The sequence below is a fragment of the Rosa rugosa genome, chromosome 7 (genome assembly GCF_958449725.1).
Source record: "Rosa rugosa chromosome 7, drRosRugo1.1, whole genome shotgun sequence".
Lineage (NCBI taxonomy): Eukaryota > Viridiplantae > Streptophyta > Magnoliopsida > Rosales > Rosaceae > Rosa > Rosa rugosa.
The window spans coordinates 23,984,680-24,056,029 of NC_084826.1; the positions used below are offsets into that span (position 1 = coordinate 23,984,680).

The 71,350-nt window shown below is 38.5% G+C and overlaps 5 protein-coding genes and 2 long non-coding RNA genes across 8 annotated transcripts; 6 read left to right on the forward strand and 1 right to left on the reverse strand.

Annotated features, from left to right (window-relative positions):
- Positions 1–10,635: 10,635 nt before the first annotated feature.
- On the forward strand, positions 10,636–12,401 carry LOC133723089 (uncharacterized). The gene is made up of 3 exons (XM_062149919.1): positions 10,636–11,179; positions 11,420–11,505; positions 11,598–12,401. Exons 1-3 carry the CDS (start codon positions 10,636–10,638, stop codon positions 12,399–12,401), a joined length of 1,434 nt encoding a protein of 477 aa, XP_062005903.1.
- Positions 12,402–16,061: 3,660 nt separating this feature from the next.
- LOC133723960 (uncharacterized) lies at positions 16,062–18,200 on the forward strand. Its single transcript, XR_009853364.1, has 3 exons — positions 16,062–16,378; positions 16,902–16,962; positions 18,006–18,200. It is a non-coding gene; the product is annotated as an uncharacterized LOC133723960 (long non-coding RNA).
- Positions 18,201–19,657: 1,457 nt separating this feature from the next.
- Positions 19,658–21,870, forward strand: LOC133723872 (uncharacterized). Its single transcript, XR_009853324.1, has 3 exons — positions 19,658–19,974; positions 20,498–20,558; positions 21,602–21,870. It is a non-coding gene; the product is annotated as an uncharacterized LOC133723872 (long non-coding RNA).
- A 375-nt stretch (positions 21,871–22,245) lies between these two features.
- Positions 22,246–26,498, forward strand: LOC133721601 (TMV resistance protein N-like). Of its 2 annotated transcripts, none has more exons than XM_062148260.1 (5): positions 22,246–22,936; positions 23,053–24,130; positions 24,251–24,532; positions 24,616–25,644; positions 25,934–26,153. In XM_062148260.1, exons 1-5 carry the CDS (start codon positions 22,422–22,424, stop codon positions 26,012–26,014), a joined length of 2,985 nt encoding a protein of 994 aa, XP_062004244.1. In that variant the 5' UTR covers positions 22,246–22,421; the 3' UTR covers positions 26,015–26,153. The 2 variants fall into 2 exon arrangements, with proteins under 2 accessions (XP_062004244.1, XP_062004243.1); XM_062148259.1 differs by having other exon boundaries at positions 22,247–22,936; positions 25,714–26,498.
- Positions 26,499–33,943: 7,445 nt separating this feature from the next.
- Positions 33,944–34,249, forward strand: LOC133723090 (protein transport protein Sec61 subunit beta-like; the record flags this gene model as incomplete). Its single annotated transcript, XM_062149921.1, has 1 exon — positions 33,944–34,249. A coding segment is annotated over one exon (306 nt), but the record flags the coding sequence as incomplete, so codon positions are not given.
- Positions 34,250–37,371: 3,122 nt separating this feature from the next.
- LOC133721709 (uncharacterized) lies at positions 37,372–38,977 on the forward strand. The gene is made up of 3 exons (XM_062148398.1): positions 37,372–37,507; positions 38,181–38,284; positions 38,676–38,977. Exons 2-3 carry the CDS (start codon positions 38,188–38,190, stop codon positions 38,822–38,824), a joined length of 246 nt encoding a protein of 81 aa, XP_062004382.1. The 5' UTR covers positions 37,372–37,507; positions 38,181–38,187; the 3' UTR covers positions 38,825–38,977.
- Positions 38,978–39,395: 418 nt separating this feature from the next.
- Positions 39,396–43,389, reverse strand: LOC133721873 (leucine-rich repeat receptor-like tyrosine-protein kinase PXC3). Its single transcript, XM_062148615.1, has 3 exons — positions 42,772–43,389; positions 40,219–42,693; positions 39,396–40,119 (listed from the first exon to the last, which is right to left on the reverse strand). Exons 2-3 carry the CDS (start codon positions 42,650–42,652, stop codon positions 39,800–39,802), a joined length of 2,754 nt encoding a protein of 917 aa, XP_062004599.1. The 5' UTR covers positions 42,653–42,693; positions 42,772–43,389; the 3' UTR covers positions 39,396–39,799.
- Between the last annotated feature and the right edge of the window lie 27,961 nt (positions 43,390–71,350).

A 71,350-nucleotide genomic window follows, 5' to 3' on the forward strand; every position in this document is an offset into this window, starting at 1 on the left:
AACCACATTTCAACTCAAATTGATTACTGCCACTTCTTCTGCATAAGCAAGTGGATGGATGATCTGAAGAACCCCGCTTGAATAAACACTGAGGATAACCATTTTTTATTTCTTCGATTAGTTGTTCTAATCGAACTGTATCTTTGCAAGATTCTGCTTCATCATAGAGTTCATAGAGCCTTTTTGCTCTAAGCATGTTTACTGGTCTATTTAGATCAGCTTCTAATTCTTCTTCAGTGATAGGATTCGTTGGTTCTTCTACAATAAATTTAGTGCCACTAGTACTTGCTTCTCTAGTACTGCTGCATCTTCTAAAATTTCTGTTTATCTTGATATTTTCAGGACCTAAATCACTTTTTCTGTGATCATCAAATTTTAGACTGATATCTCCAGTCTTTCTGCTTTCATAAATTGAAGCTTTCGCACTTTCTGGCTGTTTCTTTAGACCAGATAATTTGCATTCACTAGGAAAGGTTACTTCATTCCAAGTAACTTTATGAATTTGTTGTGAATGGTTTTTTTGGTTGGTGAGGAATCCAGTAGTAAGACCTGGAATATTTGATATCCTTGTCTTAGGTTCTACTGTGGTGCTCATCAGTTTATCGTATATTTTATGTACTATTGCAAGTTCTTGCATATTTTCTTTCATTGTAATGCCATCTGTCTTGACTCTCAATCTTAAATAGTGAGCAGCATCTTTCAAGTTGGTTGAGAAATTTAGAAAGCAGTTGAAATATGCCACTTGATTGCATAAAGATGCTTCAAGTGTTCCCAACAGGCTAGGTTGAAAATCTGTTAGTCTATTGTCTTGTAAGACACATAGAACTGAACAGTTTATGCCTTCTCGGACAAGAAGTTTTATGCCTACTTGAACTGCTCTAATATGCATAAATTGATAATTTTTTTCCTTGGCTCTAGCAACTTCTTGATGGGTGATCATTAAGAGATTTGTTTCTCGTATTGTGGAAAGGGTTTGTGAATTCTAATAATTTGAAATGATGGCTATCCATTAATTCAAACTTTCCTCTTTTATAGATTTGTTTAAAATCTAATTTTGGAATCGCGGAGCTTTTTACCTCCTGTTCTATTTCATTGTATTCCAATTTTTCTGCGTTTAGGAGTTGTACTCCTTTCTTTTTCCCAAAGATGCTCATCATTTTGACATCTCTTGCTATCAAGTGTTTTGGTTTTTCATATTTGATACTAGTCAGACTAGTAGAGGGTTCTAGAAAAATCATGTTTGGGGTAGGATTCTTCTCAGGTTTCTCTAATGGTTTAAATCCATTAGATTTCTTGGATTTGACTGGAGGCGTTTTCTTATCCTTCAGTAAATTTTTCATAGAATCCAGCATTTCTTGCTGTTCACTTATTTTTATGCCAACACTTGTTAGCTGTTCTTCTTCCCTTTTTGGAAGTTATTTGATATAATATAGTTTGTATTCCAATTTTTCCAATTGGGAGATTATATCTGGTACTTTTTCTAGATGATCTTGACATCTAGATAATTCTTTTATCAGATTATTATGTTTCTCATCAAAAAAAATTTAATAGAAAATTCAACTTCTCTAATATTAATTCAGACATTGTCCCATTAGGGATGCCCTTTTTTGACCTTTTTCAGCAAGCTCGAATACCAGTAAATTGCGGATCTAACCAATGCTCAAATAATCAAGAGATTTTTGTTCCTCTTTAAGAGTATATTGGATATTTTCAATATCCTTTTCTATTTTATAAATTCTTTCTTGGACTGTGAAGATAATATCTCAGTAACCTGGAGTATCCCTTCTAAGTCTTGATCTAAAATCTTTTAACTTTTCATATCTTAAGGGAAAGGTACGCCTTTATTCACTAAGAGTCGAGAGCTCCTAAAAACCCTAAGACCCTCAGTTTGCCATCTCGTTCTCGTCCGGCGGCGGCCGGATGTCGGGCTGGGCTCCTGCCACACCGTCGTCATGGTTTTTGCTGCCAGACGGGAGATCTAATGCCCATGGGGTTGTCGGAAGGTTTTGGCTCGGTTTCCGTCAGAAAGTTTGGCTGGGATAGTGCGATGGGTGCGCGTGCTTCACTGGTCCGGTCATCGATTCATACTGCTGGCTTCTGGGATCGACGGTGGCCATGGATCCCGATTGATGGCGCATGCGGTTGCAGGGCCTGCAGGGATGGGTCTTCTGTGCTGATCCAAGTCGCGGAAGCGTTGGCACTGCTCGGCTTGGATCGCCGGGACGAGATGGTGTGGCTAGGCGGGCGTGGCGATGCAGGTCTTTGCCGGACGGGTGCTGTACGACGGCGTGGTGGAAGGAACAAGGTGGATTGGCCCGAACCAATGATGGGCCTGGTGCATTCCTTGGTGGACTCCCTTTTGGGCTGGTATTGTTTGTTGGGCTTCGGTTTACCCTAGTCCATAAACTTCTAAGTTTGGGCTAGGGTTTAGGCCCTTAGCCCAACCCTATGTTTTTAGCTTTTTGTCTAATTACACTAAGTTCCCTTGTATTAGGAACCTAACCAACCCTATGTAGTGGGGGCCTATATTCTATGTCTCCATTTTATCCATAGTTTATAGGCTCACTTTAAGTGAGCGGTTAGTTCGAATATAGGTGGTCTATTTCTATGTATCACAGTAGTTTCGCTACAACTTCTTGATCTATCTAGTTGAAGGCAGCAGAAGGATATGTAATGGCCATCTTGGCATGCGTAAATGAAATCCACTTTCCCTTAAAAAAAAAAAAAATCTTTTAACTTTTCTTTTTCTTCTACTAATTCGTTACTAGTTCTGCTGCAGACAGCAAGCAAATCTAATCTAGAAAAGATTGAAATTATGAATAGTGAAAATTAACTGTTTACCTTCGAGTATGGAAGATAGGTTTATACCTGCAGTATGCTTGATAAACAAATTCAAGAGCATGGGCCCACTACGCTCCATCTATTTTTAATTTTACTAAAGACAAAGAAAATGGTTAAAGAGGAAGCAAAATTACCACATAAGTAAAATGTCCTTTAGTGTAAACTTTTGTCCTTAAGTGTTTAAAACCAAATGTTGTGGAGTTTTTTGTGTTTTGGAATCTTATCAGTATTTGTAGTTTGCTAATTTTTCTACTGTCTTGTTTTCTTTAGTTCCATCAATTTCTAATAGTATTCCTTTAGAATTTAGTCTCAAAATTCTTAGAAGCATTAGTGATAGTAAAAAAAAAAATTCTTATTAGAAAGCCTTAAATTCAGATATACATCCTGGAATATGATGACAAAAACCAACTTAGCTGTTAATAAAATATTACTTATAAGTTGACCAAAGTCAATGGCGAAAAAATTGCTCTGCTAGAGTTTTTTCTTTGGGTATTCAGGGTGCCCTTCGTCATTAAATGGAGAGATCCATGGCATGGCCTGGATTCCATCAAATTCAACGCCGACATTCGAATATTTCATCTACAAATATTGAATTTCATGCTCCTTTCGGGTGTGGTGGGGAAGTGGAGTTTGGCTCTACTATGGCGCTTTTATTATTTCGGGTGTTGTTCATATCACCAGATAGGGGTCATCATGGGCCGGGCTAGGGCCGGCCCTACGCTAAATTTTAGGGCTTAGGGTCGGGCCGGGCCGGGCCTAGTCAAAGTCAACAAAATTTAGGGCCGGGTAGGGTCGGGCCAGGGCTTAAATATGCTAACCCTTACCCGCCCGAAAAGCCCGATCCGTTAGGGCCGGGTCGGGCCGGCCCTCAAATAGGGCCGAAATGGGCCAAAAAAGGCCTTATTTTGTTTAACAAAAAAAAAACATTATTTTTTTCTTCTCAAAATATGGCTTAATGGTATATATTGGTAATAAAAGACTCATTGTTTTTTATTGAACATATTTAATACACACACCGAAGGTGGAAGTCACTGAAATTTTTACCACTACCATATATTCATATACGGACGACATCCAACGGTGCATTTTAAAAAATTCCATTTTGTCCCCCATTTTGCTCATGGAGGATAACAAGCCTAATAAACGAGTTATACTACATTAATAGGCATATAAGGATTATGTGCGATCCAAAAATTTTGAAATGGAAATCGACCAATCTGAAAATTCTCATATGTTTATACAACATTGATAGGTATTGTGTAAAAAAATTAGGCCGATCTGCCATGAATAAGGCGCTCAACGTAGCGGTCAACGCTTTGCACAAGCAAACTTCCCTAAGGGGAGCGGCACCATGCGCGGACAAACGTTGCGGAATTTTGACATCCGTAAGTAGACCCCCTACTCATGAGAGTGTGGGAGCTGAAAGATCGAAAAAATTGAATTGCCAAGGACCGGTTAAGAGCATATTTGTTTTATGTTCTATTTAGGGTATTGAGTTGACCGGGTAGATCGAGGTCCAACCGAATGCGGAAATTGTTGAAATTTCTACCACTAACATATATTCATATGCAAACAACATCCAGCGGTTCATTTTAAAAAATTCCATTTCGTCCCCCATTTTTCTCATGGAGGGTAACAAGCCTAATAAACTAGTTATACTACATTACAAGACATATAAGGATTATGTGCGATCCAAAAATTTTGAAATGAAAATCGATCAATCGGAAAATTCTCATATGTTTATACAATAGTGATAGGTATTTTGTAAAGAAATTAGGCCGATCCGCCGTGAATAAGGCACCTAACGGAGCGGTCAACGCTTTGCACAAGCAAACTTCCCTAAGGGGAGCGGCACCATGCGCGGACAAACGTTGCGGAATTTTGACATCCATAAGTAGACCCCCTACCCATAAGAGTGTGGGAGCTGAAAGATCGAAAAAAGTGAATTGCCAAGGACCGGTTAAGAGCATATTTGTTTTATGTTCTATTTAGGGTATTGAGTTGACCGGGTAGATCGAGGTCCAAACGAAGGCGGAAATTGCTGAAATTTCTACCACTAACATATATTCATATGCAAATAACATCCAGCGGTGCATTTTAAAAAATTCCATTTCGTCCCCCATTTGCTCATTAAGAAGTTAACATTACATTGATAAAATGGTTTCAACTCGACCAATTGATTATTTTTAGTTATGTTGATTACTTGATTTATTTCAAAATTGGTATTACATGAATATATTGTCCAATTTGAAATAATAGCTTTGTAATTATTACAGTTAATTAGTTAACAGTAATTATTGGTAAATATTAAAATACCCATAAGATTATATTAAAACGGCAGCGTTTTTGCCGAATTAACGGTTAATTCTTTAAAAAAAATTATTTTTTTCTTCTCAAAATATGGCTCAATTTAAAAGACTCATTTCCTAATATGGCAGATTGAAATAATTTTCTACACTTCCATAGTTTTATACATATAACACATGTAATAGAAAATAACAAAAATAAAATATAAATTTTAGGGCCGGGTTAGGGCCGGGCTTTTAGGGCCGGGTCGGGCTTTTAGGGCTGAGCCGGGCCTAGCCCTTACGGGCTCAATCGGGCCGGGCCGTAGGGTAGGGCCGGACTTTATTTGTGTGACCCATACCCTACCCTAAATAAAAAAGGGTCGGGCCGGCCCGCCCTAATGGAAGGGCCGGCCGGGCTTAGGGCACAAGGGCCATATGATGAGGCCTATCACCAGACGGCAATTTTTTGCGGCAACCATGGTTGGATTCTCAGTACTTTTTGATTGGGTGAATCTCCTGAAATACAATTTCTTTACCATGTGCCTCCTCAGGTATGTGCCACATTGTTTACGTGTTACTTTTGTCCTTAAGTGTTTAAAACCAAATGTTGTGGAGTTTTTTGTGTTTTGGAATCTTATCAGGGGGTATTTGTAGTTTGCTAATTTTTCTACTGTCTTGCTTTCTTTAGTTACATCAATTTCTAATAGTATTCCTTTAGAATTTAGTCTCAAAATTCTTAGAAGCATTATTGATAGTAAAAAAAATTCTTATTAGAAAGCCTTAAATTCAGCCCACTCCAAATATACATCCTGGAATATGATGACAAAAACCAACTTAGCTGTTAATAAAATATTACTTATAAGTTGACCAAAGTCAATGGCGAAAAAATTTGCTCTGCTAGAGTTTTTTCTTTGGGTATTATGGGTGGCCTTCGTCATTAAATGGAGAGATCCATGGCATGGCCTGGATTCCATCAAATTCGACTCCAACATTTGAATATTTCGTTTGCAAATATTGAATTTCATGCTCCTTTCGTGTTTGGTGGGGAAGAGGAGTTTGGCTCCACTTCGGTATCGAGCGAATTTGGCGCTTTTATATATTTCGCCATAGCGTTATCCAAGTCAAATTCATGCAATCTAGTTGTGGTTGATATCACCAGACGGCAATTTTTTGCGGCAACCATGGTTGGATTCTCAGTACTTTTTGATTGGGTGAATCTCCTGAAATCCAATTTCTTTACCATGTGCCTCCTCAGCTTATGACTATCTAAATTGGGACTATATTAGATGTTGTCTTGCTAGATTTGGTTTCCATTCTAGTTGGATTGAGATTGTTATTGAGTGCATTTCTTCTATTTCTTTCTCTCTTATTATTAATGGGAAACAAGAAGGACACTTTACCATTAGTATTATAAAGTAACAGAGCTTCGGAGAGATAATACTAATCAATCGATGGAGAGGTATGTTTTTGTGATTTATAAAAATGGTTTATGTCTGATGTAGGTTCCATTAACTGATTAACCCAATCCGCCTAATTTAGATGTATATAAAAAGTTCATCAATCAGTGAAGCCTTTAGTTTGAGATTGTCTTTATATGTGGCTCAAATATCAAAAATAAATAAACTTGTGTATTGCTCAAAAAAAAAAAAAAAAGTTGTGTAAATTTTGCTAACAATACCATTTTGAGTAATTGTTGTACTCATGATGCAAGCCCTTTCCTTCTTAAGGAAAAAGCATTGACTCATCAAGTTTTGTTTTTAAGTTTTAAACCACAAGCATTGCTGCATTGCTACTTTGCTAGGTATATCAATGTCGCAAGGGTTCTTACATTCGTTTAAGTATTCTTAATATATGGACAATCTACCCAAAACATCGTTGTCCTGTAAAAGAAAAGTTGTATGCAAAATTGCATTCACGAATAAACATGTCTTGGAGCCTTATAATCCAATAGTTGAGATTCATCACTCCCATATTCAAGGTTGATCATGCTACAACCAACATACTAACAATGTGATGACATCAATTCAAGTTGTGTTTAGTTTTTACTTTATTTTTTATCTTTTGTCAAGGATTATTAGTTTGTACTCTATAGAAAACAGTATTCAAAAGTTATGAGATATATATGTGGAAAATAAATTTGCCCGTAACGAGTTGTATTCATGTTATGCTATAGGAACTACCCATTTCTGCTTCTGGTTCTTGTACAGCTGGGCTGCTAGTGGTCTCTTTGGCGACAATGGTCTTCCACTGTTCTTCCTTTGAGTACTTGAGGAGCCCATTCACAACAAGATTTGTGGCACATTGGCCGGGGCTATCTCTGCCTTCGTTACGATGCCATGTTGATGTTGTTAAGACGAGGCTGATCAAGATGTCACTTTGATTGGTTTGAAATTTCTCTTCCATATTCCTTTTCATTTGTTGTCCTCATTCCTTCTACGCTCATATTCATTCCTACAAGTAGTAAATCATTGTTGCAATTTTTAGTGTCCTGTAAATTAATTTTCTATGAGTAGTAGAAGATTAGAAGTAGAAGTCCAAGACTGTGATCCAATTCAATACTTTCTATGTTCTCTTTCGCAAAATGTTAATGCATAATGCCCGTGAGATATCATTACATTAGTTACTAACTTACTATTTTTATCGTTCCTCTTTGATAACTGCAATATGTAAATTATTCCATTTTGTCTCAGTATTTCTAGAATTCTGTTTTCTGTTAGCAACGAAATATGGAGAATGATAGTACTATGGCATAGGACTAAAGGCAGGGGTGTAGGGAGCATAGCAGCAGTGTACTCTGCTGCACCCCCTGAACCATAGGAGAGGCCAAGAACATACATATAGCTACTGATCTTGAATGTAATTTGTAGTTCTACTGAGGCATTCCGAGGTCTAGTCTTTGGTCGAGTGCTTCTTGTTTCTTGTAATCTTGAAATACATCTGTATGGCCAAATATGTTGTGTTCATATTCTTGTCTTCATGCTAACTAATTTCTTAATAATGTGTTAATTCAAGTCAGATTTCTTACTTCTTAATTGGACCTTAGAAGTCTTGTTTAATCTAGAAAATTTTCAGAAACTTCATTGAAGTGTGACATGATAACAGAATGTCTTGTAACCTCCCGACTATGAGGTTTTGACTTTACGTGATACCTCCATTAATGGTGTTTTTCCTTCTTTAAGTTTAGCCAGGTTCTGTAGTAATGGGGTCTGGCTTAGTAGCTAGGTTTGTGTAATGCAACCTAACCTTAGGTGTGATGCCTAGAATCCTTCCTACATATCAAGAAACCTCTTTAATTTTCCCTTCAAAAAATAGAGTAGTTGTTACTTTGTGACTTTGTGTAATCAATTCCAGCATTGTTGACCATGGAAAAGATGCAATCTTGGAATGAAAATAAAATAATTAAAACTGGGAAACATATCCATTCCAAACTGTTAAACCAACACATAATTACCGATGGTAATGACATTGTTCAAAATCAAAACACCAATCTGTTACACAAAATGATGAAGAATACAAGTAGATATTTTAAGTCAAGATTTGGAAAGTAGTTCAAATAAATCTAGGCTTTTATTATTAGGAATCTTATTATTATTTGGATTATTTTTTTAGGATTGTTTGAGCATAGGGATATTCCTAGTTATTCTAGAATTGTTTGAGCCTCCCTATGTATAGAGGCCTTTGTAGTCTTTTATTTTCAGAGTTAAGTTAATAAAAATTGAAAGCTTTTACTTCTCTCCAGGTCTGTGTGATGCAACCTAACCTTAGGTGTGATGCCTAAGTTCTCTGGGTGTGATGCTAGTAGTTCTATCTCTTTTCTTCTTAAGTTTCTTATTATAAATTCCTTGGCTTTATTGGTTCTACATCATTTTGGCGCCGTCTATAAACAAACAGTTTGATCCAATAGCTAAACGATCAGGGAAAAACTTTAGGGGCCTTCTGATTGACTATCAGCAAGATGGTTTGTTGCTGAAGATTTTGGAACAACTTGAATCAATGGACACTCAGCTCACAAAAGTAGAAAGACATGGGCAAGCTTCCGCAACTTAGAAGGCAGATAACGAAAAGGATACTATAGTCCAGGACACCAACACCGGCGACAAAGAAGAGACGAAACACCAAAAGGAAGGTGGGGATGACAGTACATTCGACTACGGAACTTATGATCCATCTGATCTAGAAGAAGACTTAGATACTTCATTCTGTTCTATTGTTAGACGCAATCTAGCACCTCCTACAACTCACGATAAGGATTGGCGACGAACAGATATATTCCAGATGTTGGTTCGTTGTGGGGACAAGATCAAAGGCTGAGTATTGATGGTGGACGTTGTGTAAGTGCTGTCTCAAGTTCTACAACTGAGCGCCTCAAATTTCAAATGCAGCCACACCCGCAACCATACAAGGCGACAAATATTTTTTATGGAAGACTGTGGAATGATCTAAAATCTTTTAACTTTTCTTTTTCTTCTGCTAGTTCGTTACTAGTTTTGCTGTAGATAGCAAGCAAATCTAATCTAGAAAGGATTGAAATTATGAATAGTGAAAATTAATTGTTTACCTTCGCGTGTAGAAGATAGGTTTATACCTGCAGTATGTTAGATAAACAAATTCAAGAGCATGGGCCCATTATGTTCCATCTATTTTTAATTTTACTAAAGACAAAGAACAGGGTTAAAGAGGAAGCAAAATTACCACATAAGTAAAATGTCATGTAGTGTAAACTTTTGTCCTTAAGTGTTTAAAACCAAATGTTATGGAGTTTTTTGTGTTTTGGAATCTTATCAGGGGGTATTTGTAGTTTGCTAATTTTTCTACTGTCTTGCTTTCTTTAGTTACATCAATTTCTAATAGTATTCCTTTAGAATTTAGTCTCAAAATTCTTAGAAGCATTATTGATAGTAAAAAAAATTCTTATTAGAAAGCCTTAAATTCAGCCCACTCCAAATATACATCCTGGAATATGATGACAAAAACCAACTTAGTTGTTAATAAAATATTACTTATAAGTTGACCAAAGTCAATGGCGAAAAAATTTGCTCTGCTAGAGTTTTTTCTTTGGGTATTATGGGTGGCCTTCGTCATTAAATGGAGAGATCCATGGCATGGCCTGGATTCCATCAAATTCGACTCCAACATTTGAATATTTCGTTTGCAAATATTGAATTTCATGCTCCTTTCGTGTTTGGTGGGGAAGAGGAGTTTGGCTCCACTTCGGTATCGAGCGAATTTGGCGCTTTTATATATTTCGCCATAGCGTTATCCAAGTCAAATTCATGCAATCTAGTTGTGGTTGATATCACCAGACGGCAATTTTTTGCGGCAACCATGGTTGGATTCTCAGTACTTTTTGATTGGGTGAATCTCCTGAAATCCAATTTCTTTACCATGTGCCTCCTCAGGTATGTGCCACATTGTTTACGTGTTATTATATTCAAACATTCGATTGTTATTGTTACTACTAGTGAGGATCAACCTGAAGGACCCATTTGTTTTGTGAATTGTATCAATGAGGATATGTAGTTGGAATAGCCGGGGAAGTTCCTGGCCGGGTTTTCTTGCTCAAACTCAGTTTTACATCACTGGTTTGAGTCTAGACATTTTGTGTATCCTGGACACTAGGATCTCAGATGAAAATCAAGCTAAGAAAATTGCTTCTTATTTTGCTTGCTACTTTGATCACTCTAGCTTTGTGTTATCTAATGGCCAATCTGGTGGTATCCTCATTTTATGGAATTCCTCTACTGTGAATTTAGAAGTGATTACTTCACATGCTAGATTTATTCATTGTCAAGTTACTGATCTTGCTAATGATAAAACTTGGATCACTACCTTTATTTACGCCTATCCTCATAAACCTTTACAGAGTAATATGTGGAATGATCTTAAGAACATTCATGCGCATAGTAATTTCCCAAGACTTTTGATTGGAGATTTTAACAATGTCATTGCTTCTGAAGAGAAAATTGGTGGGAATTCCCCTTGGAATGTTTATATGCAGAACTTTATTAGATTTTTGAATGATATTCAAGTTACTTCCTTGAAGGCTGAAGGTCTCTCCTTCACTTGGTCAAATAAACACAAAGATCACACTATAATCTTTGAAAGATTAGATAGAGCTGTTACCCAGATTACAGACTTGAGAATCTGCCCATGGTGGGCTCTGATCATGGCCCAATTATTTTGACTACTTTGTCTAGCACTAGTATTAGAAAAAAGATGTTTAGATTTGAAGCAACTTGGTTGTCTCATCCTGACTTCATTGATATCACTAAAAGAATTTGGTCTAATAGAATTGATTCGGATCCTATTAAGAATTTTGTTGCTATTACTGGTGCCTTTGGTCACCAACTTAATCTTTGGAACAGACATGTTTTTGGTAGCATTTCTAAGAAACTTAAACAATTGCATAATGATGTTAAGTTCTATCAAGATCAACTCATGCTTTTTCCTCATTCTTATTTTTTTTAGGAGAAGGTGTTTCAACTCAATAATGATTTATTAGAGGTTCAAAGAAATGAAGAGATTTTTTGGGCTCAACGAGCTAAAGCTAACTGGCTAGCTCTTGGTGACAAGAATACTAGATTTTTCCAAACTAAAGCTACTATAAGGAAGAAAACAAATAAGATTAGTAAAATCAAGAATGATGCAGGATTTTGGCTTGAGAACCATAACAATATTGTTGATCTCTTTGTGCAGGATTTTCAGAAAAGATACAAGGTTATTAACCAAGCTTCTGCAGAGGATATCTTTAACTTTGTCAATATTATAGAACCAATTATTACAGAGGAAGATAACAATAGATTATTAAAAGAAGTTTCTCAAGATGAAATTCTGAATGCAGTTAATTCTATTGGTGCCCTGAAGGCCCCGGGACCTGATGGCATTCACACCATATTCTACCAGAAACATTGGGAAGTAGTCAAGGGAAGTCTCTCTTCTCTTGTTTGTGATTTCTTTTTGAACAAGTCTTCTTTAAACTTGCTGAATCATACTAATATTGCCTTAATCCCTAAAGTTGAAAAACCTAACCTAGTATCTCGTTACAGACCAATAAGCCTTTGCAATGTGGCTTACAAGGTGATTTCGAAAATTATAGTTACTAGATTGAGGAAGATCTTAGATAAATGTATTTCGAAAAACCAGGGGGCCTTTGCTCCTGGAAGATCTATACTGGATAATATATTAGTGGCCCATGAGATGTTCTCAAATTTTAACAAAACCAAAGCGAATGATGGAGCAATGGCTGTTAAGCTTGATCTTGAAAAAGCTTAGGACTATCTAAATTGGGACTATATTAGATGTTGTCTTGCTAGATTTGGTTTCCATTCTAGTTGGATTGAGATTGAGATTGTTATTGAGTGCATTTCTTCTGTTTCTTTCTCTCTTATTATTAATGGAAAACAAGAAGGACACTTTACCCCTTCTAGGGGCTTGAGACAGGGAGACCCTCTCTCCCCTTATATCTTCATTCTTTGTATGGAATCACTTATAAGACATTTGAACAGTGCTTCTGTGAGAACAAAAAATCACATTGGTCTCCTCTCCTTTGCAGGAGGATTAAGAATTTCTAATTTGATGTTTACTGACGATTGTTTAATCTTTGGCAGGGCCACTTCGTCAGATGCAAATAACTTAAAGACTATTCTAACCAGATTTGCCAAAGCCTCTGGATAGAAGATCAACTTAGATAAGTCTTCGATCTATTTCTCTAATAAAGTTTTGGCCAATAGAAAAGTTGTTATTTCCAATATCCTTGGGATCAAACACATATCTACCATTGGTAAATATTTGGGTATCCATAACATTATTTTTTGGAAAGATCCAGTGAATGCTAAGGAATTGTTACTCAAAGTAACTAACAAGCTTAGCGGTTGGAAGAGTTCTACTTTGTCTAGAGCTAGGAAACTAACCTTGATCAAATCTAAAATTTCGGGAATTCCTAATCATGTTATGTCATATTTCAAATGCCCTACTAAGGTAACTAATGCTTTAGATAAAGAAGCTAGAAATTTCTTCTGGGGAAGGATGTCCATTCTCCTCCAGTTGCTTGGAGTCAGGTTTGTCTTCCTAAATCTGCTGGAGGTCTTGGAATTAGACCTGCTGCCTTCTTCAACAAGGCTGCTTTAGCTAAATTAGGATGGAAAGTCCTCACCAGCCCTAACAACTGGTGGGTTGAGCTTGTCAGGAGAAAGTATCTTAGGAAACATTCGTTCTTTACTTTAAAAAATCAAGCCAATCACTCTTTGGCTTGTAAAAGTATTTTGGATTCTAGAGATCTTATCTTAGAGGGTATGAGATGGATTGTTGGAGATGGTCAGGATATTATGTTTTGGACATTTAATTGGGATTTTCCTTTTCCTCTTATTAACCTTGTTGATACAAATGTTAGATATCGTGTTGATTTGAATGAGAAAGTGTGTGACTATATTCAGAATGGTTGTTGGAATGTTCCTAAACTTGGACTTGTTTTAGATCAGAATACTATCAGTACTATTCTTAGTATTCCTATTCCTTTTAGTGATTTTAAGGATGAGTTTGTTTGGGGCCCTGCTGCCAATGGACAATTTTCTATAAAATCTGCTACTTGGATGCAATGTAGTGATATTCAACCTCACTTGAATGCCAAGATTATGAATGTTATTTGGAAATTAAATATCCCTCCCAAGGCAAAAATCTTTGCTTGGCTGCTTGTGAGGGGTAGATTGAAAACCAAAGTAAGAATTGCTCGTTTTAATAATAGCTTTGTTACCAACTGTGATCTATGCCATTTCGGTTTGGAAGATATTAACCATTTAATAATAGCCAGAAATAATCTTATCTTCAGGAACATATCTGCTAACCCGAACATGGTGGTGCATGCTGCAGCTGCAGCTGGGAATTCTTATAGAGCTCACAATCCTTCCCAAATGAAGAGGTCTGTTAACAACTATGGACTGATCAGGTGGCTTCCCCCCTTAGAGAACAAATTCAAACTCAATTTTGATGGCTCTGTGAAGCATGACAGGATGGCTGCAGCTAGTTTCGTCATTAGAAACCATGCTGGCTCCCTTGTGGTGGCTGGAACTAGGAAGATTGGCTCCACTACTGTTCTTGTGGCGGAGTGTAGCGCGCTCAAAGATGGTCTCCTCCATGCACTGCATCTCAACTGCTCTAAGATTCTAGTGGAGGGTGATTCAAAGCTGGTGATCAACTGTGTTAACAAGATTAGTGATCCTCCTTGGAAAATTCGTTCTCTTGTTCGTGACATCCAAGGCATCTCTAGTATGTTTGAGGAAATCTCTTTCTCTCATATTCCTCGTGAAGCAAATTTCGTGGCGGACGCAATTGCCTCCCTTGGATATCAATCTTCGAATGCGATTATATGGCGAGACAAACTTCCTCTTTCAGCTAGCTCGGCTTTTAATTTAGACCAATTTAAATTTGGTGTTGTTAGAGGCTTTGTGTTGTAATTTTCTTTACCTCTTCAAAAAATATATATATATATATATACATCCTGGATCCGCCACTGCCCACGAACCTTATCAGCATTCGACCTAGTCATCCGGCATCTTGAAATTCCAGAAACCCTAAAAAGAAACAAACCATTTAAAATTCTCAAAAATTACACAAACAAAAAAGAAAATTACTTGAATTTAAAAACCCCAAGAGCTATTGAACTCCTTGAAAGCACTAATACATATCATTGCCTGAAAATTTAAGCAGAAGAATCTAAATTTAACGTGGAGCTATTGTAACAGTTACCGCTGTACTAAGATTTCGATCTTTCCACGACTGGAAAGGAATATCCCTACAATGGAATGTAAATTCTTGGGTTTTCTTAGACAAACCTTTTTGACAGACGACCTCTGGAGAAAAAACGTTTAATTAATATGGATTGATTGAAATGTTTTAAACCATAATTCGGCCGAAATTGAAAACCAATTGCCAAGCGGTCTTACGAAACGACATCGTTCGCTGTTGGGCCTCTATCCAAAAAACTAAATCGGTGCAAGTTGTGACGAGCTCGAGAGGCTCTAATTGTAGAAGAACGTAGCTTTCAGAAGAAATCGGACCGCTATGAACAATAGCACTTCCAACTCTACAGAAAACTATTCAAACTCTACAACTTTAGGAAGGTGAGAACGAAAAGAAGGAAAAGAAGGAAGGTGAGAAGGAAAAGAAGAAAAAGTAAAGAAAACTATTCAAACTCTACAACTTTAGGAAGGTGAGTAGGAAAAGAAGGAAAAGTAAAGAAAACGCGTCTAATTACTTTCCTACACTTTAAGGTCCTAAAGTCCACACCTTGAATTGCCAACTGAAGGAGAGTAAATTCCTGCACACTTTCTTGTTGCCATATACCACTCAAGTCCACACCCTGGCCAGTCAAAAACCAAAAGAAGAAAAAGGACATAACTCCACACCAATTGCTTAACAAACGAAACTATATGACCGGGTTCGGCATGTTTTCAATGTTAGTCTTCATTTTGAGAAGTCACTAGGATATCGTGGAACTAGTATACAACACCTTATTTTCTGAGATTGTCCTCAATTCCTATGGGAGTCTTAACCTACACCAATTTTTAACCATGTTTGGTGCTGCATGGGATTAGAAAGTAGGATTATCAAAATAATGTATTTATATTGTAACGTCCCGAACCTGAATTTACCGGTTTACTAGTCATTTGGACGGTAAACGACCTTTACTTTCACTTTTGCTGTCGTTTTAGTACTTTTAGTGGCCTTAAAAATTGACTTTTTGTTCGGGTCAAAATTTGAGAAAATGTTCTTCATGGAAGTTGTAGAGGACGTTAAACCGAGCGCGTGCATATGTGGTACGTAAAAATAGGAGTTCGTATGCGAAAGTTATAAGCGAAAATGTGAAAGTTACTGTTCACGGTAAGTAGTATATATTTGAATTTTTCACTGTGGCCGGTAAGTTTTCATTTTCTTCTTCTCTCTCTCCTTTCTCCCGCATTTTCTCTCTCTCCTCGGCACTCTCTGCAACTCCGGCCACCTGGGGACGAACGAGTGGCACCGTTGGACTCCTCTACTCCTACCCAACCTCCCCACGGCGGTAACTCACGGCGGCTTGGCCGGAAAACGAAGCATCGGGTCCTTGAAGTTTCACTGTAGCAAATTGGTCAACGCCGGTTTCTCCCGATTCCGGCCACCTCCGGCGACGAACCATAATCATTTGGAAGCGGCTTGCGATGTAGATGATGCTCCCCAAATATTTTGCAGCGATTTGAAGCGTGGAGGAAGAATTGAAGGTTTGAAATTCTTGCACTATTCACGGTTTTGGGTTCAATGTTCACCTTAATTGTTGAACTAGTTCTAGACGTTTTCTGGCTTAGTGGTAGTTGAATAAAACGTTGGGTCCGTTGAGTAGGTGGTGCTGCCAAAGTTTGGTGGCCATCGGAGCTGGTGGCGGTGGCGGCGGCGCCGCCACTGTGGGCGGCGGTAGCGGCGGCTAGGGTAGCTTTTTAATTTCATTTTCTGGCTAGTTAAATTCTATAATTATCATAGAGCTTGTATGTGAAGTTTGGTGAATTTTGGAGGAGTTTGGAATTGTTTGTGAATTTCCGAAGTTTGAAATTTTGTGATAGAATTGTGGGAAATCCGGCCGTTGGATTTCCCTCGTTTTCATTGTGGAATATGTAAATTGAGGAATTGGTGTTGTGGAAGAGATTTGGGTGGAATTTGAGAGGTAATGGAGATAGGGATTTTCGGGTTTCGTTTAGGTTCGTATTTATTTTATCGGATTGCCGTTTACGGAAATATAATTGTGTACAGGGCAATGTTGCGAGCTACGGCTAGATGACGGGACTCGTTTGCGTGGTCGTCAACTAGTACTGTGAGTGGACGTTTGTTTTTGAATATTGATGCATGCATTTATTTTTAGAATTAATGTTTTATTAATTATCATATTATTTTAGTTTCGGATATGATTTCGGTTTGGAATATTGCTTGGATTTTCCATCATGATTTTTGGAACGTGAGTTTTATTCACTCGGATTTAAACTTGTGATTTAAGTGATTTTCGACGAATTATTTTCCGAGGTGATTTCCGGAATTTATTAATATATTTTATTCGTCGATATTGAGATTTCTAGAATATTTTTCGAAATGAGATTTCGATGGAATTATATTTCTTGTTTATTTATCGACTTTCGATTTTGGCATTGGGAATGCCTCATTGATGATTCTGGATTCAATTTTGTTTCGGAACTGCGATTTATAATTGATCTAATTATTTTCTTAGCGTGTGGGACACGCTGTCGATTTATACGACGTTTTACGAGAATTTCCGGGTACGGTTGGGAATCGTACCCGCGTTTTTCTTTATTCGTGGGACATGGGGAAGCCTTAAGGATTTATTGGATTTTATTAGTTTTTACCCGCCATACCTGGGTCGTCATATTTATTGCTAGCTAGCCTATTAGTACTCCTCCCTGCTTACTATGTGTTTGTGGGTGAGTAAGAGCAGAGCATGGGATGCTCCAGAGTGTGGGACACTCCGACCCGAGCCTGGGAGGCTCCCTTCTTTCGTATGGTGAAACTTCTTCCCCATATTTTATCGTTGCTTGACTAGCGGGGCTAGTCCGATTTTCACTGTAGCCAGCGGGGCTGGTCTTATCTTCTTGAGAAACGAGATTTCGGTTTTACGATACATTATTTTCGAATGTTTTGACTAGCGAGGCTAGTCGGTTTATCGTTTTGAAATCCTTGGATTTAAAGCTAAATGTGTTTTACCATTTGTGCATGCATCGAGGTTTTTAATGAAATAAATGTGGGAAAGTATGAAATCCTTTTTCTTTTAAATTTGTTTATTTTTGTCCACTCACGCTAACGTTTTTCGTCTACTTTCCCCTGGGCCTTTCGGTTTCTAATGCCCAGTTTGCAGGCGCTATTAGTTGAGGTCGGGCGTACATGGATCGAGGCATAGTTGACGAATAGCTTCCGCGCTTCTTTGTTTGGCTCTGATCTATTGTGGGTTACTATTTTGGGTAGTCCTCTTTAGGGGTGACTCGACCAGTTCTCGGTAGAGTTATCTCTAAGGTGGGCCCCGCAGGGCCACCTCGGATTTCAGGGTGAAATTTGGGGCGGGTCCTGTCAATTTGGTATCAGAGCATTAGGTTGTTAGGTTCTGTAGACTCGTTTCTATTCCGTTACCTTATATGCTTGGTGTTGCCCAGTACCTCTCGAGTGATGGCCCGACTGCAGCGGTTCCCCATCGTGTACTCTTCGGTGCTGTGGTATTCATCAAGTGTGTAAGGTACAAAGCTAGTTGGTTTTCTTCTGGTGCTATGCCTCTTGTACGCCGACCTCCTAGGGTTTTCTTTGCGTATTCGATTGGTTAACTGTCTTGCGTCTATCCCTGGTGATGGTAGAGTAAAACTACTCTACAGTTTCGAGTTGTGTTGCGAAATGTGATTCGAGGAAAATGTTGTGGTTGTCTTTTCCTCGATGCCAACAAGTTTGTTGGGGCAGGGATTAAGATGCGGAAACCGGAGTTCGAGTTTGTGTTTGAGTGTCTGAGACGAGTGACAATAGCTTTGGGCTGCCTTTGGATGATATAATTGTTTCGGAATCAGGATCGTTGGTGGGAATGGAACTAATGGTGGTTTTGACTTTGAACTAAGTTTCGGGAAACGTGTTTTGTGTTGTGATTGGTTGTTAAGTAGCATTTGAAATATTATTGGAAGTTTTTGGTGATTCTTTGGGAACCTCAGTGTTGGAAACCATTTATAGAGGGAAATTGAATAAATATTCTGATTTTTATGGCTAGTTGTTGTGTTTCCTAGTGACTCTGGTCACTGATAAAGGTGAAGTATTCTAGTGGTGATTAATTCGAGGAAATTGGATCGTTATGTGGTGGGACCACTTTCGGATCCGAGTGTTGTGGTGTTTGATACAAGATATTGGACGAGTGCCATTTGTTCTCTATCATGGATACCGTTTATGGAAGACTTTGTGAATGGTGTTTTGTCGTCCGGGAAAATTGTTTGTTGTTTGAGTTTAATACGTGTAGGGGATTGCTTTGGAGGAATTGAGTGGTCTTACTATCTTGGTGCTATTACTGGTGGTAATGGTTAAGCTGTGAGATATCGGTTCTGACGACGAGTTTCGGAAGATGCGTTATATGACGTGATCGGCTATGTAAGTGACATTTAGGGACGTATGTAGTTACTACTTGTCCGTGTGAATTTCGAGGGCGAAATTTATAAGGAGGGGAGATTGTAACGTCCCGAACCTGAATTTACCGGTTTACTAGTCATTTGGACGGTAAACGACCTTTACTTTCACTTTTACTGTCGTTTTAGTACTTTTAGTGGCCTTAAAAATTGACTTTTTGTTCGGGTCAAAATTTGAGAAAATGTTCTTCATGGAAGTTGTAGAGGACGTTAAACCGAGCGCGTGCATATGTGGTACGTAAAAATAGGAGTTCGTATGCGAAAGTTATAAGCGAAAATGTGAAATTGCTGTTCACGGTAAGTAGTATATATTTGAATTTTTCACTGTGGCCGGTAAGTTTTCATTTTCTTCTTCTCTCTCTCCTTTCTCCCGCATTTTCTCTCTCTCCTCGGCACTCTCTGCAACTCCGGCCACCTGGGGACGAACGAGTGGCACCGTTGGACTCCTCTACTCCTACCCAACCTCCCCACGGCGGTAACTCACGGCGGCTTGGCCGGAAAACGAAGCATCGGGTCCTTGAAGTTTCACTGTAGCAAATTGGTCAACGCCGGTTTCTCCCGATTCCGGCCACCTCCGGCGACGAACCATAATCATTTGGAAGCGGCTTGCGATGTAGATGATGCTCCCCAAATATTTTGCAGCGATTTGAAGCGTGGAGGAAGAATTGAAGGTTTGAAATTCTTGCACTATTCACGGTTTTGGGTTCAATGTTCACCTTAATTGTTGAACTAGTTCTAGACGTTTTCTGGCTTAGTGGTAGTTGAATAAAACGTTGGGTCCGTTGAGTAGGTGGTGCTGCCAAAGTTTGGTGGCCATCGGAGCTGGTGGCGGTGGCGGCGGCGCCGCCACTGTGGGCGGCGGTAGCGGCGGCTAGGGTAGCTTTTTAATTTCATTTTCTGGCTAGTTAAATTCTATAATTATCATAGAGCTTGTATGTGAAGTTTGGTGAATTTTGGAGGAGTTTGGAATTGTTTGTGAATTTCCGAAGTTTGAAATTTTGTGATAGAATTGTGGGAAATCCGGCCGTTGGATTTCCCTCGTTTTCATTGTGGAATATGTAAATTGAGGAATTGGTGTTGTGGAAGAGATTTGGGTGGAATTTGAGAGGTAATGGAGATAGGGATTTTCGGGTTTCGTTTAGGTTCGTATTTATTTTATCGGATTGCCGTTTACGGAAATATAATTGTGTACAGGGCAATGTTGCGAGCTACGGCTAGATGACGGGACTCGTTTGCGTGGTCGTCAACTAGTACTGTGAGTGGACGTTTGTTTTTGAATATTGATGCATGCATTTATTTTTAGAATTAATGTTTTATTAATTATCATATTATTTTAGTTTCGGATATGATTTCGGTTTGGAATATTGCTTGGATTTTCCATCATGATTTTTGGAACGTGAGTTTTATTCACTCGGATTTAAACTTGTGATTTAAGTGATTTTCGACGAATTATTTTCCGAGGTGATTTCCGGAATTTATTAATATATTTTATTCGTCGATATTGAGATTTCTAGAATATTTTTCGAAATGAGATTTCGATGGAATTATATTTCTTGTTTATTTATCGACTTTCGATTTTGGCATTGGGAATGCCTCATTGATGATTCTGGATTCAATTTTGTTTCGGAACTGCGATTTATAATTGATCTAATTATTTTCTTAGCGTGTGGGACACGCTGTCGATTTATACGACGTTTTACGAGAATTTCCGGGTACGGTTGGGAATCGTACCCGCGTTTTTCTTTATTCGTGGGACATGGGGAAGCCTTAAGGATTTATTGGATTTTATTAGTTTTTACCCGCCATACCTGGGTCGTCATATTTATTGCTAGCTAGCCTATTAGTACTCCTCCCTGCTTACTATGTGTTTGTGGGTGAGTAAGAGCAGAGCATGGGATGCTCCAGAGTGTGGGACACTCCGACCCGAGCCTGGGAGGCTCCCTTCTTTCGTATGGTGAAACTTCTTCCCCATATTTTATCGTTGCTTGACTAGCGGGGCTAGTCCGATTTTCACTGTAGCCAGCGGGGCTGGTCTTATCTTCTTGAGAAACGAGATTTCGGTTTTACGATACATTATTTTCGAATGTTTTGACTAGCGAGGCTAGTCGGTTTATCGTTTTGAAATCCTTGGATTTAAAGCTAAATGTGTTTTACCATTTGTGCATGCATCGAGGTTTTTAATGAAATAAATGTGGGAAAGTATGAAATCCTTTTTCTTTTAAATTTGTTTATTTTTGTCCACTCACGCTAACGTTTTTCGTCTACTTTCCCCTGGGCCTTTCGGTTTCTAATGCCCAGTTTGCAGGCGCTATTAGTTGAGGTCGGGCGTACATGGATCGAGGCATAGTTGACGAATAGCTTCCGCGCTTCTTTGTTTGGCTCTGATCTATTGTGGGTTACTATTTTGGGTAGTCCTCTTTAGGGGTGACTCGACCAGTTCTCGGTAGAGTTATCTCTAAGGTGGGCCCCGCAGGGCCACCTCGGATTTCAGGGTGAAATTCGGGGCGGGTCCTGTCATATATAGTGTGGTATCGTATTGGGTTATAATACATTTTATAATAATCGATGTTAATTTTAAATTTATAAAGAGCATAGCTCAAAAGTTCAAAAACATTTATATATTTTCTTTTAGCCTGATTTGGTTAGTTTAAAAACATTACAGTTTGGATACCGATTTTAAGATTAAAACGTATCAAATTTGAAACAAAGAGGAACTTCCCACGGCAGCAAAAGAACGTGAACTCCAAGCCACAATAAAGATTCATTAAAAACCCTACTTTCAAAAGATTTACAAGCCACTACGATCAATTTAATAGACAATTTATTAGTTACAAACTTACAAATCTAGAAGTTCACAGATTAATGAATTATGATCAAACGAGAGTCACGAGGATGTATACACGCCAAGGCCCACAACTTTAGGAAGGAGAGAAGAAAAAGAAGGAAAAGTAAAGAAAACGCGTCTAATGGTCCCTGCGCGTTTCTCTCTCTCTCTCTGCCCATTCACTCTTCATTTTTCAGAGTGGTTTCCTCTGCAACTGCTTTCATTTCCTCTTCCAGTTTTCACAGTTCACAGTGGTTTCCCCTAGACCTTAATTCTCGATCTTGGTGGTTTCCAATGGCTTTGAGCACCCACAGAGCCTCCCCATCTCGTGCTTGGGCTGAATCACCTCCCCGTTGGAATTTCGATGTTTTCTTGAGTTTCAGGGGTGAAGACACCCGCACGGGTTTCGTCTACCATTTATACCGCGAACTGCAGCACCGGCAAGTATTCAAGACTTTCAAGGACGACCGAGAGCTTAAAATCGGTGCTATTATCTCTCCGAAGCTCGTGAGCGCAATCGAACAATCACATCTCGCCATAGTTGTTCTCTCACCCAACTATGCTTCTTCCACTTGGTGCTTGGATGAGCTTGCCAAAATTATCGAGTCCATGGAAACGGGAGATGAGAGAATTCTGCCGGTTTTCTTTAATGTGGATCCATCCGACGTTCGACATCAAAAGAGCAGCTTTGCTGAAGCCTTTGCTAAGCATCAAGTAAAGTTCAGTAACGACCCAAAGAAGGTGGAGAAGTGGAGAGAAGCTTTAAGAAAAGTGGCCAATCTCTCTGGATGGGATGCAAAGAATTATAAGTAAGCACTACAACTTCACCCCTTGTTTGCTGTCTTTTAAGTTTTGACTTGTTATAGCAATGTTCTACTATATACATATATATTATTAGCTTGATGATTGTCTATTTTTCTGTTAGATGTGAAAGTGAGCTTATAGAAGCCATTGTGAAACGTGTGTGGGAGAAAGTGCGTCCTACGATCACATTGTCAGATTCCAAAGAAAAGTTTGTCGGAATTGAATTTAGACTTAGGCAAATGGGTTTGCTTTTAGCTCCTGAGGAGAAGGATGTTCGATTTATAGGAATATGGGGTATGGGTGGAGTGGGTAAGACTACCCTTGCTAAGCTAGCGTACCAGAGAATTTCCCATGATTTTGAGGTGGCTAAGTTTCTTGTTGATGTCAGGAAGCGTTCACTAGTCGATCTTCAAAAACAGGTTCTTTCCCCAGTCTTGAAGGAAAATGTTTGGGATGAGTACGAAGGAACCATTTTCCTTGGAATACGCCTGTATAATAAAAGGGTTCTTCTTGTTGTTGATGATGTGGATAGCTGTAAGATCCTAGAAAAATTGGCCGGACATAAATCTTGGTTTGGTGAGGGAAGCAGAATCATTGTTACAACTAGAGATAAACGTCTCCTCACCGAGCGTCGTATAGAATTATCATTTGAGCTAGTGCGGTTAAATGACAATGATGCTCTTGAGCTCTTTAGTCACAAAGCCTTCGAAAAAGATCAGCCAGAGGAAGGGTTTTTAGAGCTTTCCAAGTGTTTTGTAGATTATGTCGAAGGGCTTCCCTTAGCTCTTAAAATTCTTGGAAGTTCTTTGTACAAGAGAGATCTAGAGGCATGGAAAAGTGCATTGGACAAACTAAAGAAAGGCTGTGATGCAAAGGTTTTTAATTCACTCAAAATAAGTTATGATGCATTGGACGACATGGAGAAAAGCATTTTTCTGGACATTGCATTCTTCTACACGGGGGTGAAGAAGGGGCGAGTAATTGAATCGCTAGAAAGTTGTGACCTTAGTGGTCATTATGGGATAGAACTTCTCATTGAGAAATCTCTGATAACTGTCGAGCACAACAATGTTCGGATGCATGGTTTGGTACAAGAAATGGCATGGGAAATTGTTCGTCAAGAATCTCGTGAGGAGCCCGGTCTTCGCAGCCGCCTGTATCATCGTAATGACATCTTTCATGTATTCATGAGAAATACGGTAAGAAGTTATACAGATAATCCAAGTATAAATTTAAAAATAAAAAATACATTTTATTTTAGCATGATATTTATTAGACCTGTGTGGAACTAACTTTTCCTTTGTTCTAATGAATATCAGGGAACAGAAGCGATCAAAGGCATACGGTTATGTTTACCTCGTTTAGAAGAGGCAGATTCGAGCTGGAATTGTGAATGCTTCTCTAAGATGCCCAAACTAATGTTTCTTGAATTTGATAATTTAATAATTAGTTCAGGCCCCAAATTCCTCCCAAATTCCTTGATAATTCTCAAATGGAATCGGTATCCTTCCAAATCTCTTCCAGCTGGTTTCCGGCCAAATATACTTGCTGAACTGAAGATGCAAGGAAGCAATCTTGTCCGGCTTTGGGATGGAAGACAGGTAACAATGTTGATAATGTTTTCTACTTCAAAACAGAGTTTTATGTTTTCCAAGGGTAATTATTACTTCCATGTGTTGTACAGGACTTGCCTAACTTGAAATATATGGATCTTAGTTGGTCCAAAAACTTGAAGGAGACCCCAGATTTCACAGGTATTCCGAATCTTGAGTGGTTGTATCTTGCATTTTGTGACGGTTTAGTTAAGGTCGATCCATCCATTGCAGTGAACAAAAAGCTTAAACACTTGTCACTCTATGGATGTAAAAATGTCAAGGTGTTCCCAAGTAAGATAGAAATGGATTCTCTCGAGTGGCTCGGTCTTAATGGCTGCTCAAAAGTAAAGATTCCAGAATTTGGAGAAGGGATGAAAAATTTATCTGAAGTCTACGCATCTTGGACCGCTAGTGAGGAATTACCTTCATCAATTGAACATCTGGTTGGCCTTACTCATCTGTTTATAAATGATAGCAAAAGTCTCCAGAGTTTTCCTGGTACCGCAATTTTTAAACTGAAGTCTCTTAGACAACTCGGAATGTCTGGATGCCCAAAACTTGTAGAAAATACGCGGAAGACTAAAGACAAGCCGCCAGCCTTGCGACAAATTTTTGGTGGATCATCTGTGAAAAGGAAGCTTTACATGGGCTTTACGGGCTTATTTAAAAGAAAGAGTCCAGAGCCTGTGTGCTTGGCGTTGCCATCTCCAGGGGCTTTATCGTCTTTGCAGTATTTATCTCTAGGTGATTGTAATCTGTGTCAAGGAGTTATCCCCGACGATATTGGCTACTGCTCGCCGTCTCTAGAGCGGTTGCATCTTGGTGGAAATAATTTTGTTAGTCTTCCTCCAAGCATTAAATGCCTTTCTAAGCTTGAGTTAATTAATTTGGAGAGATGCAAAAAGCTTCAACAATTACCGGATCTCCCATCGAATGAGCTATTATCAGTAGTGGCAGACGATTGCGATTCCTTAAAAATGTTGTCGAAACCATCACAGCAGGGCAGATTCACCAAATTGATGTACTTTCGTTTAACAACTGTCAATTGCTTTGGATTGATTGACAAGGAAGGCTTGAATAATGGAATATTTTCAATGCTAAGGAGATTGGCCGCTCAGGTATGCTCTCTCTCTCTCTCTCTCTCTCTCTCTCTCTCTCTCATATTAAACATGATCCTTTTGGTTTAGGGCATCTCTGGTTTTCGTCCGTCATTCGATATTGTAAGTCCTGGAAGTAAAATTTCAGAGTGGTTCGATATTCAAAGCGAGGGAGATTCATTGACTGTGGAGCTGCCTCCGGATCGGGAATCAGAGTGGATGGGCATTGTGTTTTGTGTTGTTTTTGCCAATCAGAAAGATCCTGACACTCTTGAGTTTGATTATTTTTTAATTGAATGTTCATCGCCAGGGATTCGTAGAGAACACTCTGTGCAGATGGGAACCCATAGGATGGGACATACCGTCTTTCATATGTCTCGTAGTCGTATGATGGGAGATCATCTTTGGGTGTCTTTTATGCCTCGTGGTCAAATCCAGGATACCACGAGCTGCTCTATTAGGTTCTCATTCGACGCGCGTTACGCGTTGGGTGGTCGTCCATACTCGAATTGTGTCATGAAGAGGTGTGGGGCTAGATTGTTGTACGAGCAAGATTTGAAAAACCTCCCCGATGGAACAACCAACATCTTGAAGCGGAGTCGTGAATATTGTGACTCGGAGGAGGCCGAGCCAGGGGAATGTCCAAGTGCTATAGGACTAAAGGCAGGGGTGTAGGGAGCATAGCAGCAGTGTACTCTGCTGCACCCCCTGAACCATAGGAGAGGGCAAAACATACATATAGCTACTTATCTTGAATGTAATTTGTAGTTCTACTGAGGCATTCCGAGGTCTAGTCTTTGGTCGAGTGCTTCTTGTTTCTTGTAATCTTGAAATGCATCTGTATGGCCAAATATGTTGTGTTCATATTCTTGTCTTCATGCTAACTAATTTCGTAATAATGTGTTAATTCAAGTCAGATTTCTTACTTCTTAATTGGACCTTAGAAGTCTTGTTTAATCTAGAAAATTTTCAGAAACTTCATTGAAGTGTGACATGATAACAGAATGTCTTGTAACCTCCCGACTATGAGGTTTTGACTTTACGTGATACCTCCATTAATGGTGTTTTTCCTTTAAGTTTAGCCAGGTTCTGTAGTAATGGGGTCTGGCTTAGTAGCTAGGTTTAGTTTTGGGTAGCAATTTTGGGTGTTTGAGGAATTTTGAATCTTTCTGGTCCAGAGTTTGTGCTTAAGGACATAGTCTTACTTGTAGACATAGCACCAGAGTAATCAGCATTGACTAGTTTTGTATCAAAAAAAAAAAATCAACATTTATTAGCAGTGGAAGAGGGACCATGCTCTGTTTAATACTTATTATTTCAGTAAGGGAGAATTTTTCGTACAATACATAAAGTAAAGGTCACTGTAAATTAACGTGTCTCACTTTACACTAACTACACTTTGGTACTTGGATTATAAAATCCGACTACATTTAAATACATGACGTTAACTTTTCCATTACGGGGAAGCCAGCTGGCATATTTACGGGGGTATAACAGTCCGTTCATGTTTTCCTGCCTGTTATTGTACAGAGTTGTTGCCAGCTCATCCTCTTTCTCTCCAAAACTTGAATCCCTCCTACATATCAAGAAACCCCTTTAATTTTCCCTTCAAAAAACAGAGTAGCTGTTACTTTGTGTAATCAACTCCAGCATTGTTGACCATGGAAAAGATGCAATCTTGGAATGAAAATAAAATGATAAAAACTGGGAAACATATCCATTCCAAACTGTGAAACCAACACATAATTACCGATGGTAATGACATTGTTCAAAATAAAAACACCAATCTGTTACACAAAATGATGAAGAATACGAGTAGATATTTTAAGTCAAGATTTGGAAAGTAGTTCAAATAAATCAAGGCTTTTATTATTAGGAATCTTATTATTATTTGGATTATTTTTTTAGGATTCTTTAAGCATAGGGATATTCCTAGTTATTCTAGAATTGTTTGAGCCTCCCTATGTATAGAGGCCTTTGTAGTCTTTTATTTTCAGAGTTGAGTTAATAAAAATTGAAAGCTTTTACTTCTCTCTAGGTTTGTGTGATGCAACCTAACCTTAGGTGTGATGCATAAGTCCTCTGGGTGTGATGCCTAGAAACCTTACTAGTGTGATGCTAGTAGTTTTATCCTAGAATCTTGTTAGTGTGATGCTAGTAGTTGTATCTCTTTTCTTCTTAAGTTTCTTATTATAAATTCCTTTGCTTTATTGGTTCTACATCATTTTGGCGCCGTCTGTAAACAAACAGTTTGATCCAATGGCTACACGATCAGGGAAAAACTTCAGGGGCCTTCTGACTGACTATCAGTGAGATGGTTTGTTGCTGAATATTTTGGAACAACTTGAATCAATGGACACTCGGCTCGCAAAAGTAGAAGACATGGGCAAGCTTTCGCAACTAAGAAGGCAGATAAAGAAAAGGATACTGTTTGGACCCAAAATGAGCATTTTTGGCTTGACAAGGCACGTCTTGGAGAAATTGAGCCAAAGTCAGTGGCTCAAGCTATATATTGTCGACAAGTTCGAAATATATATTTAGAGGCTAAATAAAGCCTACTATGGAAGCATGAAAAATCAACTTTAGCACATTTTCCTACTTCGGCTAGGAGAAACCGAGCTAAACAGAAGGAGTGGCAGACTGACCAAATGAACTCGAAATGAGCTGAAATTCTGCAGATCCATTCTAGACAGCCCAAGAATCATTTCTTATGAAGAGTGCCAGAGCTAGCTCGGAGTGGAAAACCTTCAAACAAACAGTTCAATTTTCTGCAGAAGCAAAACTTGGAAACTGGACCTGTAAGAGGTCCAGCAGCATTTCCGGCCCAACCACATGGAAATAAATTCTGAAATTTTACCACAATAATCTACATTCATGGTGGATCATTTCATATGAAGACATCGAAGGTTGAATCTGAGTTCTTAGTGGAGATAAAAATGGAAGGATAAGGGAGCAGAAAATGACTTAAACCTAACAAATTCCATTAAGTGTTTAAGTATTCAAACCTAACATTCCATTAATGTTTAAGTGCTAAAACCTAACCCATTATGAGTTTTTTAAGGCCAAATAGTGTTGCTTGGAAGCCTATATATAGAGGCTACAACAAGTATCATCTCACTCATTCATACATCAAAACATCTCTAAGATGATCTAAGTTCTCTCTAGAGCAAACCTCTCTAAGAGCAACTCCTCTCCTTCTCTTTCTCTTATCGGTGATCACACTCCTAGTCCTAGTCTTCTCGGAAGCCGACTTTCAGTGCCACCAAACCCTCTGTCAACGTACTTCGGTCCTAGTCTCCTCGGGAGCCGATTGTAGTACCACGACCACAACGGTTATGGAACCAGCCAAGCAAGGGTAACGCCCTCGCAAACCAGCCAAGCTAAAGTCACGCTTTAGCAAGTTCTCTCTACTTCCCAGTGGTTCTCGCTCTGCTCGATCTACAACATCGAGTATCGATTGTGAACAAGAAGAAACTTCAGTAAAGTCCTCACCACGAGGCACAAAGAATCCCACGACGAGGTTGGTGCTCTCCTCGTCTACAGTCGCTCAAAAGAAGTCAGGTCAAGGGACACCCCCGACGACCTCACCCGAACGGTGCTGGTACGCCCGCGCAGAAAAGAGACTGTTGACCAGCTGCAACAAAATTGGAGCCAAACATTTTGGCACGCCCAGTGGGACTACACTAGAGTCTTTTTGCATTTGTTCGCCATCATTGAGATGCTAGGGGAAAATCTTTACCAAAAGAAATTCCTAAAGTAAATAGATGGTCAATGTTGCCACCACTGGCGATAGTGCCATTAATGATGAGTTTATGCCTATTCCCATCCCAGAGGGGGCAAGCGTTGAGGAACAGCTGGCGATCATCATGGCCAACGTCGAGAGGCATAAAGAAAAGCGAGCCAGGGACATGGCCAGTTTGATCGCAAAAACAAAGCAGAGGTTTCGCGATTGGGACCAACAAATTGAGCAGAACGCTCGAGAAGTTAGAGAACAATTCCGTAAGCCTTTCTTGTGCAGTGACAAACAGACCACTCAACATGCCGCGAACATCACATCTAAGTTCACGACCTTACGCAAGGAAGGTTCTACCTTGGCTAATTCGCATCAAGGCGAATTCGAACGTCAAAAACCTGCTCGCGAAGAGGTCATTTCTGAGACTAACTTGCCTATAGGTGGCAATCAACCTAAGGGTCTCACTGGTGAGTCACAGCCTTACACAGAGGCTGTGCATGGAAAAGGTCATCAACAAGATTGTTCTTCTGACAATACAATTGTCTCTGAACAAATATTTGATTTCTCCACTGATCAAGCCAAATACGTGGCTACTGATCAGATGCATGGGGGGCAAGATATGACCCATGATCATCCCTTTGATCAAGAGAAGTTGGCAACAGTTGGCGACAAAGCCGATCTTGGGACACCGTCATCTCCCAAATTGCAATTAAAGATCATGTCTCGTCAACCAACAAAGATACTTCGGGGGCAAGATTACCCCTCTCACGAGCCAAATTCCTCCAAATTCTTCAACGAGAAGTATCTTTGTTCTTTTCCTACAAGCTCTCACAGGAGGGATTTTTACCCTACAAATTTTGATACATCGGAGCTTGGAATGAAGCATAGATGGCCTCCCCCGTGGTCTTCTAGAGGTTAGCCAAACATGGTCATGCTAACTTCTTTCTTTGTTTTTAATTTCCTGTCAATTTTCAGTTTTCACTTTTATTTTCGTCATTTGTGAATCATAACGGAATAGGTGAAGTCTCTTTTGTTAATATTGGCCTAAACTCCTTATTGGTGCCTAGTTCAGGTCCCTTAAGGTTAAGGGAGGCTTTTATTAACACTTGTTGAACTGTCTTCACACTTATGACATTTCTCATCTTAGTAAGTATAGCCTATGTGAAATGGTGTCTAGAAAGGGGACAACGTTCATGACAGGTTCTTAAATCCAGAAGTGCGTGCAAATGGGCCTAAACCACTATGTGGGAGTAGCTCATGCCAAAATGGATTCTGCCTCTCTTGTTCGCCCTCCCCCACCTGGCCATTTCAGTAAGGTTGCCCAAAGGATTTGAAAGAAAATTTGTGTCTAGGCGACTATACTTGGGCCACATGTCTAAACCTTGATTCACAATGACTTATTTAAAAAAAAAAAAAAATACAAAAAAAAAAATAAAAAAAATACAAAAAGAGTTTCAAATTTGTGCGTCGCGGAGGATGCAAAAATTGTGTTCTTACCTAAACAGTGGCTTGAACTTTTTGATATATTTAGAGGCCATTAGTTTTGGCCTGGGCACATATACAACAAGCATTTAATATGCCTAGTATGGTATCAGCAGTAATTTCAGTCAAGCCAATAAAAGTGGCTTTGGAGCAACGACATTGTAAGAGCAGTGCTGATTCAAGACCTCTTCAGTCAAGACGAAGACCTTTGACTTCGAGGTCTGGGAGGCAATGTTTGGACCCAAAATGAGCATTTTTGGCTTGACAAGGCACGTCTTGGAGAAATTGAGCCAATGTCAGTGGCTCAAGCTATATATTGTCGACAAGTTAGAAATATATATTTAGAGGCTAAATAAAGCCTACTATGGAAGCATGAAAAGTCAACTATAGCACATTTTCCTACTTCGGTTAGGAGAAACCGAGCTAAACAAGGAAGGAGGGGTGGCAGACTGACCAAATGAACTCGAAATGAGCTGAAACTCTGCAGATCCATTCTAGACAGCCCAAGAATCATTTCTTATGAAGAGTGCCAGAGCTAGCTTTGAGTGGAAGGCCTTCAAATAATCAGTCCAATTTTCTGCAGAAGCAAAATTGGAAAACTGGACCTGTAAGAGGTCCAGCAGCATTTCCGGCCCAACCACATGGAAATAAATTCTGAAATTTTACCACAATAATCTACATTCATGGTGGATCATTTCATATGAAGAAATCGAAGGTTGAATCTGAGTCCTTAGTGGAGATAAAAATTGAAGGATAAGGGAGCAGAAAATGACTTAAACCTAACAAATTCCATTAAGTGTTTAAGTATTCAAACCTAACATTCCATTAATGTTTAGTGCTAAAACCTAACCCATTATGAGTTGTTTAAGGCCAAATAGTGTTGCTTGGAAGCCTATATATAGAGGCTACAACAAGTATCAACACACTCATTCATACATCAAAACATCTCTAAGATGATCTAAGTTCTCTCTAGAGCAAACCTCTCTAAGAGCAACTCCTCTCCTTCTCTTTCTCTTATCGGTGATCACACTCCTAGTCCTAGTCTTCTCGGAAGCCGACTTTCAGTGCCACCAAACCCTCTGTCAACGTACTTCGGTCCTAGTCTCCTCGGGAGCCGATTGTAGTACCACGACCACAACGGTTATGGAACCAGCCAAGCAAGGGTAACGCCCTCGCAAACCAGCCAAGCTAAAGTCACGCTTTAGCAAGTTCTCTCTACTTCCCAGTGGTTCTCGCTCTGCTCGATCTACAACATCGAGTATCGATTGTGAACAAGAAGAAACTTCAGCAAAGTCCTCACCACGAGGCACAAAGAATCCCACGACGAGGTTGGTGCTCTCCTCGTCTACAGTCGCTCAAAAGAAGTCAGGTCAAGGGACACCCCCGACGACCGCACCCGAACGGTGCTGGCACGCCCGCGCAGAAAAGAGACTGTTGACCAGCTGCAGCAAAATTGGAGCCAAACAGATACTATAGTCCAGGACACCAACACTGGCGACAAAGAAGAGACGGAACACCAAAAAGAAGGTGGGGATGACAGAACCTTCGACTACGGAACTTATGATCCATCTGATCTAGAAGAAGACTTAGATACTTCATTCTGTTCTATTGTTAGACGCAATCTAGCACCTCTTACAACTCACGATAAGGATTGGCGACGAACATATATATTCCAGATGTTGGTTCGTTGTGGGGACAAGATCAAAGGCTGAGTATTGATGGTGGACATTGTGTAAGTGATGTCTCAAGTTCTACAACTGAGCGCCTCAAATTTCAAATGCAGCCACACCCGCAACCATACAAGGCGGCACATATTCTTTATGGAAGACCGTGGTTATCTGATCAAGATGCACCATTGTGGAAAGGAAAATACATATTCTTTGCTCTTTAACAAGAAAAGGTTGGCTTCAGGGACAAAATACAGGAGAATGACGCTCAAGAAACCTGATGCTACCCAAAGGAAAGTTCTTCACATTCTTATGTTGAAATGGTTTCAGATAGAGCCTGGTGGTTTGGGAAGGGGCGTCTACACCTTTAACTCGGTGGGTTCGAGTCTTTCAATAGGGGGAGAATGATGAAGAGTACAAGCAGATATTTTAAGTCAGGATTTGGAAAGTAGTTGGAATAAATCTAGGCTTTTATTATTAGGAATCCTATTATTATTAGGATTATTTTTTTAGGATTCTTTTAAGCATATGTATATTCCTAGTTATTCTAGAATTGTCTGAGCCTTTCAATATATAAAGGTCTTTATAGTCTTTTTTTTCAGAGTTGAGTTAATAAAAATTGAAAGCTTTTGCTTCTCTCCAGGTTTGTGTGATTCAACCTAACCTTATGTGTGATGCCTAAGTCCTCTGGGTGTGATACCTATTATATGTGTTATATATATATACACACACACACAGATCCTATCCAGAGTGAGGCGTCACTCTGAAATTAACCTGTGAGGTTGGAGTTTAGGGTCACTTTTCGGTCTCATATCCACATCTTGACCGTTCAGTTTTTAGGTACTAATGTATAGATCATCTCTGCAAAATTTCAGCCAAATTAATGGTCGTTAAGGCAGTTATCAATGCCTTAAAGCTAGTATGGTTCAAGGTGGACAGATTTAGTTCGTCCATTGGTTTAAGTGAGTTAGATACCTTAAAGACCATCAATTTGGCTGAAATTTTGCAGAGATGATCTATAAATTAGTACTTAAAAACTGAACGGTCGAGATGTGGATATGAGACCGAAAAGTGACCCTAAACTCCAACCTCACACGTTAATTTCAAAGTGAGGCCTCACTCTGGATAGGATCTATATAAATATTTGGGTTAAATATTGTTTACTCCCTGAACTTTTACCCAAAAAACACTTCAGTCCTTGTCCTTCTAATTTTGGACTCCTTTTACTCTCAATTTTGGACCAATAGGTCCATTCTGTTACTTTCCGTCAAAAAGCTCCGTTAACTAGATGACGTGGCAATCCCTCCCATTAAAATGTCTATTATACCTTCAGTTCATCTTTTTTCTTTTTCTTAATTTAAATTTTTATCTTTTTTTAAGTTATTCTTTCTCTCTTTTTTTTCTTCTGTTTATCTCCTCCTCTCTCTCTCTCTCCCTATTCGGAACAACGGCTCAAGGCTCATCTCAGTCCCAAACAACGTCGTCTTCCACGACCTCATGCCCTGGCGTCATGGCTCCTCTTGGTTCAGCTACTGCCACAGCTGGAATGCGCAGCCGTCGTATCGGCAGCGGTGGTGGCTCTGGTGCCGGAAACAACATACTCAGGTTCTACACCAACGACGCTCCTGGCTTGAAGATCTCCCCCACCGTCATGCTCGTCATGAGCCTCTGCTTCATCGGCTTCGTCACTGCCCTCCACGTCTTCAGCAAGCTCTACCTCCACCGATCCATCGGCGAAGCTTAAATTCCGGATCTTAACACGGATCGTTCTGGATCCGAAGGTATTTGGAGAGTAATCGGTAATTTCAATAGACGTACTATTTGGAGGCTCTGGTCTTCTTTTTGTTGATATTCATAATTCGTTTTAGCTCCTAAAATATCCGATCGGATTTGTCTACGGGTCGGATTTGGTGAATTGGGGATGAATTGAAGGGTGGGGTTTGGAATTTTGGGGTTTTTTAGAGTGGTGGATGTAGATGGACGAAGGTGTGAGATCTGTTGGCCCTTCTGGGGTGTTGGTGAAGAATAGGAATTCTTCGGGTGTTTAATTTTGTGAGGAAGAAGCCTGATAGGGTTAGTAGAGGTGTTGGTTCTTCGAGTTCTCAGAAGGTTTTCGAATCGAAGAAGGAGAAGAAGAGGTCGAGGTTGGTGATGAGTGATTCAGGGTCGAGTGATGAGCTATTGATGCCGAGGAGGAAAGTTGGGCCGGAGACTATTCGGGTTTGTAATGGTTTGGACAAGGGTATTGTGGAAGAGGGCGAAATGGTTCCGAAGAGGGAGAGACTGGAGCATGGTAGGCGGAATGAGGATGGTATGATTAGTACAAATTATTTGGATGATGGTGGAGGAAGGAGAACTAATTTGGAGGTGTTTGAGTTCAATGAGTATGATGGGATTGAGGGACAAACGATGAGAAGGAGTCGGTTTGGTGATGGAGTTATCGGAGTTGAGTTTGGGAGAGAATAGATTAAAAAAAAACAAAAACAAAAAAAAAGAGAAAAGAATAAATTGAAAAAAAAAAGTGAGGATATAATAAACATTTTACTGTAGAAGGACTGCCACGTCAGTTATTTAACAGAGTTTTTGAACGGAGAGTAACGGAATGGACCTATTGGTCCAAAATTGAGAGATGAGGGAGTAAACGTTTGAAATTGAAAAGGCAGGGACTGAACTGTTTTTTTCCTGAAAATTCAAGGAGTAAACAGTATTTAACCATATATATATATATATATATATATATATATATATATATATATATATCTCCCTCTCTTGATCTCGAGTTCTCGACTACCATTCTTCCAATCTCCCTAAACTATATAATAACCAAATGACGTACTGGAGACATGGACTTCGTCTCCAAGAATTAATATTTTCTTGCATGGTTTGATTGATTCTGGTTTTGTATTTGTTCTTCAATCACACATGTGTGTGTGTGGAAGTTCTCATACTTCTATATAGAATATGTGCATATATGTTCTACATATCATGACGACGGTTGACTAATTTGATTTGATTTGAAAATATAGTGAAATTGGCTAAATTTTTTACGACACTTATAATTTATTATAATAATCTCATCCAACGGTCGGGTTTTCCATTTTCTTTGAATTGATAGGGGTTGTTCTTTGGAGTGTATGATATATAAATATAGGTTTATAAGATTAACTAAGTTTGACTTAGTTGATCGAATTCGAAACGAGAACCAAATTGGCTGGATTTTTTACAACCACCATAAAACATTATAATCTCTCTATCTAGTGGTTGGTTTCTCTAAATTCATTTTCCACTTCATGGTTGCTTTAGAATGAACCTCAATAATTTAAATGCAATGTATAAGTCATACAATTTTAGGAGGCAAATTGGTATAGGCCAACGTCTTTGTAATTAAAATTAAAATTTTTATCTTATATCCACATGCATCCATCGATGGCATATTTACAAACGTGATGTGAAAAATTAAGCACGTTTCACGGTCGTCAAGTCATCGGTCAACCAAGAAGACATACAAGTGACTACGGTTGACCAATTCGATAGGATTAAAAAAAATGGTGAAATTGGCAAAATTTTTTACCACACTTATAATTTATTGTGATACTCTCATCCAACGATCCGTTTTTCTATTTTCTTTGAATTGATAGAAGTTGCTCTTTGGAGTGTATGAGATAAATATAGGTTTACAAGAGTAATTAAATTTGACCTAGTTGATCGAATTCGAAACGAGAACCAAATTGGCAGGATTTTTTCCAATCACCATAAAACATTACAATCTCTCCATCGAGTGGTTGGTTTCTTTAAATTCATTTTCCACTTCATGGTTGCTTTAGAATGAACTTCCGGAGTGTATCCGAGACATTGTACAACAGGAGTCCCCTCCTCCTTGATTCAATAAAGTTCAATTCTGTTTTGCCTTCAAAAAAAAAAAATGAACTTCAACAATTTAAATGCAATGTATAAGTCATACAACTTTAGGAGGCAAATTGATAAATGTCAACGTCTTTGTAATTAAAATTGAAATTTTTATCTTATGTACACGCACATCCATCGATGAGATATTTAAAGATGTGATGTAAAAAAATAAGCACGTTTCGCGGTTGTCACACCATCGGTTAACCAAGAAGACATACAAATGACAACGGCTAACCAATTCGATCGGATTCGAAAATATGGTGAAATTGGCTAAATTTTTTACCACACTCACAATTTATTGTAATAATCACATCCAACGGTCGGTTTTTCCATTTTCTTTTAATTGATAGAGGTTGCTCTTTGGAGTGTATGATATATAAATATAGGTTTATAAAAAAATTAGTATCTTTAAATATTATTATTATTATTTATTTTTTTGAAACGCAGTATCTTTAAAGATTTATTTGTAAATAAAGCCCGCAAGACTCGGCCCCAAAAAGCCCGCAAGGTCCACTTTATATGGACGGACTTGAATCCTTCGATTTACAATAAACCCCGACCCGACCCGACCCGTTATTATTTTAAAATGTAGTATGACCCTGCCCAAGCCCGGCATGTCCCTTTGATGAGGCCTAGCTGCCCTTAAGTATCAGATAAGGAAAGGGTTATTAGTCAAAATACAATTGTGCCCTCATTTATTTCATAATGGCATAGCACGTAGCGGAAAAGTTAACGACATGTATTGAAATGTAGTTGGGTTATATAATTCAGGTACCAAAATGTGATTAGTGCAAACTTTGCGCATGGATATTGGGCTGGGTCAATTTACCTCCAGTATATGAAAAGTTAAGTATTTCGACCAAAAGAAATTTATTTATTTATTTTATTTATTTATTATTATTTTTATTTTTTTTGGTCTTGTGAAATTTTTTTTGTTAAACCCAAAAGAAATATATTGAAATCTACAAAAGAAGGAAAAAAACAGGAAGGCGCCACGTTTTACTTGTGCGGACACCTTTTCTGCTTTTCAAAGCTTCTCTCTCATTATCTGTTTGCCAAGGAGGAGGAGAATCAAGACTTCCAGAGAGCTCCATTGGTAAGCTACCTGGCATTTCTGTTTCTACTATTTCAGATCGTTTTCCGAAAGGAAACAGAAAATCTGAGAAATTTAGGGAAAGGAAACTTCATTTGTTTACTAATTGTTTCAGTTGGGCTTTTTGTTGATATGCCTCTTCTTTGCTTTTGTTCCACACTAGTGAAGTAGTGATTTAGTACGAAAACAGAAATATGATTTGGCAAGATGAAAGTTGAGTAAAACCAAAGGGTTGTGGTTGCTTTGCATGTAGATATCAAATATAGTACAGAGATGAGAAGTTATAATCCGTTTAAGAAGGTTTTGTGTTGAAGCAATAGTCAATTGCTTTGCTTATTTGTAAGTTGTGAACAATTTATGGCTGATCTGATGAAAATAAACCATTTTCTTGGCTTGGGTCATATCCTTTGTTCATCATGGGAAGCAGTTCTCAGTTAGCGAACCCATGTTTTGTTTTTTGGGTTTGTGAAATGCATTTTAATTATGTGATAGTGACTACTTGTGTGGATGGGAAAGGATTGCAATCTTAAGTTGGAGGAAAACATAGTAGTTGAAGTAGAGGGTTTTGTTTGAAATTTTGAATGCAGTCCTTGTTAATTAATTGGTAGGTTCTGTATCGAGTGTCGTTGATCTTTAGAGACCACAGAACTAACTGGGTTGTGTTTATGGGTTGCAGTTTAAAGATGGGCCACGCGAAATACATCTTTCCTGCTGTGTTGGGATCATTTGCAGTGGCATGGGCATTTGACCATTTTGTTGCTGACAAGAAGATATTTGGAGGCAAGTTAGTTGGTTTTCATTTTTGAAGATGGTGTTTCATTTATTTAAATCTTGATCCATATACTTATTTCTAACAAGATACTACTGAGGTTGTGTAATTCTGGCTCAATTCTTTTGACTGCTTAGGTTTAGGTTGTGTAAGAGGTTCCTCCTTGTAATTTCTTTTCTTGTATTAAAAATAAAATAAAAAAGAAGAAGAAGAAGGTACTACTGAGACATGCAGTAGATAGTATATGACATATCATTCATTCAGTGAAAAAGAATGTAAAGAGATTTGGTGGTTATAAAAAATCTTGTAAAGAGATTTGGTGAGCATTATTGTTGCAGGAGATAGATATGTAATCGCTGCAAACAGTAGTCTAAACGTGATGTGTTTGTGTTGTGGATTTAGGAACTACTCCATCAACTGTTGCAAACAAAGAATGGTGGGAAGCAACTGACAAGAAGTTCCAGGCATGGCCTCGCACTGCCGGTCCACCTGTGGTCATGAATCCCATCAGTCGTCAGAATTTCATTGTGAAGGCAGGAACCGATGAATGAATCTTCAACAGCTTCACTCACTTTATCTCTGTAATGTAATGTGATGACACTTTTTTAGTATGGTTTGGTTGCTGTGAATTTTGAATCCTTTAAATCATAATGTCACTTAAAGCAATCCTGAATCACGAATAAATGATATTTTTATTTGTTTCACCATCAAATCATAATTATTCACCAGAAATTTTGCCACTAACTGATGTGGTAGATGACATACATGATTGTATCTTAGGCTTTGCTATTTGTAGCATTACTCTACTACCAAATTTACGCACTTGACTTGATGAGGAACTGTGAGAAATGGGTGAAAAACTATGCTTCCTCGTTGAAACCAGTTATCGCTTACCATTTTCGTAATTCAACTTTAAACCATAAGAAATCTAAACCTTACATTGTTTCTTGAGTCGGTTGCCTCTAAGGCATGGATCTTGGAGCCCATGAACACAATTATATTAAATCCAACTAATTGCAATCTTCTTCAAACAGAACATGCAATTCCAGTTTTGCAGATAAAATTTTCAAAAAAAAAAAAAAATAGTCCTCTGTTTGGACTCTCATCACATGATGATCTAAATGATTTGAACTCAGGCCATACTAGTTTTTTCTTTTCATAAAAGTTTGAACTGAACTCAGGCCATACTAGTTTTTTCATTTCATAAACGTTTGAACTTGATTTAAACACACTGCAAATCGTCGTTGGCATTGAGATTTTGAAACCAGGAATTACAATGATACAACAGGGGACCTAATATGTAACAGGAGGAACTCAGAGCAGTCCTTCCCTATGGGAGGAAGGACTCTCAGTGCATTAACCAACCACCTTTCAACTCAAATTGATTACAACCACTTCTTCTGCAGAAGCAAGTGGATGGATGATCTGAAGAACCCAGCCTGAATAAACACAGAGGATAACCATTTTTCATGAACAAAAGAGCCTTAAGTCTGGTGGGTTCATGACTGACTATCTATCCATCAGGTTTACTTTATTTCTTGAAGCATTTCCACAACCTTCTTCATTTTTGGCCGTTTGGCCGGGATGTTGTCAGTGCAGAGTAATGCAATCTTCAGTGCTGCAAGCATTTCTTTCCTCCAACCAAAGGAAACCGTGCTGAGCCTTGCGTCAAGAATCTGCTCTGGGGTTTCCCCTCTCATAGGAGCATTATGCACCCACTTCACCAAATCTACTCCCTCATCGAAGGCCTCATCTACTGGCAATTTTGTAGTAAGGATCTCCAGCAAAATAACGCCATAGCTATAAACATTTCCAGGAGCTGTAACTTGCATTGTATACGCATATTCTGATAGCAGACAGGCAATACAGAAAACTCAAAGAGTTAGAACTGAGGGCAAGTTAAAAGACTAAAAGTCTAATAAAGCTACTAATAAAAAATGATTACCTGGAGGAATATAACCAAAGGATCCAGCAACTGCACTAATACTGGCTGTGCCTCTGGATGGATCCAACAGCTTTGAAATCTCAATCTCTCCAACCAGAGGCTTGAAGTTACCATCCAAAAGAACATTGCCAGAAGATATATCAAGGTGGATAATTGCCACATTATGAAGAAAAGCCAACCCTTCTGCCACTCCAATGGCAATAGAAAGTCTTGTTGGCCAGTCGGGTTCATATTCAGGTTTCTTGGAAGATTCATGAAGAAGCTGACATAATGTCCCATAAGGCAAGTAATGATGCAGCAAAAGAGCAACATCTTCATAAATAACAAATCCAATGGGGCGCACTAGGTTATCATGGCAGAGTTTACTCAGCCTTTCAAGCTCTCTAATCATCTTGTTCTGGTGATGAACTATTGTCCTGTCCATGGATTTTAGTCGCTTCACTGATACAATCAGCCCAGATGGCATTACAGCCTTGTAAACAGTGCTAAAAGTCCCAGTACTGACCTTGTTTGAATCCTTCAATGTTGCTTTAACAGCACAATCAAGATCAATTGCTTGTCTGAGATTCTCAACAAAAACACTCCCTGCTACTATCACTGGTACGTTGTTGGCTCCTTCATCTTCAGTTTCAGCAGCTCTCTCTTCCTTCTCCTGCTTCTCTCTCATCATAAACAGCAGAACAACTACAGTTACAGAGACAAAAATTGCCAAACCAGAACCAATAACTGCGAGTATGATTCTGTAAGAAACCCTGTGATGGTAATTATCATGGTCAGCACTGTAAGAACTTCCACATGAGGAGCTCAGTGGCTCTCCACATAGCCCTTTATTTCCCAGAAAACTTGAATTTGGACTTTTCTGAAATGGTATGAATGTCGGTACTGGACCAGTAAATAGATTGTTCGAAAAATTAACCTCTATCAAGCTCAGCATTCCCTTAAATGCAGATGGAATAATATCGGAAAGCTGATTATTGGAGACATCAAGAGAAACAAGCTTGTCAAGTTTCCCTAATTCAGGGGGAAGAGGCCCACGGAGATGGTTGAAGCTCAAATTTAAGGCTATCTGCAAGTTTTTGATATGACCAATTTCAGGAGGGACATTGCCAGTCAAATAGTTTCTTCCCATTTGCAGCTCAAGCAGTTTAACACAGTTCCCAATCTCATGAGGTATCTCCCCCCTTATCGAATTCTGGCTCAATAGCAAGTATTGCAATCTTGACATGTTACAGATATCATTCGGTAAGGTACCATTGATTCTGTTGTTGCTGAGATCCAGCTTGTTAAGATTCTTGCACCTAAGAATTGATTTGGGAATATCTCCATATAGACTGTTACCGGAGAGAATCAACTCCTGCAGATTCATAAGCTGTCCAAGCTCTGGAGGAATCCTTCCAGTAAATCCATTTGAGGCTAAATTTAGGAGGGTAAGATTTGAGCAGTTGGAAAATTCTGGAACAATTTCACCAGAAAGATTGTTGTTGTCTGCTTCAAAGTAAGTTAGGCCACTAATATTCCCAACTGTGTGAGGAATGCTACCTACAAGATCATTGTTCCCAATTCGGATGCTAGAAAGACTACTGCAGCTTCCTATTTCTCGAGGAATATCTCCACTTAATCTGTTCTGGGTCAAAACTAAAAACTCCAGCTTCCCTGAAGCAAAAATGCTCTTGGGGATTGGGCCTTCTAGCCAGTTGGAATGTAGATTCAACGATTCAAGGTCAGAAACAGAGCCTAGATTATCCGGAATTTTACCCCCCAACGCATTCTCATAGGCAGTAAAAACTCTCAAATTGGTCAAGTTCCCCACCCAAAGTGGGATAGAACCATTCAGCTTGTTACTAGATATTTGAAAGTCCTCTAACTTATGTAGGCCCTGAATTTCATTTGGTATTTGTCCTACAAGCAAGTTATTGGACAGGTTCAAAGATCTAAGGTTTCTGAGGTTACCCAGCTCTAGTGGAATTGAACCTTCAAACTTATTCAAAGACAAATCAAGAAACTCAAGCTGAGATAAATTTCCAAGAGCAGAAGGAATGGATCCATGGAAATCATTAAAAGAGAGGTCAAGCCTCCTCAAAGCTTTGAGCCCAGAAATGATAGTCACATTACCTCGAAGGTCATGATGAGAAAGATCAAGCCTTTCCACCATTGAATGGTTCAAACCGCAGCTAATGCCAGGCCAAGAACAGTAGTCTGAGTTGTTGACACCACCCCACCCAGGCAGTCCTCCAAGCTCTTCATTAATGGCCAACAATGTGGTCTGGTCATGAAGCTGAGCACCCACAAGCTGAGACTGAGACTGGGATAAGAACCCAGCTACAAAAAGGAGCAACAACCACAAAAATGCCATTGCTGGTTGCCTTCTTTTGCAGGTGTCTGTGGAAAAGAACTCAAATTTCTTCTCCAAACTCCCAAACTGAGAAAAGGGCATAAACCCTTTAACCCAAGACCAAGTCTTACTTGTTATAGTACCTAACAACAAAACCCAATGTCAGTTTCCCATTTCTTGATCAGAGAATCAAAACCGAAAAAACCATGAAAGCCACCCACCATCAAAATGCCACACAAAACCCAAGACCCCAAATCAGTTCTCAGTTCTCCAACTCTTTCATTTCAGATTCCTAGAAAGTAGGGCATTGCATCAGAGCAAACCAATCCCTTGAGTTTGAGGGGAACAAGAAAAAAACAAAGTAGACCAGCCAAAGCTTGAGGATTAGAAGTGAGAGTTAAGACCCAGATGAAAAGAACCAAAACAAGAAGAAGCAAACAAAATAGCTAGAAGCAGGATTGCATTATGGAACATGGGTTGTATTGTACATGGAAAATGCCCATATCATATATCATGGAAACTAAGAAAAGAAAAGGCCAAAAGAAAACAAGAAATATGCTAGAGAGCAGGCAAGGCTTGTGTGAATGAATAGAAGGGTCAAGTGACGAGAGAAGCAATAGTAGAGACCACAGAGTACAATGGTTGGGTAGGTTTCACGGACCAGGTGTTTCTCCCTGTCTCAGAAATACAGATTTTTGTGGGTCTTAACTGAAAGGAGTAAGGCGAGTAGAGAAAAGGAATGAAAATTCTTTTGTCACGTAGGATTCTTTCACGAGAAATGGGCAGTGATGAGTGAATGAACAACCTGAGGCCGACCCATCCTGCGTTATCAGACACTGGCTCATACGCCCACATATACCCTGTCATATGTATACAATACACGTGAAGGAATATTTGGGGCTTAAATTTAGGGGATCGAATGGTGACAAACACACTCCTTTCTTTCATTTTTTGGGAGAAATTTCATGAAAAAAAAATACTAAAAAAGATGTATGAATTGTAATATGAATGTTATCTTTTTTTTTTTATAAGAATGTGTTATTTCACCTCATAAATTTATAACTATGAGACTTAATCTTTCATCTGGATCCCAATTTGACTCCTATCTTCCTATTCTTTGTGAGTCGATGCTAGCATACTTCTTTTTTTTCTTTTCTTTTTTTCTTTCAAATTAGTTAAATTGAAAATGATCCAATGTTCCAATGTCATCAAATAAGTCTAATATTGTTGGTTGGTAACTAAGCAAGACTTTAAATTAAATAAGATTTGATTGTATCTGATGAAGTCGTACTAATCACGTCTCAAACTCTCGGATTAGTAGAGTCACGCATCTCCTAATGTGTGGATAGCAAAAGTAATTATTATCAAATAATAAACTATCTGCAAACGGTTACATTCTTTGACAACTCGTCAGTTTATTTCGTTTAATGAAATGTGATTTTAGTCACACATCCACAAATTATACGTTATTCACACATATATTCAACATTTCTATTCATACTTTGTAAAGCACTTTGTGGGAATATGAATAAATTAGGGCTAGTTCTAGAAACAGCTCAAATCTTTCTCTAGTAGCGTCAGATTAGGATAATTTGCATTTTAGATTGTTTTAGAGCTATCAGAGAATGTCTCAATTTTGTCGTAGCTCAGCTTTTGAGTGAGCTAATTTTTTGTGATATTATCTACTGTTACGACTAATGAATTGGCACCCACTTCATTTGACCTCTGTACATAACTCCCTACACCAACTCATCACAATCAAAGCAAACCCCCCCCCCCCCCCCCCCCCCCCGGGGCCAGTTGTACCATTGTCTTCTTAACACCCACGCGGCCTACAGCTCTGTTCATAGCACCCATCAACTAATGGTCCACATTAGTTACAAACATACAAGAGAAAGGGAGAGTGGACTGCCTGCAAGAAGGAAGATGACGTCGCCTAAATGCCCCAAAAATATCTAACTACGTCGGAGTATGTTACTACCGGACCTCACAAGTTCGGTAATCATGAACTTTCCAGCACGGTATGTGTCTTCTGTCACTAGGGAGCTCCTCTTCTCAGCAACACAAAGACAAGCCTTTATGACTTCCTTACTAGAAGGAAAAAAAAAAAATACTGGAACACACCCTTTACGTCGGAATCAATCCACCTGGAACCGGTCAAGCTTGACGTACATTACCCTTCACTACGGTACCTGGCATTACCTGAATGTATCAAGCCACGAAAACTCTCCGACTCTACCCATGATAGACTATCGGGAATATTTTTCAGATCTTACAGAGACAACTCTACACATCTATATCATTTAAGGAATGTCTCTCGTCTGTACCATGACGTATCATGATCGATCCTACAACTTTTATAATGGTGAAAGATTTGACACTCCAGATATTGTCTCATTATATATAAATAATCCATTATCTAAAGAATACAATTTCATAGAATCACAATCTAATGAAAGGATGATGATGCACTGCAGGATCATGTAGAAGCAGCCAAGAGTAGGACTAGAGTCTCATCGGGGTAGAACCATAAAACCCAGTAATATTCCACTAGGTATTAGAGCTATGAATTTTGGCATCAACAAGGCATTGGAGAATGGTCACACAGGTGCATGTTAGTATCATCCGACAAAAGAGCTCTAAACCCATTTCATCTGGAGTTGGAAGACGGTGCATGTTAGGGTAACTGTCTATGACTCTATGTTATGGCAGCATGTTTCAGACCACAGAAACAGAAGAAGAAAAAAAAAAAAAAAAAGAACCATAGATGGTTTGTGTCGAACAACCAAGTCCTAGAAGGTATAAGTGTTATGTTTCTCTTGACAGTTACAACTGAGGGTGCTACAAAAGACGACTAAGCAGATCCAAGCAGAGCAAAAACCATAATTCTTAACCCCACCTCACTCATGATACCAATATAAATTAAACCAATAACATTCACACCAACATGTCACTGTTCACTGGCCCTTTCATCTCTTTGAATAATTTTTGTTTTTTTTACAGTACGAAATTGCTATCAAAATTTTCCACTACCACAGTACCACCTCCCTATGTTATTGTAATATAGATTCTTACTTTACATTTTAAATTAAATTTAACTTGGTTAGGTAAAGTACTTGAAAAGTTGAAAACATGTAGGTCCGAATGTACGAAACTGTGAGCATATATATTGTGTGTTAATTCAAGTCGGCACCAGCTTTCAAGGAGCCTCACCATTCAATTTTGAATTCAGTTTTTTTTTTTTTTTTATGACAATTTTTGAATTCAGTTTCAACAACCAAACCTAACCTTCCTTATTGCCCGCCCAGTTCTTCTTGTACAATTTTCTTCTCCTTAATTGCTACATGATATTTCTACAGTAGCAAACAAGTTCAAATTTCTCCAAGCAGAATAAACCTAGGATTCCTTCCAGGATGTGTATGTAGAACCCTAACCCTAAATATATAATGGACATTTCAATCTTTTGGGTTCCAACTTTTGACACTGATAAAGTAATGATCAGTAGTCAATTGCAGGTGTATCTTGAGGAACCTGCAACATTATAATGAGGAAGGCAAAAGAGAGTTGAAAGGCAGAAATGCTGGGATTAAGGGGTCCCAATACGTGAAAAATGGTATCTGATCGTAATGGACAAATAGCAGAATGATTAGTTATGTCTCTCTTTTTCTTTTTTCTTTGCTCAAAATGATTAAGTATGTCTATGTTCATCTGGCTGCCATGCTTTGTGATCATTCATACATTAAAACAGGGAACGTTTAGTGTGCATAAAATCAACGGTACATAAAACCAATAATATGTACTCACCTCATCTAATTCTTTTTTGAGTGCGGCTATTGCTACCCTACCAAATGCTCAGTTCACCCTTACATTTTATTTTTGACCTTTAAAGTACCAATTCTGTCCTTCAAAGTCAGAAAAACTGATTTTTTTTTTCTTTTAACCTAAAAATATAAAAAGAAGAACAATTAAAGAGTACATTTGAAAATAAATAAAAACAAACCATCATTGATATAGACCTCCATGACTCCATCCTTCTTAGATGATCATATGCTTTCCTCGATCTCTTCCTTCTTTATGATTATGAATATATATATATATATATATATATATATATATATATATATATATATATATATATGAAAGAATATACATTAGAAGCCATAGATCCTAAAGACAAAAAAACAAAAACAAAAATAATCTCATTGCACTGTACGACCACTCCATTGAAGATTGAAGAGCAATTCATCACTATCTTTGTCTCTTTATATCTCTATTTCTTGTACGCACTTGGACATTTAATTGAGATGTACAAAAGACTAAGTCAAGGCTCTCTCAGTATCTGACGGAAAAAAAAAAAAAAAAACTCAAATTTGATTTGAGAGATACAGAGAACTGCTGCAATTGTGGTTGCATAGATCTTAATTTTATTTTATCTTTTCTCAAAAATTCTTAATTGTGGGGTTAGCATTGGAATTTTTGATTTAAAATTTTTGTGTAGGGTGAACTGAGTATTTGGTAGGGTGGCAATAGCCGCACCCTTCTTTCTTTTGGTCTCAATATTGAAAAAAAAAAATTTAAATCATTTTCTTTTGGTAAAAAATAAAATAAAAAATTCACTTGATAAAACGAATATAATTGTCTTTTGGTCAAACCAGAGTTTGGTGGAAGTCCTCCTACTCGTTCCACATAGGTTATCCATAGATCGACATGAATGCTGTCAAAGGCGTCCGACCCACATAAGCATAGCTCCTCACAAAATTTAGACCCCCCTTAAAAATACTAAGATGACCCAACACAAGTAGATGAGCCGTAGCAAAAATCTTAAGACATTGAAAATCTCACTCAGCCTAATAGGGCTAAGTGGGACTAACAAACCCTTGCTTCGATATTATATGGGAAACCCTTGCCGCCACCAAACATGTTGCCCTTAATCAACCAAACTAGCCATATCTAGCCACAACCATGTCGTCCTTCACCAGTGCCTAAACGTTACTAAGAAATTGGCCACCATGAAAAAGGGCCATATGGCCACCACGAATAGAACACCACCACCCTCATTGAACCTTGTTGGAGTTGGTAACAAACCGGACTACAAGTGTTCCTAAGAAAAACACATGTACATAAGAGAACCGCTCACACTAACGCAAGACAACACACCAACAATCACAATAATCGAAGTCTCTACATGAACTTCCGTCATTGCCTCACAAGTCACAACCCAACAATTAGGCATCATTTTCCACCAATATGTAGTGAAAAATATGGGTAAGGTGGCCCTAGCAACATAATGGATAGTTTGATTATAAATTTTTAAAGATATACTTTTAGATTCCCTAATTAGTTATCAAAATTCTTGTATTTTTTTTTCTGATTACATCAACAAACTCAAACCACAACTTATCTTCCATAAATTAAACTCACAAACTTTCACTAACAAAAAAGAAACTAGTGCGTACAACTATACAAAATGAAATTGGCTTGTATTTAGTTTTCTAATTGTATTAAAGATATAATTTTGGTATAATTTTTTTTTCCTTATATCTTCTTCAAAGATTTTGGTATAATTGCATTTCGATATTTACAAAAGGAAATGGGTTATGCAAGTGTTCAAGTGTTGGGAAAGACAGTGTCTCTTGATTCTTGAACCGAGGAGAGTGAGAGTGAGAGTGAGAGTTAGGAATCAGATGCACAGTTTGATTATGTTATTAATTTTCTTTATTTTTTGTGGTCTGATATATTGACATTGATTGTGTTATTAATTGGGATGAATGATAAGATATGGTGACAAAGCTGTTCAAAACAAGATGGGACAAGTTGGAAGAGGGACTACAAATGGGGCAGAGTCCCAGGTCTGCCTAACCAGCTTTGTTTTGAGTTGGTAGGATCAATCTTTCAGAAAAGTAATGTTACCCTAGAAGATGCTCCATTATTTAAACATTCTTAGGTGTTATAATTTTCAAACTTCACTTCGGAAAGCACACTTTGAATTGTCTCTCAATCTCTTGTTTCTTTGCCTCTGTGTTATCATTCCTCATTATCTTAATCTGTCTTTGTGATCTGTGATCATTCCGGCCACACTCGCATTACATGCACCGAATGGCTGCTCAAAGTCTACAACAAATGAAATGGAGGTTTGAAATAGGAATACATGCCGCTAGAATTTCATCATTTGATTAGGGTTCTCTTCACTTGGTCATCAATGAACATGAACTATATTTCATACTATGATTCAATATCTCTTCTTCGCTGTAAAACTTAACAACAAGGAGAAAACCCTGACCAATCTTGAATTCTCATCATATTGTGTTGGTTATTAATGAGACAAAAGTTACATATAATGATCAGCTTTCTAATAATGCGATATAAAGAGTTATCTTTTAAGTTATTTTACGTATTCTTTGTTTGAGTACATATTACATAAAGTTACAAAGTCTAGAAACAAAATAAAACATATAAAATGAGAACTCATAATAAATTTATTACTTCATGCTAAGCTTCATCGTACAAGAGAATCGATTCAATCGAGCAAGAGCATCTCTCTCTCTCCCGAGAAGAAGAAACGTACAAGTTGATAATATGTGAAAAGTTTTTTTTTTTTTTTTTTTTTGGGTGGGAGGTGGGGGGTGTGGTTGGGGGGCAAAACAAACAAGAAAAAATGGCCAAAAACGCTGAAAGCCTGAAACAAAAGAAAAAACTTTTGGTAAAATTATTAAGAATAAAAAGAGAAAAATATACTTAATGAGAAAATGTTATCTATCTATACTATTATTAAGAGAAGAGAGTTTGCTCTCCAAAACAGAATTTTTTTTACTAATTTAACCTTTATATATTAAAAAACTATGATATATAATTAATCAATAAGGATAATATGATAAATTATAAAATAGAAAGAAAAAAATTAAAAAAACAGAAAATGTGATAGTTGTACGGTAAATTTTTCCACTACCTTTAACTTATCTATATATATATTATTATTTTTTTAAGTAAGGGCCGGTGCAGCTGCCCTCAAGCCTTGATTAATGAAACAGCAGAATACATGGGGGGGACATGGTGCCTATACCCCAGATTGGCAGATTACAAAGCACATCAAGAGAACTTCTTGAGATAATAACAGGAGTCTCCACTACAAATATGTATTCTAACAAGCACCAACTAGCGAATAGTGCACGACTGGCTACTCTATTCGCTCTACAATTGTGGTGACATACCAGAAACATAACTCTATTACGAAGAAGCATCATTACAAATAACACAGCTTTCCCATATGTTGCCACCGGAATATAAATCCAGTGACACTAAGTTTCATCCTGCCACTAGGAGGCAACAACCATTTGACACAGCAAGTAGGCCTCATCATATAGCCCTTGGGCCCTAAGCCCGCCCGGCCCTTCCATTAGGGCGGGCCGGCCCGACCCTTTTTTATTTAGGGTAGCGTATGGGTCACACAAATAAAGCCCAGCCCTACCCTACGGCCCGGCCCTAACCCGGCCCTAAAATTTATATTTTATTTTTGTTATTTTCTATTACATGTGTTATATGTATAAAACTATGGAAGTGTAGAAAATTATTTCAATCTGCCATATTAGGAAATGAGTCTTTTAAATTAAGCCATATTTTTAAAGAATTAACAGTTAATTCGGCAAAAACGCCGCCGTTTTAATATAATCTTATGGGTATTTTAATATTTACCAATAATTACTGTTAACTAATTAACTGTAATAATTACAAAGCTATTATTTCAAATTGGACAATATATTCATGTAATACCAATTTTGAAATAAATCAAGTAATCAACATAACTAAAAATAATCAATTGGTCGAGTTGAAACCATTTTACCAACGTAATGTTAACTTCTTCATGAGCAAAATGGGGGACGAAATGGAATTTTTTAAAATGCACCGCTGGATGTTATTTGCATATGAATATATGTTAGTGGTAGAAATTTCAGCAATTTCCGCCTTCGTTTGGACCTCGATCTACCCGGTCAACTCAATACCCTAAATAGAACATAAAACAAATATGCTCTTAACCGGTCCTTGGCAATTCACTTTTTTCGATCTTTCAGCTCCCACACTCTCATGGGTAGGGGGTCTACTTATGGATGTCAAAATTCCGCAACGTTTGTCCGCGCATGGTGCCGCTCCCCTTAGGGAAGTTTGCTTGTGCAAAGCGTTGACCGCTCCGTTAGGTGCCTTATTCACGGCGGATCGGCCTAATTTCTTTCCACAATACCTATCACTATTGTATAAACATATAAGAATTTTCCGATTGATCTATTTTCATTTCAAAATTTTTGGATCGCACATAATCCTTATATGCCTATTAATGTAGTATAACTAGTTTATTAGGCTTGTTACCCTCCATGAGCAAAATGGGGGATGAAATGGAATTTTTTTTAAAATGAACCGCTGGATGTTGTTTTCATATGAATATATGTTAGTGGTAGAAATTTCAACAATTTCCACATTCGGTTGGACCTCGATCTACCCGGTCAACTCAATACCCTAAATAGAACATAAAACAAATATGCTCTTAACCGGTCCTTGGCAATTCACTTTTTTCGATCTTTCAGATCCCACACTCTCATGGGTAGGGGGTCTACTTATGGATGTCAAAATTCCGCAACGTTTGTCCGCGCATGGTGCCGCTCCCCTTAGGGAAGTTTGTTTGTGCAAAGCGTTGACCGCTCTGTTAGGTGCCTTATTCATGGCGGATCGGCCTAATTTCTTTACACAATACCTATCACTATTGTATAAACATATGAGAATTTTCCGATTGATCGATTTTCATTTCAAAATTTTTGGATTGCACATAATCCTTATATGTCTTGTAATGTAGTATAACTAGTTTATTAGGCTTGTTACCCTCCATGAGCAAAATGGGGGACGAAATGGAATTTTTTTAAAATGAACCACTAGATGTTGTTTGCATATATTCATATGTTAGTGGTAGAAATTTCAACAATTTCCGCATTCGGTTGGACCTCGATCTACCCGGTCAACTCAATACCCTAAATAGAACATAAAACAAATATGCTCTTAACCGGTCCTTGGCAATTCACTTTTTTCGATCTTTCAGCTCCCACACTCTCATGAGTAGGGGGTCTACTTACGGATGTCAAAATTCCGCAACGTTTGTCCGCGCATGGTCCCGCTCCCCTTAGGGAAGTTTGCTTGTGCAAAGCGTTGACCGCTACGTTGGGCGCCTTATTCATGGCAGATCGGCCAAATTTTTTTACACAATACCTATCAATGTTGTATAAACATATGAGAATTTTCAGATTGGTCGATTTCCATTTCAAAATTTTTGGATCGCACATAATCCTTATATGTCTATTAATGTAGTATAACTCGTTTATTAGGCTTGTTATCCTCCATGAGCAAAATGGGGGGCGAAATGGAATTTTTTAAAATGCACCGTTGGATGTCGTCCGTATATGAATATATGGTAGTGGTAAAAATTTCAGTGACTTCCACCTTCGGTGTGTGTATTAAATATGTTCCATAAAAAACAATGAGTCTTTTATTACCAATATATACCATTAAGCCATATTTTGAGAAGAAAAAAATAATGTTTTTTTTTTGTTAAACAAAATAAGGCCCTTTTTGGCCCATTTCGGCCCTATTTGAGGGCCGGCCCGACCCGGCCTTTTCGGCCCAAACGGATCGGGCTTTTCGGGCGGGTAAGGGTTAGCATATTTAAGCCCTGGCCCGACCCTAAATTTTGTTGACTTTGACTAGGCCCGGCCCGGCCCATGATGACCCCTACAAGCAAGGAACTCGCCGCCTACCTAGAGCAGACACGTTACTGCCACTAGACAGTAGCGACCATTTGCTGAAGTAAGGAACTCACCACCAACCTAGAGACGACAAGACACACAAGGTGCATAAGCCGGCACAAAACCCATCTCGTCCTACCAACCTATGGAAAAGACTTATTATAAGGGCTAAAGTCTGTTTAGTCCCTGTACTATGCCTCTCTCATCGTTTCAGTCCCTGATATTCCAATTTAATCTGAAAAGTCCATGAGGTCTCAATTTCCGTCTAATAGGTCATTTCCACGGGAAATTAGGAATTGGCCTTGGGTGAAATGTCCAATATACCCCTCAGTTATTTCTTTTTTCTTTTTTTTCCTTTTTAATTTATTTTTTTCCTTTTTTTCTTTTTCCTTTTTAATTTCTTTTTTTTCTTTTTTCTTTTTCCTTTTTAATTTCATTTTCCTTTTTTTATTTTTATTTTTTTCCTTTTTCCATTTTAATTTCTTTTTTTTTCTTTTTTCTTTTTCCTTTTTAATTTCTTTTTTTTCATTTTAAATTTCTTTTTTCCTTTTTTTTCATTTTTCCTTTTTAATTTCTTTTTTTTTCATTTTTTTTCATTTATAATTTCTTTTTTTCCTTTTTTATTTCTTTTTTTCCTTTTTTCTTTTTTCTTTTTCATTTCTTTTTTGCTTTTTAATTTCTTTTTTTCCTTTTTAATTTCTTTTTTGCTATTTTTTTTTTCTTGTTCCTTTTTTTTTTTTTTTTTCCTTTTTAAGTTCTTTTTTCTTTTTCGTTTTGCCTACTTTCTACTTCCTCAACCCACCAATCCCATTCCGATCAAACTCCACAACCCATATGTTTCCCAATCAGCTCGGAAATTCGCCGCTAAACCACTCCCTTCTTGTTTTCACAGCCTACTTCTCTCTCTCCCACTCAAATCCCACTTTCTCTCTCCACATCAAGCCTCAATTTGGAAACTTTTCACTGAAAATTACCATTTTTAAACTTTTCACTGAAAACTACCATTTTTTCAAACTCTAAGGTTTTTGGGTCTTGCTCAAAATGGATTTTGGGTTTGGTTGAAATGGTGGTTTTTGATGGCCAAGTTGACAAAAACCATAAGTGAAGAAGAAGAATAGTGATGGAAAAGAAAAATGGCCGTTGGCGTGGAGAACAAGAATTGGGGTTTCGGGTCGATTTGGATTGGTTCGCCGACGTGGCGCTACTGATGCAGCAGAATACGATGGTCATTAAAAAGGAAAAAGAAAAAAGAAAAAGAAAAAAGAAATTAAAAAGGAAAAAAGAAAAAGAAAAAAGGAAAAAAGAAATTAAAAAGAAAAAAGAAAAAAGAAATTAAAATGGAAAAATGAAAAAAAGAAAAATAAAAAATAGAAATTAAAAATGAAAAAGAAAAAAAAATTAAAATGGAAAAAGGAAAAAAAAGAAAAATAAAAGGAAAAAGAAAAAAAGAAATTAAAAAGGAAAAAGAAAAAAGAAAAAAAAAAGAAATTAAAATGGAAAAAGGAAAAAAAATAAAAATAAAAAAGGAAAAAGAAAAAAGAAAAAAAAAAGAAATTAAAAAGGAAAAAGAAAAAAAGGAAAAAAAAGAAAAAAAAAATAACTGAGGGGTATATTGGACATTTCACCCAAGGCCAATTCCTAATTTCCCGCGGAAAGGACCTATTAGACGGAAATTGAGGCCTCAGGGACTTTTCAGATTAAATTGGAATGTCAGGGACTGAAACGATGAGGGAGGCATAGTACAGGGACTAAACAGACTTTAGCCCTATTATAAACAAAACACAAATTGTAACATAAACAACAGCCCACCAGCAAGGGCCCAACACTCCAAGCCCGGCCCAACAACCAATCTTCCAAGCCAAGAACGCCAGAGCTGCAGATCGCTTATTCCGCCGCCAACCCCTCCGCGAACGATCCGGCGCCATCCAACCACGCCATCCAACCTCCATAGATCTCGCCCAAATCAGTGATCGAACCCCAAAGAGCAGCAGATCCCTTTCGGAATCGCCACTGATAGGAGAACGAGCCCCCGCTCGTCGAAACGTCAGTGAACCCCGATCCCGTCGCCGGTCAACCCCACTCCAGCGCCGCTATGCACCTGCGATCGCCCACGACCATAGAAGGTCAGATCGAAATCGATCTACCAACCCTGACATCCACCTCCCTTCCACGGTTCCACCTCTCCTAGACCACGCTTGAGATTGAAACCTGCCAATGTGCACAGAAGTTCGAGAATTTCAAGGAGGACAGTGCTCGTTCGGCTGCAAACGCTAATCGCCGACGAGGCCAGAGGCCCAAGCCGACGCGGGTGCGCCGCCGGACGAGGAAGGTTTTTGTCGAGGGAAACCCTAGCTATGAGAGAGAACGATAGCGTTTTTTTCAACTGTCAATCTATACTTATCTATACTATTATTAAGAGAAGAGAGTTTGTCAGCCAAAACAGAAAAAATTTACGAAAATATCCCTCAAATATTAAAAAACATTTGAACTAAAATATTTGAGAAAGACAAAATGGTCAATTCACAAATAAAAGAAAAACAAAAAAAATTTAACAAAAAAAAAATCAAAAATCAAAAACAAAATATGTGCAGCAGTTTTCTCCACATTCTGTGAAATAACTTTCCACGGAATTTTCCACACTCATAGGATGTGTTTGGAGTCTAGTTTTAATAAAACTAAGGAAGAATAGTTGTGGTAAAATTAGACTTTTGAGACATTATCTTATTAGTTATAACTAATGAGGTGATGACACATAAGGTCGTGACACAAAGAGTTACCTCCTAAATTATTTCAAGTACTCTCTTTTAGATTACATAAAAGTACAGACACTATAAAAAATAAAGGGGTTTTGTCCATTTACCCCATTTCTAGGGATTTTTTTCTCCCTCACCCCATTAAGTTTTTTTAATTCCCTCTTACCCAATACACTCTAAGGGAGTCTTCCCTAATACCCCATTAAGATTTTTTTTTTGTTTTTAATTTTTTTTTAATACCATTTTACCCCTCACCCCTTTGTTACTTAGAGAGAGAGAGAGAAAATGGAAGAGAGAGAAACTATATGAGACTTCGCCGGAGCCCGGATTCCGGCCAATTTTCGCCGGAATCCGGTCACCGGTCGCCGGATTCCGGCCAACTTTCGCCGCCCACCGGAAATTGCTGAAAATCTCACCGGAAAGTTTTTTTGCCCCTAATAGACATCTATTGCCCCCTAATAGAGGGGCAATAGACGTCTATTGCCCCAATAGTCTATTGCCCCCTAATAGACGTCTATTGGCCCCCAATAGACGACTATCAGCCATGTATTGCCCTCAATAGACGACTATCAGCCATGTATTGCCCCCGAGTAGACGTCTATTGCCCCTCAATAGACGTTTAGATTACCAAAATGGTAATTAATCTTCCTAAAACTACACAAATAAAACTTTGATTAAAGAAAAAAAATGAGGAGATTACATCAATTCGAAACGTCTATTGCCCCCCAATAGACGACTATTAGCCATGTATTGCCCCCCAATAGACGTCTATTGCCCTCCAATAGAACTTTCGGTAGCTGAAATGAGAATTTATATTCCTAAAATTAGACAAATAAAACTTTGATTAAAGAAAAAAACGAAGAGATTATATTAATTGAAAAGCGCCTATTGGCCCCCAATAGACGTCTACTGCCCCCAATAGACATTCAAAAAAAAAAATTTCACTTTCTGTTTGCCCCATTACTTTAAAAAAAAAAAAAAAAAAAACAACTGCTTTGGGCACCCAAGTCAAGAGCGCGACCAAGACCACCGGATCGAAGCACCTCTGGAGCTCGCCGCTGACTTCTCTCACCTCTCCGAATCTCCAGTCCTCGTCGGAGTTGCGAAGAGCCGCGCTGCAGGTGAAGCAAGGGAGCGGGCGAGCGGCGCCGGATCTGGGGAACACGCCGGCATGGAGCTGGTGACGTTGGAATGGTCTGAAGAACGAAGCAGCCTGAATTAGATTCGATTCGAGCTTATGGTTGCAGCGAAAAAGCCGACATTGAGCTGGTGAGGTTGCCGGAATTCGTTCATGGTGGTTGAGATAGGAAGTTGAATCGGAGAAGATTGATGGAGGAAGTCGGCGAGCTCGTCGGTGAATGAACCTCGATCAACATCTGCTGGATCTGCTTGGAGATTGGGAGTTGAATCGGAGAAGATCGATGGAGGAAATCGGCGACATCGCTCCAGTCAGTCGGCGCCGGAAGTAGAGAGAGAGAGAGAGAGTCGACGTCTGGGGAGAGAGAGAATGAGTGGCAGTTCTTGTAATTCATTAATTGAGTTAAGGGTATAATGATAATTTGCCGTCAAATTGTGTATGTGGGAATAAAAATCTGTTGCTGGGGTAAGTGAGATAATTTTTGTTCATTTTGGTGCTTTTGGTCAAGAACCCAAAAATAAAACATAAAAATAAGAACTCATAATCAATTTTTTTTTTTGGCTGAATGATCGAGGATAGGAGAGGGAATAAAACCTCCTTATCACTCCATTTTATTAATGAAAGAAGAAGAATAAAAAGAGGGGGACAAAAACGAATATATACCTCTAAAAAAATAACAGACTAACCAAAACGAAGTTGAGAAAGGTTTTTAATGTCGCTATTACAATATGATACTATAAAAGGTGGAAACTCATCTCACCACACCAAATTAGAACAAGATGTACCTTGATTTGCCAAAACATCAACTAACTTATCATCAATTGCTTCATGCTAAGCTTCATCGGACAATACTTTGCTATCAACGAGCAGTAGGTAGCACAAGCTAGCTCTTTTAATACATGGCTGCCTAAAATCTACTCTAATGAATAAAAATGTAGCACTTTTCCGTTCCTAAATCTGAAATCCGTTTAAAAAAAAAAAAGAAAAAAAAAAAAAAAAAAAAAAAAGAAGAGACCTAAAGGCAATCTTTGAAGAAGCTCCATCTGCAACATCATGATGGCCCATGCAAACCGTGACAAATAAATTGTGTCGATTTCGCAATCAAAGTCGATCACGACTATTTCTTGGCGGGAAATAAGAAAACTAGTTAACAACCTAATGGGAAATTAGAGAAGAACAAGAAAACCTTAAATTAAGGCGGGCTTTGTGCAGAGAATACAACCATACTAAAAGCAATCTCAGTCAATTTTTAATCAATTTTTAGCTAGCCATTTTTAAATTATGTCTATATCAATTTTTTATTTTTATTTTTTTATATCAAATAAACAACTTATATACAACAACTAGTCTATTTGTGAGTTGAATTCACAACTTCTTACTTATAAAATGGAGACTTATGCCACTAGATCAAACGGTATCAGGCTGTTTGCATCAATTCTCTCTATTTTAGCTAGTTTTTAATTTATCTTATTTATTGAATGATGAAAAATAGTTAAAATGTATTTATAAACTATATATAGTAACTTAAAATGAATTTTTAAATTAGCAAAAATAATAAAGACCCTCATTTTATTATTTATATTTAAGAGCGAGATAGCTAAAAGTTAAAATAGAGAGTCATCTTATTTTTTGCCGTCTTTTGGTGAAGTTGTGGTTTTTGTGGAAAGCAAGGAATGATAAAGTATTGTGAGCCTCGATCTCTCCTACTTAGTGCTCAAGTTTGGCATGCCAATTATCTTCACGCAAATATTTCACCCCCCAAGGTCCCACGCAATAAGCATGCCTGGACGAAGCCTCTAGTTGGTTGGTTCAGTGTTTGCATGAATGAAGCCTTTGATGTGCACCCTCATTCTGGTGGTGCAGGAATTGTGGTACATGATTCAAATGGTTCTTTTATTTGTGGGATGGCCATTAGTTTTGATCAGGTTTTTACTCCTGCTCAAGTGGAGGCACTAGCTGGTAGAGTAGCTTGCAGACTGGTTCTTGACCAGGGTTTGGGTCCAGTTCGTCTAGAATCAGACTCCTTATTGTTAGTACAAGCTATGCATTCTATCCAAGATTCTTTTATTCAGCTCCGGGTTGTTCATGAGGATGTTTTGGCTCTCTTTTCTCAACTGCCTGGAACTACTTTCTCACACTTGTATCGAGAAGGGAATACTGCTGCTCATTCTCTTGCTTGTTAGGCATTATGTAATAGGCCGTGCAATGTTGTTTTTACTTCTACACCTCCCTTTCTAGAGGAGATTATTTCTAGAGAATGTACTTAATCTCTTCGCATCAATAAAATTGTCGTTTCTTCTCAAAAAAAAAAAAAAAAAAGAGTCATCTTATTATTTATATTTAGGAGTCTGGTGCAGCTAATATAGTTGATATAAAACTAAATATGCTCTCTAAAATAGCTAAAAAGTTAAGATATAGAATCTGCTAAAAATGCTTTAAGGTGATAGTTTAACGTTGTAGCTCTACAAGCATCTTAATCTACATGTGATCCCTCATTAACAACGACTACATGTCTTATTCAACTCCCATACATCGCTACAAAAAACCAAAAGGAGTCTTGATAACATCATGTGTTGATCACTCATGCAATGTCTCCAGGTAATGCATGCATGTTGTGTAGTATATCACTCTAGCACCTTTTATAACTGCATCCTCTCCACACTAACCTCAGAATGATATTTTACCATCCAAAAAATTAAATTCCAATTTTTAAACTGCAGAATGAAATTTGTCAAACTATACTTTAATGGACTAATAGTCTAATATAGACATGGTTTATGTAAATTAAGATAAAAAAATAAAATAAAATAAAAAGTCCACATACAGTCTGAAATAAGTGTAGTTAAAATTAATTAGTAGCGAAGAAGATATTATGTTAGTTTGTTTATTTTATTACACAACACCTCATCATTCTTAAGTTGAACACTAGATTTTCCACTTACAAATTGGAGATTTATGTAGTAGGTAAGTGGTCATTGGTGTTTTATTTTATTTTTTTTTCATTTTTTTTTACTTATGTTATTTTTTGTTTGAGTAATACTAAGTGAATCACATTTTCAGAAAAGAAACTCTACCCGCTAGAGAGAAAAGAAAATTGAAAAAAGAGCCTCCTTTCTTTCTTCCAGTACTGGAACGCCTCTTTATGTCATCAGACCGGTGATCTCTTTGACCTGTGACATTAGTTTGACGCAATTGCTATCAAAGATGATTTGCAGATGGAAAGGGGATGTTGGAGAATGAGCTATTCCGATTTGGTGGATTGCACGTGCAGTTCACAATATGTATGGAGTAGTTCGAGAATTTGTGGTGATCAATGGATCAACAAGTATAGACTGCGATTTATGTGGTGCAAATCGGCGTGGAGATGAGTGGTTGAAGCCGCAGACTGTTATCGGCATAATGTTTCAATCTATGGACAAATATAATAAGGTGGTAGCTTCTTTTATAGTTATAATTGTTTGTTTGAGGTTTTTAGTTGTCTCTAGTTTTTTTATCCGTGTCCCATCCTATTTCGAGTTAGGTAATAATTATCTATTTTGGTCAATTTGGCTATGTCAGTTGCTTAATTTTGTTCTCATTGTTAGATCTATTAACATATCAGTCTGTGATTTTCCAAGCAGATGTAGCATTATTTAATTAAATTTCTTTATTTATGAATGATTATGCTATATTTGCTGCTACATAAGGTTAGTACACTAAAAAGCAGTTCACCTAGCATTATACTTTCAGTTTTTTTACAATATTATATTCAATGATTAAATTTGCATCTTAAGAAATACGCATAAGAACGCGCCTGAAGAAAAAATAGGGTTTTCTTCCTGTCCGGCGGCGTGCCCTTACGCAGTCGTCAGACGGGCACTTGTCGACTCCGCGTGGATCTGGTGTGCAGCGGGGTCCCTCGATTAAGGTTCTCATTCTGATTGGGGAGCTCACGGTGGATGGCAGTGAGGTGAGGAAGGGGAAGATCGCGGCTGGTGGCTGGTGCTGTTTCTCTCTTCGATGACGGAGCAGATCACAGGTTTGGAGGCAGCCAAGAGGTGAGGCGTTCGGCGCGGCGTGGCTAGCAACTGATCGGAGCGACCCGATCTGGGTTGGGTCATATGAGCCCGATCCGGGTTGGCAGGTCTCCACAAAACTTCTCCATGGTGCGACGAAGCCGTTTCTTCATTGCTTGGCTCTAATCTGGGCTGCTTATTCACCTACGTGCGTCGGAGATGGCAGTTCGTTGACTGCGGTCTGGTGAAGGTGTCGGAGCGGTGCTATGCTGGGTCCGGAGGAGTTGGGCCAGGTCTGGCTAGCAGTGTGTGGTCTTCCTCTTTCCTGGACTGTTGCTTGGGCTTGGGTCTCCCTTTTGGGCCAGGCTTGGGCTAGTTATTTTATTTATGTTGTTAATTTTATTTACTACAGTTATTTAGTTTTGTCGCGTCTTTGGCGTGTAATAAGTCCCTACACTCGTTGGGTAGGGCTAGTCGGGCTTTGTGCTTGTGTGTGCACTCAAAGTGCCTTGTCTGCTCTTGGTAGGTGGCGAGTTCCTTACTTGGTCAAATGGTCGCTGCCTCCTAGTGGCAGGGTGAAACTTGATGTATTTTCTAGTGGCAACATGATGGAAAAGCTGTGAGAATGGATATTATGCTATGCTGTCTTCGAGTTGTAGATCGAGTTATTTTTCCGTTGTGTCACCGCAGGGAAGCAAATAGAACTGTCTGGAGCGCGTTCTTTGCTAGTTGGTGCGTATTTGAATACAATTGTTTAGTAGAGACTCATGATATTATTTCAGGATGTACCCTAGGTGCCTATTGTAATCAGGGGTTTAGGTCTAATGTCCTCAACTTGTATTCGACGGTTTCATTAATCAAGGCTTGATGGCAGCCGCACCAGCCCTTTATTCAAAAAAAAAAAAAAGGTTCATTTACATCTAATTTTTTCAACTACAGTTAACAACTCCAAGGAATTTCAATATATTGATTAATTGCATTAGTGACACTTCCTCTATTCCTTGGAGAATGAAATGTGGTATTGAAGACATCCCTGGAAATTACCTCAACTTTCGTAGCAATCTGTATCAAGCACATGTTTGGAAGCTAATTTCACTGCTCATAGTTTGGCCAAGATAGATCACAATTTAAACTCAAAGTTGTTATTAGAACCGAAATGTTCCTTGGTCAGTTGCGTTGTTGTTATGAATGATAAAGTTAACGTTCAATGTCCAAGTGTCTCGCTCTTTCCATGATAGCATTGTCCTTACCATTCTCATTTGAACATGATGGTCCGTCCTCTAGAGAAGCTGCACAGTCAAAAGGAAATGTGCTGTACTTGCATATATCATCAAAATCCTCGTCCTCTTACATTTGTTGGAAGAAAAAGAAAGAAATAGAATGAGGGATGAGAGGCCCTGCAATCACGTTTTCTGATGAGTTTGAAAGGACATGACTCCATTGTAACAAAAAAAAAAGGACATGACTCCACTCCACTCCACTCTACTCCAGTACGAAGGGCATGTGCATGAGTGATGGTGTGGGGAAGGCAAGCAACCCACTTTAGGCGATTGTCATCATCCCCGTATACATTATATATATTTCCTGCAGTATTAAAGAATAAATTCAAAAGAATAGGACGACTGAAAAGATTGAGATACTGGGCTGATCTGATCTCTCTTTACCAGACACGCATCATGACCCTTGCATCATTATATATCCTCCATTCTCGTCTCCCCTCTTTACTTAGCTTTGCATTTTGTTTCATAACGAAATTAGGATTAACTTTCATTTGAAGGAAGCAAATGCAAGCCCAAACCCAATGGTCTGGTAGTATGGACTATGGACCAGCCTATTGCAACAGAAACAAACTAGAGATGTGAGTTCAGTGTCAGCGGTTTGTTTTTACAACCAAAACTGAAACATGGCCAGAAATTTTCCTTATCAGTCGACCAACATTTCGGTGTTGGGTGGATGCATTTTTGATTAGCTATTCAGACGAGATTTATTATTTTTTCTTGTTGTTTTGATGTAAAGAGCTCATATATTAATACGGTCTTAATTATGAGCAAAGAATAGTACAAAGTACACTATTCTATTAAGACATTAGTAGCTCAGAGTAGTCTATGCTAACAAAAACAACTCGCATCACAGGCAATCTATTTTATTTGACCCTAGATGCTGATCACGCAATTGTGGTATGCTAAAGCCAAATACTTCTATAAAGATTTCTAGAGAATCTTCTATTAGCATAGACATTATTCTAACTATAAAAATACTAGGCAGTGGCAACCTCCTTTCCCTTTGAAGTGGAGCTGCCCACATCAGATGGAGTAGTAAACTCCTGCAATCCATTGACTAGTTTCTCCATTTTCTTTGGAGTCTTAACTCCCTTCATTGGTGACGTCTTGACAGCCTTGACCTTTGCCTTGTTCTTTGCATCTCTTGGTCTCCTACTTTTTTTGTAACTTCTTGTGGAGTTTGCACCACTGCTAATCCCATAGACATAGCATCAAGGTTAGTCCTGCCCACAGCAAGACTAAACTGAGGCTTATTTAGTGACACACCCTCATTATCAAAACACTTCCTACGAGTTGCAAGATGTATAGTTTTGGAGCCACTGTCTTGCTCCTCATTGCTAACCTGCACAACCTGAGTGACTGTTTCTACATTCTTAGCCTATGCAACTGTATCACCCCCACTGTCAATCACAACTGTGTTCTCCTACTCACCTTCAACAACTGTCACCGCCTCCTGCCCATCCTTTGCTGCTTCCATGCCAATCTAAATGGTCCTGATGTGTAGCATCATGCCCTAGGTTTGGGCACTGGTTGCAGTGCAAACTTAGTCAATCTCTGGGCCCCTATTTATGTGGTTTGAGCGTTGAAGACCAAACTCGATCCAATAGTAATATCCTGCGCTCTTAACCCTGGCTAGTGCACACTCAAGGTTACGTTGTGCAGGTGAAGTTGTTGCCCTCAATGGTTCTGTCAATGGTGGTCCTGAACATGTTAACCCTACATGAGTGAGCATGCCACAATCCCTACACCTTCCGTATAGGTTCTCAAAGAAGAAATCGATGTCGATATCCAAGCTATCCTCCATCGTGAAACATCGCCGGAAAACCAATGGCTGCATCAGATCAACCTCAACTCAGATTCAAAGCCAGTCTGCCTCAAATTCTACCTTATCTTTCTGAATATAGCGCCTTAATGCACTACCAATCCTTCGAAGGCATCAATCAATATGAAAGGTCGAAGGCACATGATGAGAATCCTTTTGTTGTAGTGATGATCCTTATAAATATGAGTAATCTTGTTTTCCTTAACTTGTCTCGTATTCTTAGTTTTTGTTTTGTTTGTTTGTTTGTTTTAAAAAAAAAAAACATTTAGCCCACCGCACCCTTACATATGCCAGTGAGAATTGAACCCATGACCTTTACAATGTTGGAATTACAACTTACCAGCATGTCACAGCTCACCGCCGTCTCCTATTCTTAGTTACTATCAAGATGTAGCTTTACTTCTCTATGCTAACTGGAGTTTGCTTTGAATTGAAGGCCCACTACAGAAAAATTTGGCCTTTGTCCATTTCACTAGAGTTCAAGGGAAGTTTATATTGAAGATTGGGCCCAACATGAAGACATTTGGCCCTCTTATATTACGTCTATGGAGAAGTGACGTTTTTGCAATGCCTTGGTGAAATATTTCGAGATCTCTACATTCATATGAGCTCTACTAGGTTTTTAGGACACTTTGATAATCCTTACCTTTCATTTCTTTAAACCTTGAGCCTTAGCCCCATTACAACCTTTGAGAGGACCTTCTTGATCCTTAAGATGGGACAGCCTTTGATGTGGAGATGAGTTACAAGAGTTGAACCTATGGCTTGGGTCCATTCGTGCAAGTAGTTGATATCCTTCATGAGATCTTTTGAAAAAAATTATATTCACAAAGTGCTTTTCGTTTCTTATATATGTGAGCTATTTGACTGCCTTAAAATATGTTCTCTCACATATAAATGAGTGATTATAAGCTTTTAAGCATTGCCTTGATCTGAGAGAAGAAAGAGTGGATATACCTTGTGAGGATATGAATCATACTTGTCTGAAGCATGCTAAGCTAAACCCCAATCACCATTATTACAACCAAGTCCTACTTGTGTATGTGTGGATCATATGTTTTAATTAACTCTCGAATGCTTAACATTGATTCTTGATTGAGTGCTAATCTTGGTGTTGTGAAAGTATGAGATTTCTGAGACAATATGTTAAAGGGCAATAGAGGTCTTTGTGATGTCAACATCTTGGTCTTTGTCTTTGAATTTACTCTTTTATGTGTGACATTTTTTTTTTCTTTGTGTTTTGCTTTGTGTTTTACGTTTTTGGTTTCTTTGAGTCTTTGTGTTTTTGTTTCCATACTTAGTCATTTTTTTTCGTTGGTTTCTTTGTTTTGTGTCATAGTCTTTTTGGTTTGTTAGTTTTTGATTTTGCTAAGGGACTAGCAAAAGCTAAGTGTGGGGGAATTTGATAGGAGCATTTTAAAGTGGTATTTTAATAGTTAATTCCTCACATTTTGCTTAGTTAATTCCTTAACGAATCGATTTTTAACTCAATTTCTATTTTCTTAGGTACATTGGAGTAAATGATGGTGAAATGAGCATTAGGTCCACACTTACCTATAAATGGTGGAGAAAAATGGAAATGTACTAAAATGTCAATTTTACACATTTTCCTACTCCGGCTAGGAAAAACCAAGCCAAGCAAGGAAGAAGGAGCGGCCGCCGGACCAAATGAACTTTAAATGAGCTGAAACTTTCCAGATCCATTCTAGACATCCTAAGGATCGTTTCTTATGAAGAGTGCCAGAGCTAGAATTGAGCGGAAGGCCTTCAAACAGTCAGCCCAATTTCCTGCAGAAGCAAAACTGGAAAACTGGACCTGTAAGAGGTCCAGCAGCATTTTCGGCCCAACCACATGGAATAAAAATATGAAATTTTACCAGGGTGATCTACACTCATAATGGAACATGTTTTATGAAGATGTCATAGTGAAATTGGGAATGCTTGTTGGAGAAATAATTGAAGGAATAAAGGGGCAGAAACTGATCTAAAAACAGCTCAACACCACATGTTCAAGTTTCCTACCCACATGAAGAAAGCTAGATGCTTTTCTCTTTTTCCTTGGATATATTTTTCTGCTCCAATAGATCATCATCACTTCCATACTTCTACACCTTCATGCCTTGCTTTCATTTCATCATTACTCCATCTTTTCCATATTTTACAAACCACTTTCATTATTTTTCTTCCATTTATCATTTCACTCTTCTTTTTCTTCCCTATATAAACACCTTCTCCTCTCACTCTAAACACATTCCTTCATCCATTTCATCTTCTTTGTCTCTCCATTTCCATTCCATTTTTCTCTCCATTCTCTAGTTGCAAAATTCTGCGTTTTCAAGTAAGAAGAAGAAGAAGAAGAAGGAGCCGGGAATATCATATCCTCCATCGTCCACCTTGAAGGCTTGCTTCCAAGATTCAAGATTTCAACGTTTCAAGCACTCCATCTCCATCTCCAACTCACGGTGTAATTCATTCTTTTTCCTTATTTAATTTCGTAGGAATTTGTTTCTAGTTAACAATAACATTAAGGGCAAAGTTTAAGCCCAATTTCTATGTTTGAATAAAAATTGTGATTTCTTTATGTTGATTTTTATGTTGCTTATGTGAGATTGCTTAATTGATTTTGGATTATGGAAAACTTTTATATGTATGTGTTCTTTGATGGCCAACTTAGGATATATGCATGTAATTGGTGCTAGATTTAAGTAGTAAAGGCTTTGGACAAAAGTCGAAATCAATTAAGGAGGATTGCAAATAGATGGACTTTTTCATACTAGGTTGTGCACTTTGGTTGACATCCTTTCTTTGTTCTTCATGCATTGAATGTGTTCTTGATTAGCTAGTTTTCTAGACTATGATTGCATGTTCAATAGGTTTAATTTAGGTGCTTTCACTTAGATTAAATATTCAAGGAAAGTAAAATATGGGAAATCATTTGCTTCGAATGTTTCACATGGTCAACTTATTTCTCATGACATAGATAATCAACTATAGGAATTGTAATTGGATTTCATTCATATGATTGTAGTTTTGATCTTTGTTTCTTGTGTTCCTCCCTTGTATATGTGTTTTTACACTTTCTTTATTTCATTTAATTTTAATTCCAATTCTATAATCTCAAAACCCCCCTTTTTATATTAACTTGTATATATTTTTATTCTTTATTTTATTTTTGTACATAATACTTTTTACTTTATTATTTTAATTCTTTATTTGTTTTTTTTGACAATGACAGGTGTACCCTCAATCCCCGGAATAGAACGATCCCTATTTGCTTATACTACTAACGATGTTTTCAGGGTTAAATTATGCGCTTGCTCAGAGCGTATCACTTATGCTATAAGATATAGTTCATTAGGGTGCATGCGTGTGTTTGGTGGGGTGGTAAGACAATGACTTTCTATTTGCCAAGTAATGTGTTCGAGCCCCATTAAAGGTGATGAGGAGTGGGGTTAAAAAAAGAATTTCCATTTCCTACTTCTGCATGCCATTAATGGACGTCTTTTTAACTCCACAATCACAAATCATTTCATGATACGTGTATTTTTCTTATATGGTACTGCTACCACAAGATGCTTTCCAACACATACTTTTGTGTCCATTAAAATTTTCTTTGCATCAAGTGCATTCGCTGAACATCCTTACTGATATATGACTCAACGGGTCTGGACTATTCATAGTCCGCAGAACGCGTCTCGTTTGCAAACTGCTGTAAGGGACAGGTTAACGGGCTTGCAACTGCCATTGATCGGGCATGTTAACCCCCGACGCTTGGGCTAAATATGTCAAGCTCGCTACCAGATGCCCAATGCCTTAGTACAACCTCCCTCTCATCAAATAACTCGCATGTTCAACGAGGGCTTTTTTTAGCTGGGGGAGTAGGGGACTCCCTATAGGCCCAACAAGGGGCTTATCCCAAAGGATAAATCTTGTTTGGAAAATTTGCATCGCACTCGTGCCAACTACGGTCAACGTATAGGGACACATGAATGTAACTCGCCAACCAACAAAACCTTCTTACTTGGAGACTAAGGGGACTTGTAGGCGTAACCATGCTGAGCGTGCGAATTGACGCTTAGTGGATAGCCCCACACACATGCGCCCGCCTGCATGATCGCCAAGCACCAACTTCTAGAATGTCAATGCTTGTCCGCACACGTGTACGAGCGAGATCACAGGGTGAAGGTCAGTTCAACAGCTATCATTGACTCTCAATGACCTTCGATGCTGATAAATAGGAGTGCATTTGCAAGGTAATCTTCTCTGAGCTCTGCTATCTCTCCTTTCTCTTCAAAAATGAACTCTAACTTGAGCGTCGGAGAAGCGAAGACTGGATCACTCCTGTCTTCCTCTTAATGGCCTTGTGTTCCCTTGCAGTATTCAACAGACAGTGAAGCCCCTAATCAACCTCAGTGACTCATCCACAACGTTCACCTCCCTAACGGATTCCCACCTAAACACTTTCAATTTTATACCAAATTATGAAATTTTTGCATTTTCATACCCCAACTTATCTTCGTTATAATTTTTTATAGCTAGGTACTAGGTTAGTAACTGTTAAAAAAAAGAGGTTTTGACCATTTATCCTAATTCTAGGAACTTTTACCCCCTTACACCACTTTTTCCCCCTTTGACAACTTATTTTTTTTTTCCACTTACCTATAATAACTCTAAAAAGGTCTTCTCTAATACTCAATTAAGTTTTTGTTTTTTTATTTATTTATTCTTGAGACTATTTTTCCCTCACTCATTTGTTACATAGAGAGAGAAAATAGAAGAGAGAGAAGCCATAAGAGACTTCGCCAGAGTCCCGTCACGGATTGTCGGAATCCGGTCACCAATCATCATCGCCGAACTTCTCTGAAAACCTCGCCGGAGATCCCTAAAGAGGTCGTCGGAGATCTTATAGATGAACGGAGAGGTTTATTGCCCCCTTCAATAAAAGTTTATTAAACCACGCCGGATGTTCATAAAGAGATCGTCGGAGATCTCATGGGTCACTGTAGATGTTTATTACCCCCCCCCCCCCCCCCCCCCCCAATAAACTTTTATTGCCTCCCAATAACAGGCAATAAAAGTTTATTGTTTATTGGGGGGCAATAATAGTTTATTAGGGGAAGATGGACTAATCTCTTTAAAATTAGACAAAGAAAACTTTGATTGAAGAAAAAGATTTATCGGGGGGGGGGGGGGGGGGGGCAATAATACGTCCAAAGAAGAATTTGAAAGTTCCTGCTTTTGAGAAGAAGAGGTCCTACAGTTATCCTATTGAGATGGAGAAACTGGACGTGGCCACAGATGATTAAAAAACATCGAGAGTCACCACCCCAACCAATCATGATAAGCAAAACAATCACTAACTAGCAACATACCAAATTGAAATCAAATTTTGGATTAAATGATTATTTTTCATTAGGATAAGCCTAATTTTTTGGAGAAACAGACCACCACAACAACATGGACGACGTTGGGGCATCCTCACCTGCGTCGTCTGCCACTACGACACTCAGAGCTGTGACTCCGTTGCTGCCTAACTCCGCAAGCGCAGTTCCAACCTCCACCGCCTCACTCCTCAGATATGCAAACGCAAGTTCCACGACTTCTGACGCTGCTTCAACCACCACAAAGACGCCATTTGCCACGACGCTGACGTCGACGACACATCCTCCCCTATTCCATGGTTCGATCAGTTGCAACAATTCCGCCTCGATGAACTACGGTGTGAGGTCCAACGCTACAACGTCTCTGTACGACCTTTGACATTGTTACCAAAGATTTCATAGAAATTCAAGATGAATATCAAGACCTGAGAGCGAGAGGAGTAGCAGGCCTGCAAATCAAGATGAAAATCTTATCCGGCAATACGCCTCACTGGAAATTGTACGCCGACCTTGCTGGACTGGATGTGGCCTTCTTGGCCGCCCCAGATCCAATGCTTTCTCGACCTGCCATTGATGGATCTCCACAGAGATATTAGAGAGGGAGAAGGAGAAGCAAATCGAGAGAAACAGTGAGCGAGTGGCATAGTATAATTTTAGAATTTTTGGAGCCCATAGTAGTCATTTAATAGTTAAATTGGGTGAGTGAGAATTAAAATCTCTTGTTGAGTTAAGTGGGAATATTTTGACTCAAATTTGTGCATTGGGTCAAGGTCCCAAAAAAAACTGTTATGTACTTATGCAGTGATGTGGCCTGTTAAATACTGATGTGGCACACCTTGGTACCGCAACTTAGAGCAAGTTCACTCGTTGGGGTCACTAGGTCAATACTATTCACTGCTTTTCCCCTTTCATTTCCACCATCTAGGTCACTGAGTCAGATACTGTTCACAAAAGGTCACTCTGGGTCACTTTCTGGGTCAATTTCTTGACCTGCCAACCAACATTCGGTGACTTTTTGTGAACAGTATCTGACCATGTGACCTAGATGGTGAAAATGAAAGGCAAAAAGCAGTGAATAGTATTGACCCAGTAACCTCAACGGATGAACTTGCTCTTAGAGGCAAAATTGCCACATGGCAGAAATATAAAGAATAAAAGATAAAAAACCTAAAACACAAATACAAAATCTTTCCCGATCCCCAATTCCCAGCTGTCTCCTGCGGATTTTCCCTCTCCTTCAGTCTTCCTCCTCTGAAAACAACATATGTTACCACATCGACGGATACAACGCTCTGAAAACAACTTGCGCCTCTCAGATATGGATGGTGGTTATACACATTGAAATTTTTACAATCGAGAAGGCTTTGGATGCACATAGTTGTTGTTGGGGACGTCTTCGTAATCGGTGAAATAGTTAACGCACGAGTAAGAAGCAGCTTTGTAGAGGGCTAACGATGAAGAAGGAAATGGTGAGAGATCATTGGTTTGATTTTGATATCATGATCTTTGGTTTGTTAGCTGTCAATAATTCTCAGTTGGAGATTAATGTAGGATATACTGATCTTTGGTCACAGACTCAACACTGCTACTATTACTCCGAAACCAATCTCTATTTGCACAGGTTTTTCTAGATTTGGGTTACCATTTTTAACACACCAAAGAGGAAGAAACCAACATTATATTATTTCATTATAGATTTCTACACAATCCACACCTGGCAAAAGCCATGCGCTATGTGTCAAGAGCTTCCCTCCACTTGTCTATGTCCCCCTACTTACAAGCTGCATGCATCTCAAAGTTTTTAGCCCTCTTACTAGAAAACCACACTTCCCAAATGTCAAATTTCTCAATCTAAGTACCCAATTGAGCTCTTTTCATTGTTTTTCCTGTTTATGAATCATCAAGACTTCTCTCTTGTTGGTCTAGTTAAGTCGAGAAGATCCCAGTGGTTTTGGTAAGTTAATCTATTGTCCAAGTTCCATTATTACTTTTGAAGTTATTCTGAATCAACTACAAGATGTTCACTCATCACTCATCAATTTATAATCTCTGTACTCTTGTGTCTTTGATTTAGTAAGCTTGTGTGAAGATATTCAAGCAGTTGGTTTAACGGTAATAACCTTATTGAAAGACTGTAAGTTAAGTGTTAAAGCTGAAACAGAGGGATGTTATGTGGATACTCGATGGGTTGTTGCTTTTATGTAATCTTATTTTCTGGGACCTTATATAATATTGTTCTTTTCAATGATCGTTTCTAACTTTGCTTCATCAAAAACAGTTCAAACGAACTTTAAAGTGAAGCTATGCTGCAGTGCAGAAGTTCTGCAGCATTGCCTGCTTTGCAGTTTTATTTGAATGGTCTGAATCAGTTGAGACGTTGGAGAATGATAGTCTTACACTTCTAATTTAATCTGGAGATTTGGGTTTAAAGTTATTGAAAACAGTCAGTATGGTGCATTCCAAACACTTCATTGGTGCTGAAGTTCTGATCAACCAAGCTCTATATTGAGTTTTGGTTTGTCTTTTTGCACACTTTCTGAATTCCACATGAAATTTGGATATCTTATGTTTGTTATGTCTTCTTCAGTTCTTGAAAGTTTCATAGTGAATTGGACAAAAACTTAAATTTGGTGAACCTTTTATAAAACCAAT

Bases quoted from the DNA above. Each gene is read 5' to 3' on its own strand.
- LOC133721709 (XM_062148398.1), top strand. From the start codon at position 38,188: ATGGGCCACGCGAAATACATCTTTCCTGCTGTGTTGGGATCATTTGCA. The intron at 38,285-38,675 runs GCAAGTTAGTTG...TTGTGGATTTAG, and splicing joins TGACAAGAAGATATTTGGAG to GAACTACTCCATCAACTGTT.
- LOC133721601 (XM_062148259.1), top strand. From the start codon at position 22,422: ATGGCTTTGAGCACCCACAGAGCCTCCCCATCTCGTGCTTGGGCTGAA. The intron at 24,131-24,250 runs GTAAGAAGTTAT...AATGAATATCAG, and splicing joins ATGTATTCATGAGAAATACG to GGAACAGAAGCGATCAAAGG. The intron at 24,533-24,615 runs GTAACAATGTTG...TGTGTTGTACAG, and splicing joins GGCTTTGGGATGGAAGACAG to GACTTGCCTAACTTGAAATA.
- LOC133723089 (XM_062149919.1), top strand. From the start codon at position 10,636: ATGAGGATATGTAGTTGGAATAGCCGGGGAAGTTCCTGGCCGGGTTTT. The intron at 11,180-11,419 runs GTCTCTCCTTCA...TTGGTCTAATAG, and splicing joins TACTTCCTTGAAGGCTGAAG to AATTGATTCGGATCCTATTA. The intron at 11,506-11,597 runs GTAGCATTTCTA...TATTTTTTTTAG, and splicing joins TTGGAACAGACATGTTTTTG to GAGAAGGTGTTTCAACTCAA.
- LOC133721873 (XM_062148615.1), bottom strand. From the start codon at position 42,652: ATGCCCTTTTCTCAGTTTGGGAGTTTGGAGAAGAAATTTGAGTTCTTT. The intron at 40,120-40,218 runs GTAATCATTTTT...GTCTGCTATCAG, and splicing joins CTTTGGTTATATTCCTCCAG to AATATGCGTATACAATGCAA.